At 47.3% G+C, this 65,696-nt stretch overlaps 1 long non-coding RNA gene across 1 annotated transcript; it reads right to left on the reverse strand.

Moving 5' to 3' along the window:
- Positions 1 to 36,104: 36,104 nt before the first annotated feature.
- On the reverse strand, positions 36,105 to 36,682 carry LOC123089379 (uncharacterized). Its single transcript, XR_006442262.1, has 2 exons — positions 36,544 to 36,682; positions 36,105 to 36,232 (listed from the first exon to the last, which is right to left on the reverse strand). It is a non-coding gene; the product is annotated as an uncharacterized lncRNA (long non-coding RNA).
- Between the last annotated feature and the right edge of the window lie 29,014 nt (positions 36,683 to 65,696).

The following is a 65,696-nucleotide window of genomic DNA, read 5'->3' on the forward strand; positions in this document are numbered from 1 at the left end:
AGCCAAAGGAATCGGCCAGACAATTCTGGACACGGTTCCTAACCAAGAAAAATCAAATAGTCGACTGTCCGGATGCAGAGGCCCTTGCAGCCTTCAAACATAACATCCGTGACGAATGGCTTGCCCGACACCTAGGACAGTAAAAGTCAAAATCCATGGCAGCCCTCACAACACTCATGACCCACTTTTGCGCGGGAGAAGACAGCTGGCTAGCTCGTAGCAATAACATGACCAAGAGCCCTGGTAATTCGGATACCAAGGACAACAATGGCAGGTCGCGTGGCAACAAGCACAAGCGCCGCATTAACAGCGACAATACTGAGGATACATCAGTTAATGCCGGATTCAGAGGCTCTAAACCCGGCCAGCGGAAAAATCCATTCAAAAGAACTACCCCGGGCCCGTCCAGTTTAGACCGGATACTCGATCGCTCGTGCCAGATACACGGCACCCCCGAACAACCAGCCAATCACACCAATAGGGATTGTTGGGTGTTCAAACAGGCAGGCAAGTTAAGTGCCGAAAACAGAGACGAGGGGCTGCATAGCGATGACGAGGAGGAGCCCTGGCCGCCGAACAACAAAGGACAGAAGGGTTTTCCCCCACAAGTGCGGACGGTAAACATGATATACGCAACCCATATCCCAAAAGGGAGCGGAAGCATGCACTCAGGGACGTATATGCATTGGATCCAGTCGCCCCAAAGTTCAACCCATGGTCTTCCTGCCCGATCACTTTTGATTGTAGGGACAACCCCACTAGCATACGTCATGGCGGATTCACCGCATTGGTTCTAGACCCAATCATTGACGGATTTCACCTCACTAGAGTCCTCATGGACGGCGGCAGTAGCCTGAACCTGCTTTACCAGGATACAGTGTGAAAAATGGGCATAGATCTCTCAAGGATTAAACCCACAAAGACGACCTTTAAAGGCATCATACCAGGTGTAGAAGCCAGCTGTACGGGCTCAGTTACACTTGAAGTGGTCTTCGGATCCCCGGATAATTTCCGAAGCGAGGAGTTAATCTTTGACATAGTCCCGTTCCGCAGTGGCTATCACGCCCTGCTCGGGCGAACCGCATTTGCAAAGTTCAATGCGGTGCCGCACTATGCATACCTCAAGCTCAAGATGCCAGGCCCTCGAGGATTCATTACGGTCAATGGAAACACCGAACGCTCTCTCCGAACAGAGGAGCACACGGCAGCCCTGGCGGTGGAAGTACAAAGTAGCCTCTCAAGGCAATTCTCCAGTCCGGCTGTTAGACGTCCGGACAACGTCAAGCGCGCCCGAAGTAACCTACAACAAGACCGTCTGGCATGTTCCGAGCATGCATAGCAGTGCGGCCCCAACCCCAGCCCTCGCGAGATTGTGATACCAGTACCACGCGTACATAATTACGCTCTGGAAATACCATGGGCATAAGGGGAGGGGTACAACCACGGCACGCCCAGAATGCGGCTCAACCGCACTAGGGGCTCCCGATTTTGCCATTTCTTTTTTTTTACTTTCAGGACTCCACTATTCGGAAGGCCTGTTCGGCAGTACAATCGCCGAACACACGATGCAACAGCCAGGGAGACAACAAGCCACGTCGAATGTCCAGGTGGTCTCTATAACGAGCTAAATACCTGTCTTACTTAAAGTCTCGCAGCTTGCCCCTGGAAGGGGACATGTCAAATAATCCCATCTCTTGCTTATCGCACTATTTGTATCGTTCTGCTCTCATAGAAGCCCTTTAATAAACAATACATAGCTCTTGTCTATTATTGCATTCATTTTTTATGTAAATATGTTCAGTTATGACATTATGCAACCGTACACTTTGGTACGGCCAATACACCAGGGGCTTAAGTACCCCAGAATACGGTGTGAGAAGACCGAACACTCTCATGAGTGCGGCACCCCGAACTTATAGCATTATATGCATCGGCTCTGAATCATGTCTTGGGTCAATAGTTGGGTTTGCCCGGCTCCCATGTTTTGGTACCTTACGTTCCGCTATGTCGGCTAAGGTAGCGCTGGGAGAACTACTATGATTGTGCCCCAGTTGAGCTGGGTTAACACCTCAGTAGAGAAAGCTAAAACTGACCGTCATGATAGGGCGAGAGAGCGGTCACTGTTCGAGAGGTTTTTCGAGTCCCTAAAGACTCATGCTGCTTAGAGCGAGGAGCTGGCTTTGTCCGGCCTAGGCGTGGATAGTGCCCCGAACTCGGTCTTCCGAATACTAGGGGCTTCGCCGAAATTTAAAATTATAGAATTCTATGGCTAAGTGAGAGTGATAAAGCATTATAAGTCCAATGGCCTTGTTCGTTGTGCTGAGCGCCTCCCTCGAAGGACCCAAGAATGGGAACAAGAGCGCTCAGGTTTATCCCGAACACCCCAGCACTCGTGGCATGGGGGTAGAAGCCGATGACTTGCATCTCTCAGATTTAATAAACGGCCGCACAGAAGGTAATATTTTAAATTCAAACAGCGTTGCTTAGCGCATATGAACAAGTTTTCAGCGCACATGATAAACACGAGCGAGTTTACTCAAAAATTACATCCTTGGAACATTCGTTCGCCACAAGCCAGGCACCCTTCAGGACGCCCTCATAATACATCTCGGGCTTGCGATGCTCCTTCCCCTCCGGTGGCCCTTCTGTCACCAGCTTCTCAGCATCCAGCTTGCCCCAGTGCACTTTAGCATGGGCAAGGGCCCTACGGGCGCCTTCGATGCATACGGAGCGCTTGATGACTTCAAGCCATGGACAGGCATCCACCAGCCGCCGAACCAGCCCAAAGTAGCTCCCAGGCATGGCCTCCCCAGGCCACAGCCGGCCTATCAGGCCCTTCATGGCCTGTTCGGCTGCCTTATGAAGCTCGACCAGCTCCTTCAGCTGGTCGCTCGGGGGCATCGGGTGTCCGGCCTCAGCATACTGGGACCAGAACACCTTCTCCGTCGAGCTCCCTTCCTCGACCCGGTAGAATGCGGCGGCGTCGGATACACTGCGGGGCAGATCTGCGAATGCTCCTGGAGAGCTCCGGATTCGGGTAAGTAACAGGTAATTTACTTTCACGTGCTTGCTTTGGATAAAGAATGCCCTACCCGCCGCAATCTTTTTCATCGCCTCAATTTCCTGGAGGGCTTTTTGGGCTTCGGCCTTGGCAGATTTGGCGCTTTCAAGTGCCGAGGCAAGCTCGGACTCTCGAGTCTTCGAGTCAAGATCTAAACTCTCATGTTTTTTCACAGGAGCATTGAGCTCTTGCCGCACGTCCGCCACCTGCACCTCTTGTTTCTCTCACTCGGTGCGCTCCACGGCCGCATTGTCTTCGGCCTTGGAAAGCGCTTCCTTCAGGGTCGCCACCTCGGTTGTGGCCCCTGTAACATTGACGTTGGTCCTGTCATTATTTGCAACCAGGTATTTTTATATATACTTACATAAGGTACTACATACCTTCCTTGTCCTCGAGCTGCTTCTTGGCACGGCCGAGCTCATTCTCGGACCGCTCGAGGCTCTGCTTCAATGCATCGACCTCCACAGTCAGTGCGGTAGAGGTCAGCAGTGCAGCCTGCATTCCCATATTGACATATTTATGTTAGACTCCTGCTTATATCTTTTTAGATCCTCAGTCCGGCTTTTCTTTTCGAACACCAAACTGAGCATCAGGGGCTACTGTCTAGCGGTAACATTTTTACATGTTTTAAATACATACATCGAAGCCTGTTAGAAGGCTGGTACAGGCTTCTGTCAACCCGCTCTTGGCGGACTGAACCTCTTGGATCACCGCACTCATAACAGTGCGGTGCTCCTCGTCGATGGAGGCGGCGTTAAGCACCTCCAGCAAATTGTCCTGCGCCTCCAGTTGGACGGAGGCCGCCGGCATCATAGGCTTGCCCTTCTTGCGAGGGGGTCGCCTGCCGGACTCCAGAATCACTGAAGGTTCCAGAGTGGTGTCCGGCCCAGGGCTGGACTTAGATCCCGCTGGGGCTTCATCCCCTTTGGGCCTGGAGTCCGGGAGGTCGCCTTGCGGCGCCTCCAGGACCACCTCCTCCTGGTTTAGCCCCTTTTGGGACTCCACCTCGGCATCGTCCATAGGGCGAGGGGAGGTAGCAGTCGGGAGTGAAGCGCTATTCACATCCGACGAATCCTGGGAGCTGCTCGACGAATCGCCGAGCTGAGCCTTAGGCGGACTGCATGATTGAATTCGGCGTTAGAAGGTACTGTACAATAGAGGAATGCCATGAGTTATTCTGGTATCCGGATACTTACGATTTTGCCAGGGGCTTGGCCCTGGATGGCCATTCCTCTCCGCCGTCGTCGGCGTCAGAGGCATAGTCCGGAAGAAGGGTCTTCCCCTTCCTGGACCCTCCAGCCTCCCCAGTTGGGGCGGCCTTCCTTTTCTTTCCTCCCCCCGCTGGAGGGGGAGAGGCTTCTTCTTCCTCCTCCTCGTCTTCAGAGGCGGAGTGCGCTTCGGGGTCGTCGGGCGATGAATCCGACACCACCAGGCGCCGGGAACTCTTTCGAGTCCCCGTGGCCTTCTTCTTGGCCTTCTTCTCCGGCACCACATGAGGTGCCAGGACCAGCAGCTTCGTCAAGCGTGCATCTACTGGGCCTTCGGGCAAAGGGACCGGACAGTCAAACTATTCGGACATCCTCTTCCAGTCCTGTCAAAGGAGCGGGAGTTTTGATCCTGCATAGAGTCAAGCTATGAAAATCAAGTGTCCTGTAAAGGATAAAAACAAGCTTACTTCGGTGGCTTGGCGCTTTGCGCAAAATCCGCGATCCTCGGTGATGGGAGGGGAAACCTCGGAGCTCTTGAATAGCACCTTCCAAGCGTCCTCGTGCTTTGTGTCGAAGAGCCTGGACAAATTCTGGTGCTGGGCCGGGTCGAACTCCCACAAGTTGAAAGCCCATCGTTGACATGGGAGGATCCGGCGGAAGAGCATGACCTGGACTACATTGACAAGTTTAACCTTCTTGTTCACCAGGTCTTGGATGCAGGTTTGGAGTCCGGTCACCTCTTCCGGATTACCCCACAACAGGCCCGTCTCTTTCCAGGATGTGAGCCGTGTGGGGATGCCAGATTGGAATTCGGGGGCCGCTGCCCATTCAGGGTCACGCGGCTCGGTGATGTAGAACCACCCCGATTGCCACCCTTTGATGGTTTCCATGAAGGAGCCCTCGAGCCATGTGACGTTGGGCATCTTGCCCACCATGGCGCCTCCGCACTCCGCTTGCCGGCCGCCCATGACCTTCGGCTTGACGTTGAAGATCTTCAGCCATAGGACGAAGTGAGGCTTGATGCGGAGGAAAGCCTCGCACACGACGGTAAACGCCGAGATGTTGAGGATGAAGTTCGGGTCCAGATCATGGAAATCCAGGCCGTAGTAGAACATGAGCCCCCGGACAAATGGGTGAAGTGGGAAGCCCAGTCCGCGGAGGAAATGGGTGAGAAACACCACCCTCTCATGGGGCCTAGGGGTGGGGACGAGTTGCCCCTCATCTGGGAGCTGGTGCGCGATGTCGTTAGACAAGTATCCGACCTTCCTCAACTTTTTGATGTGCCCCTCCGTGACGGTGGAGGCCATCCATCTACCTCCCGCTCCGGACATGATTGGAGAAGGTTGAGGTGGGAAGTGCGGACTTGGGCACTGGAGCTCGAGTGCGCAGAAATGGATAAGCAAAGGAGGAAGAAGGCGTAGATTGAAAGGGTGGATCCTTATCCCCTTATATGGGTGGCCGAAACTATGTGCCCCTGCCAGCCTAGTAAAACTCGCTTATCTCCCAAGCGCCGCGATTAATGGCGCGGTTGGGTTACCCACACCCGTATTGATGAGAATCCCGGAATAAGGGGACACGATATCTGCTTTGACAAGAAGTGCCAAGGAAACCGCCTCGCTAAATGCACTGAGGTGGGACAGTAAAACAATTCGAATAAAGGCTTGGCTGTAGCATGACATGCTACGGAATATGTCAGCATACTAGATTTGTGTAAATATTATTCTCTCTACGGTGGTATATGGAACTTATTTTGCAGAGCCGGACACTATCCTTGTGTTCAACACCTTTTATGAAGTATTCGGAGGAGGAACCCGCCTTGCAATGCCGAAGACAATTTGCGCGCCGGACTTGTCGTCATTGAAGCCTGGTTCAGGGGCTACTGAGGGAGTCCCAGATTAGGGGGTGTCCGGATGGCCGGACTATGACCTTTGGCCGGACTCCCGGACTATGAAGATACAAGATTGAAGACTTCGTCCCGTGTCCGAATGGGACTTTCCTTGGCGTGGAAGGCAAGCTTGGCAATATAGATATGTAGATCTCCTCCCATTGTAACTGACTCTGTGTAACCCTAGCCCTCTCTGGTGTCTATATAAATCGGAGGGTTTTAGTCCGTTGGAAAAACAACAATCATACCATAGGCTAGCTTCTAGGGTTTAGCCTCTCTGATCTCGTGGTAGATCTACTCTTGTACTACCCACATCATCAATATTAATCAAGCAGGAGTAGGGTTTTACCTCCATCGAGAGGGCCCGAACCTGGGTAAAAACATCATGTCCCTTGTCTCCTGTTACCATCCGCCTAGACGCACAGTTCGGGACCCCCTACCCGAGATCCGCTAGTTTTGACACCGACAGTGATGTTCAGAGTCGGAACCGGATACCCATTCACCAACATGAGCTTGATGTCTTCGTTTTGTGTAGCTCCTTGATGACTTGTCCTTCCTATCTGAATCCTTGCTTCTCCGTGATGTTCTTCATTCATAACGATCATCTCTACTCCTTCTCTCTCTTGGCGGTGATTCTTCTCTTCTACTTATCCTCTTAGGTGAATCTTCTCTTCTTTTGTAGGGAGCCGTACACTCATTGGAATAGTGTCCGGGTCTTCCACAGTTGTAGCAATTTCGCTCTATACTGGAAGATCTTTTGTCATTGTAGGACCTTGACTTGGAACTTCTTTCCTTGCTTCTACTCTTGTAGAATTTGTTGAAGTTATTCACCATTAGGCTCAATTCTTCATTGAAGGTTTGTTTCTCATTTGATGATGTGGGAGATTCACATGAGGCTTTGTAAGCACCACTTGACTTGTTGTGCAGCTCCTCCTTATCTTTGAGTGACATCTCATGAGCAACAATTAATTCTTCCAATGACCTCCGTTGGCTTGATATTCTTGTAGTTGGGCATCATTTGGATCAATGTGCACACGGTATCATATTTTCCATCCAAGGCTCTTAGGATCTTCTTGATGATGAATTTGTCGGTCATATCTTCACTTCCTAAGCCAGCAATCTCATTTGTGATGAGAGAAAGCCTAGAGTACATTTCAGCGATGCCTTCACCATCCTTCATCTTGAACTTGTCAAGTTGACTTTGAAGCACATCCAATTTGGATTCCTTGATAGAGTCGGTACCTTCGTGCATATCGATCAAAGTGTCCCAAATTTCCTTTGCATTCTCAAGACGGCTGATTTTGTTGAATTCTTCGGGGCACAATCCGTTGAAGAGGATATCACAAGCTTGAGCGTTGTATTGCAACATCTTCAACTCTTCCGCGCTAGCTTCACGGTTTGGTTCTCTCCCATCAAAGAATTTGCCTTGCAAGCCAATACACACAATAGCCCAAACGGCGGGGTTATGTCTGAGAATATGCATTTTCATCTTATGCTTCGAACTAGCAAAATTAGTACCATCAAAGTAAGGACCTCTACGGTGGTAGTTTCCCTCGCTAGACGCCATACTCTCCAAGGTTGTGAAACCAAGGCTATGACCACCAAAAGCTATGGAAATCAAAGCAAATGGAGACCAAAGCTCTGATACCACTTGTAGGATCTTGAAGTATGTCTAGAGGGGGGGGGTGATTATACTACTTGACCAAATAAAAACTTAACCTTTTCCCAATTTTAGTCTTTGGCAGATTTTAGCAAACTTAGCACAAGTCAAGCAATCTTAACACAATTCAAGCAAGCATGCAAAGAGTATATGAGCAGCGGAAAATAAAGCATGCAACTTGCAAGAATGTAAAGGGAAGGGTTTGGAGATTTCAAACGCAATTTGGAGACACGGTGATTTTTGAGCCGTGGTTCTGATAGGTGGTGCTATCGTACATCCACGTTGATGGAGACTTCAACCACGAAGGGTAACGACTGTGCGAGTCCACGGAGGGCTCCACCCAAGAAGGGTCCACGAAGAAGCAACCTTGTATATCCCACCATGGCCGTCGCCCACGAAGGACTTGCCTCACTAGCGGTAGATATTCACGAAGTAGGCGATCTCCTTGCCCTTACAAACTCCTTGGTTCAACTCCACAATCTTGTCGGAGGCTCCCAAGTGACACCTAGCCAATCTAGGAGACACCACTCTCCAAGAAGTAACAAATGGTGTGTTGATGATGAACTCCTTGCTCGTGTGCTTCAAATGATAGTCTCCCCAACACTCAACTCTCTCTCACATGATTTGGATTTGGTGTAAAGAAGATTTGAGTGGAAAGCAACTTGGGGAAGGATAGAGGTCAAGATTCATATGGTAGGAATGGAATATCTTGGTCTCAACACATGAGTAGGCGGTTCTCTCCCAAAAATAGTAAGTTGGAAGTGTAGGTTTGTTCTGATGGCTCTCTCCACGAATGAAGAGGAGGTGGAGGGGTATATATAGCCTCCACATAAAATCTAACCGTTACACACAATTTACCAATCTCGGTGGGACCGAATCAACAAACTCGGTCAGACCGATTTAGTAAACCTAGTGACCGTTAGGGTTTTCGGTGGGACCGACATGCAACTCGGTAGGATCGATATGGTTAGGGTTAGGGCATAACGTAATCTCGGTGAGACCGATTACACAAACTCGATGAGACCGATTTTGGTAATAAGCTAACCAGAGAGTTGGTCAGGTAAACTTGGTGGGACCGGTTCGGTCTTTTCGGTGAGACCGAAATGTTACGAAAAGGAAAGAGAGAGTTTACATTGCAATCTCGGTGGGACCGATCGCTCATCTCTGTGAGACCGAAACATTACGAAGAGAAACAGAGATATTACAATTCCATCTTGGTGAGACCGAGATCCCTACCGGTGAGACCGATTTGCCTAGGGTTTGTGGCAGTGGCTATGACATCTGAACTCGGTGGCACCGGATAGAAAGAATTGGTGGGCTGAGTTGGACTTTAGGTTTGGGTCATATGTGAATGTGGGAAAGTAGTTGAGGATTTTGGAGCATATCACTAAGCACTATGAAGAAAGAACCTCATTAAGCAACATCTTATCCCTCCTTGATAGTATTGGCTTTTCCTATAGACTCAATGTGATCTTGGATCACTAAAATATAAAATGTAGAGTCTTGAGCTTGAAGCTTGAGCCAATCCTTTTATCCTTAGCATTTTGAGGGATCCACTTTTCTCATCCATGCCATGCCATTCATTGAGCTTTCCTGAAATATTTGTCTTGGAATAGTATTAGCTCAATGAGCTATATGTTGTTAGGAATTACCAAAACCACCCAGGGATAGTTGCACTTTCAACAACCCACTGTGGCGCACCTGGGGGCTGAGCGCGCCCTGGTGGGTTTTGCCCCCCTCGAGGCACCCTTAGGTGCTGCTCTGGCCCATTGGTAGTCTTCTGGTCCATAAAAAATCCACAAAAAGTTTCACTGTGTTTGGAGAACTTTCATTTCTGCACAAAAAGCAACACCACAGTAGTTCTGCTGAAAACAGCTTGAGACCGGGTTAGTTCCATGCAAATCATACCAAAACCATATAAAATTATTGTAAACATGGCATGAATACTTCATAAATTATATATACATTGGAGACGTATCAAGTAGGCACGCCCTAATGCCTTGTGTCCCCTCCTGTGGCACCTCATCGCGTGATTCCAATGCTGAAAATTCTTATATATTCGGAACCCCCCGAAAGTTAACCTAGATGAGTTTTTCCGCCGCCGCAAGGGTCTGTTCCAAAGAGATCTCATCTGGAGCTCTGTTCCAGCACCCTGTCGGAGGGGGGATGTCATCACCGGAGGCCATTGAAAGGATCGATATAGTTGACTAGAGGGGGGGGGGGTGAATAGGCAACTAACAATTTTTAGATTTTCTTTACCAAATTAAACTTTGCATCAAAGTAGGTTGTTTAGATATGCAACTAGGTGAGCAACCTATATGATGCAACAACACCAAGCACACAAGCAAGTAAGGGATACAACACAATGTAAGATTGCACAAGTAAAGGTGAGAGATAATCAAGAGTGGAGTCGGTGGAGATGAGGATGTGTTATCGAAATTCCTTCCCTTTGAGGGGAAGTACGTCTCCTTTGGAGAGGTGTGGACACAAAATGCTCCCCAAGAAGCCACTAGGGCCACCGTATTCTCCTCACTCCCTCACACAATGCGAGATGCCATGATTCCACTATTGGTGCCCTTGAAGGCGGCGACCGAACCTTTACAAACAAGGTTGGGGCAATCTCCACAACTTAATTGGAGGCTCCCAACGACACCACAAAGCTTCACCACAATGGAATATGGCTCCGCGGTGACCTCAACCATCTAGGGTGCTCAAACAACCAAGAGTAACAAGATCTGCAAGGGATTAATGGGGTGAATCAAATTTCTCTTGGAAGTGTATATCGGGGCCTTCTCAACCAATCCTTAGAGAATCAACAAGTTTGATTGGCTAGGGAGAGAGATCGGGCAAAAATGGAGCTTTGAGCAACAATGGAGCTTGGGAGGGAAGAGGTGGTCAACTTGGAGAAGAAGACCCCCCTTATATAGTGAGAGGAAAGATCCAACCGTTACCCACTTACTCAGCCCGCGACATGCGGTACTACCGCACCAACCTACGGTACTAACGCAAGGCCTTGCGGTACTACCGTAGGTTGGTGCGGTACTACCGCATCGGTGGTGCAGTACTACCGCTCCCACGGCAGAGACCAGACGAGGCATTGTTGCGTTAAAGAAACGAGCGGTAGAACCGCCGGAGCAGTACTACCGCGCGTACTTGCGATACTACCGCAAGGCAGGGTTCGACTAGGCTGGGAAGGCACAGACTAATAAAATTGCATCCATGGCTACTTCCGTTGAGTTTCTATCTCTGCAAAAATCCGACACGGTACTACCGCATGCGGGGAGTGGTACTACCGCGTAGGGCGCGGATGTAAAAATTACTTCCGCCCCTACTTCCGCGCATGTTACTGTGCTGGGCTAAAGGCCACTGTACTACCGCGCCCGAGGAGTGGTACTACCGCATAGCGCAGTACTACCGCGACCCTGGCCGGTACTACCGTGGGCCACTACGGTACTTCTGCTCCCTTGAACAGTACTACCGCATGCCACATCACAAGAACACTTGGAGTCCTTCATTTTGCAAAGACATGGAAAAATGGTCGGTGCTCCAAAGAAGCAAGGAAAGGCGGTGCCAAGGAACAGACGTGTACGTGTTGATTCCACCCTAACCTTTCCGACGCAGACCCCCTCTTAATAGTACGGCTTTCCTATGACTCAAATCCACCGAAAAGAAATGTAGAGAAACGCTGTCTTCACTTAGGCTCCGAGGGGCGCCGAGTCGTCTTGTGCCTAGACATGAGATGTGTGAAATGCTTAATGCACACGATTAATCCGCAAATGCATTGTCATCAATCACTAAAATCACATAGTGAGAAATATGCCCTTACAATCTCCCCCTTTTTGGTGGATTGATGACAATACGAGATTTGCACATAAGAATACAAAAATGAACATAAGCAATCCCAACATCTACAAAATATAGACAAGCTCCCCCTAGATGTGTGCACTCTATATATATGCTTTGGACTACATGTCACACATACTAGGATCAACACTCCCCCTATATTTTATAGACAGGGCAATCCTTGCAACAATATAAATGACATTAAGCATGGAGGCAAGGCAATGAATATGAGCATAAAGTAAAGGGCACAAGATAGCATAAGCTCACGAACTACTAAGCATAATAGACAATAAGATAAGCTTGAGTGCATATATCTTACAACATATGATAGTCTCCGGGACTCACAAACACAAACGCAAACCCACAAACCAAAGCAACAGGACGAAAACAACTAGACGAAAACAAAGAGACACGACTCGCAAATTCTACACTCTCTCCCCCTTTGGCATCGAGATAACAAAAAGGCAGAGAGGACACCTACGACACAGGTGGTAGCATCCTCTGCAGAGATCACCCAACAATCTCCTCATCGGTATTGGCAGCGGGAATGGAATCCTCCTCTGACTTTGTCCACTGATAGCCCTGCTTGGTCATCTAGTCAGCCTCAGGACTGATGTTCTTCTCTAACCCGCTCTCCACGATCTCACCGAACATCCTCAAGATCCTCTTGTCGCGCTGGCGACTCTCCTTGGAAGCAACATGTGTCTTGTAATGCCCCTTGGCCTGCATGCAGAATAGAGCCTTCATCTTTGCCTTCAGCTTCTTAGCCCAAGAGGGCTTAGTCGATGGAGGAGTGTACCCCGCAGAACTGTCCTCGGCCTCCTCCTCCTCAACCTCGTCCTCATCAACATTCATCCTAGCAGCCTTAGCCTCAGCCCTGGTAGTGGTATTGGCCCACTTGTTCTTCTAACGCAGCTTGATAGGCTCATGGCGAACCTAGTTTGGAGCAGGAGGTGCAAGTATGGACCATAGATGGGAACTTTGCGATTGTAGACCGCAAACCGGAGCTCAACCCACATAATATGAGATGTCCAGTGGTTGGGTAGCATGACGACGCGCCTCCTCACAGAGAAGCATCATATCCACGAGATAAGCATGCGCCTTATCCTTGTCACCAATGCGCGGAAAGAGAGTATTGCGGAAGATCCGGTGTATGACATCGGGGAAAGGGTTGAGCACCCAAGACTGCGTGCCATTGGCTAACTTCTTCTCCACAAGGAACGGTTGAAGCTTATTCTTGTTGGCAGACTCTGGATTGCCATGAGGGCGAACACCAACGGGCACATTGAGCCCCTCATCACGAACATGCAACATCTCCACGAATTCCTTCCACTTGGCAGATATCCTCTTCCCGTTGGTCATCCAAGTCATAGTCCTCTCATCATCCGTGTGGAAGTGACGGAAGCAAAGAACTGAGTGTCAGGACCCCGACTCAATGCCACATCGATCTAGCATGTAACACCTCATATCACTTTGCGGCCTCACGCACAGTATCCCCACGGTGTCGCCTTACCTTTGCCCGGGACCGTTTGCGCATTTTGGCACACGTATATGATGGTGTCGCTAGCATCCATATGATAAAGAGCCCGGGCTGACATGGCTAGTCGTAAACCCAAAGTGGCACTAACTTACAGGGACATGCATCCATGACCCAGCATCGAACGTGTCGGTCATCAACGAGTGAATCCAGGCTGTAGCACTGGGCTAACAGGACTCCGGTGAACCGGGCTGTAGCGGGCTAGCAGGACTCCGGTATTCATCGCGTGACATTTCCCCGAAGGGACAGACACAGGATCGAAGAAGGACACATGCCGGCCTGCCTAAGTGTTCCGGAGCAGTAGCAAGCTACCAGGGCTCAGTGGAAGCACTAGGAGACATTTCCCGGTAAGAGAGGCTACTAAGAATAAACAACTAGATAGTCAGATCCCACACATAGCAATACACATTACACGTACGCATAACATGCAAGTATGTGCTGTACAACATGGCATCACAGCATAACTCAACAATCATATAGATAAAGGCTCAGAAGAGCCATCATAGCATTTATTGCAAACAGGGGTCACAAAACCCATCATACAGAGCATACAAGCAACAAGCGGAAGCATTACATGTCTGGGTACAGACATCTACAAATGAAAAAGGCTGAAGAGCCTGACTATCTACAACATCCGATCAAGATCGTAGCTGAGGTACTAGCTACTAGTCGAAGTCCACGAGAACACTAGTAAGACCGAAGTCTCCGCTGCAAAAACATAAATAAAGCAACATGAGTACAAAGGTACTCAGCAAGACTTACATCAGATCCTATCATACATGCATTTGTATCAAGAGGTAATGGGGTTTAGTTGCAGCAAGCCAGCTTTGACTCTGTGGCTATCCTGTTCTACGACTACCAGAAACTCTTCAGGTGAGACAACGTACACGAGTCCACTAATCACCACACAATACACTACTATGGATCCATCCCCGTCTCCCTACGAGAAGGCCATCCATAGCACTCACACTTGTCTTGCGCATTTTAGAGTATCCACTTTAGGTTGTCTATGTACCATGTAAGCATCCAAGAAGTCCATAACCGCGGACCCGGCTATTCGAATAGATCATGTTAACCCTGCAGGGGTGTACTTCTTCACACACGCTCTCGCCACTTACCGCCATGTACACGTCATGTATCTCAGCAACCTTCAAGCGGAAGCCTGGCGAGGGTGTCGGCAACGACCTGACTAACCACACAAGACTCTAGTCCAGGTTTATCGCCTATTCGGGTTCCATCCGCAAGGAGATCCGGCCGGGGTGTCGCTTACGGCCCCAAACGATGTGTACAGGGTTCCCGAGCCCACCATCCGGGTGCCACTCGGTACACCAGGCCACGTGTGCCTAGTCTGTCCCAAGCCCACCCTGCCGGGTGCCACTTGGTAGAAAAATAGCACTACCTACAAACACCAGAAATTAGTTGCGACTCCTGGACAGAGACCAAGTTGGTTAATAACTCGAGAGGGGTCGAGTTACCGGAACCCAATGTGTGGTAGTATCGAGTCATTGGACAACATACATAGAACTCAGTGCTTAAGGACGGTTCCAGTGAGACAACCCACCATGTACTCCTACATGGCCTCTCACCGCTACCTTTACCAAATCGTGTTCACACACACTTCACTCTCAGCATCAGTACATATCGTAACACTCCAATTCATTCCCAATGAACCAGACCTGACACAACTCTAAGTAATAGCAGGCATAGCATGGTAGGAACACAACAATGGCTTCAATCAACTCCTACACATGCTAGTGGGTTTCAACTATTTACTGTGGCAATGACAGGTCATGCAGAGGAATGGGTTCAACTACCGCAGCACAAAGTAGCAGATGAACCGTTGTTGTCCTAATGCAATAACTGAGAGCAGGAGCGAGAGAGTAGGGTTTTATCGAAATGAACAAGGGGTTTTGCTTGCCTGGTAAATCAACAGGGGAGGCACTGCTTCATAGATAGGCACTCTGGAACAGACTCCGGAGTAGGACCTATCGAGAAGGAACAGTGTCGGCAATCAGAACACAATCATATGCAACAATATGATGCATGAACATGGCATGTAGATGTGATGCTGTTTGAGCTAATGCAACTAGTAATCATTTGGTTTGAAGTCCATTTGAACCAAAGGTTCAAATGCATCTCCAAATTAAGCTCCTATATATGCCATAATGTGTTTTCTCATATTCAGCATGTATAAGTTGGTTTGTCATGCATGAAACTAGTACAGATGGAAAGATTGCATTTTTCTGATAATTTTTCATATATAAATTATTTTAATCTGAGCTACGGTTGAATTGTTATGAATTTTTGAAGTTTAAAACAATTTCTGGAATTTTCTGATTTAATATAAATCCAGAAATCATATATTGCGTCAGCATTGAGTAAGCATGATGTCAGCAGTCAACTGCGGCTGATGGGGTCAAACCTGACGTGTGGGGCCCACACGTCAGTGACAGGGGGTTAAACAGGGGGGTTAATTTAATCCTAATGAAAAGTTAGTGGCGCTAGGGCCCACTGTCAGTGTCAGGGGGGTTAATTAACAGTGATTAGCACTAAGCTAACCACCTGCCGACGGGGCCCACTCGTCAGGCCGGCGAGGTCGTCGGCGGCAACCTCTGAACGCGGCGGCGTCCGCGAAACAGGCCACGGGGGCGGCGTCGGAGAGCACCGGGGCGTAGCCCGGGCTCTCGCGCATCTGGTGGGGCAGGTGGAAGGAGCGGGGGAGGCCGGAGCTCGCCGGAGCAAAGCTCGCGGCGGCGGCCGGAGCTCGGCTTCGAGCGGGAACGGGCTGCGGGGCACGGGGAGGCCACCTGAGGGGCTCGGCGGCACCCTCGTGGCACTGGGAGCGCGAAGTGATGCTCGGTTTGGGCGGAGGCGGCCCGAGACGGCGACGGCGACATGGACGGCGGCGAGAGGCTTCGGCCGTGGTGGGGAACGGCACTACGGCGCGGAAACGAGGGGGAGAAGAGAGGGGAACGGTGGCGGAGCTCACCGCGGATCCAACGGCGTCGTCGGCGAGCTCGGGGAAGGCTTGGGGCAGCCGGAGCGACGACGGCGATCTCGTCGGCCGGAGCTTGAAGACGACGGCGATTGCGATGAAGCGGGGCTCGTCTGGGTTGCTTTGCTCGGTGAGGAGGGAGAGGGGGTCGCGGCGGAGCTGGGAGGCGTGTCGGGGAGGTGCGGCAGTGGACGAGGCCACGGTGGCTATGGACGGCGGCGACGGTGATTCTCGGGTGAGAGAGAGGGAGAAGGGGAAAAGCACGGGAGAGAGGGGGGGGTGAGGCCAGGGGATCGGGGCGGCACCGAGAAGAAGCAACGCGGTGTCGCGCTGGCAGGGTAGGCAGGCAGGCGAGCTGGTGGCGTGGCGCGGTGGCGCGTGCGCGCGCCGGGCACGCTCCCCTCCCTCTGTCGAGGACGAAGACGACAGAGGAGGAGGCGGGCTGGGCCGCCTGCTGGCTGGGCCGGCCTGCTGCGGCTGGGCTGCACAGGGGGGGAGCCCCAGGTAAGCTTTTCCTGTTTTATTTCTGTTTTCTATTTTTTTTTCTGACATTTGTTTTGATTTAATTAAAATATTAAATCATTTATTTACCTTATGCCAATTTTTGCAGGAGCTATAATATTCCAGAGCTCCTGTATAAATGGCATAATTTTTGGACCATATTAATATATATAACTAATATATTTCCAATGCAAATATTTATCGAATTAATCCAAATGGCCAAAATAAATATCCATGAGCTCCTAAAAATATTGTTTTGATTTTTATCTCTGTCCAATATTTTCAGAGAGCAACATGAGCATTTTCTTGGACCCTTTTGGAGAAATTTTTATTTGGGTCATTTTCAAAAATGATTCTGAGGGTTCCACCAATCCTCATTTCAAATTTAAATGAAATTTAAACATGATGCACAAATGACTAGCTAGTCTAGGTCATACCAGACTAGGGATGTGACAACTCGCCCCCACTTGAAAAAATCTCGTCCCGAGATTCAAGGGTTGACGGAAAGAAAGCGGGGTACTCCAGTCGAAGACGATCTTCTCGCTCCCAAGTAGCTTCTCTCTCGGAATGATGAGACCACTGAACTTTGAGAAACTTGATGTTCTGACGTCGAGTGACACGCTCTGCTTGATCAAGAATGCGAACCGGGTACTCTCGGTATGTGAGGTTATCTTGGAGATCAAGCGTTTCGTGGTCCACTCCGCGGATGGGATCCGAGAAGCAACGCCTGAGTTGAGAGACGTGGAAGACATCATGAACTCGAGAAAGATGTGGGGGTAGTTCCAACTGGTAGGCAACCTCTCCTCGTTTAGCGAGAATGCGAAAAGGACCAATGTAACGAGGAGCCAACTTGCCCTTGATACCGAAACGATGGGTACCCTTCATGGGAGTAACCCGAAGGTAAGCTTTTTCGCCAACTTCATAAGTCATATCCTTATGATGACGATCATACTGACTCTTTTGACGAGACTGGGCTGTTTTCAAATTCTCACGAATGATGCGAACTTGCTCTTCTGCCTCCTGGATCATGTCCGGTCCAAAGAATTGTCTTTCACCGGTTTCTGACCAGTTCAAAGGTGTTCGACATCTTCGTCCATAGAGAACCTCAAAAGGAGCTTTCTTGAGGCTGGATTGGTAGCTATTGTTATAGGCAAACTCGGCGAAAGGAAGACATTTCTCCCAATCCATACCGAATGAGATAACGCAAGCTCTGAGCATGTCTTCGAGAATTTGATTGACCCGTTCCACCTGACCACTCGACTGAGGGTGGAAAGCGGTACTGAAGGAAAGATGGGTTCCCATGGCAGTTTGGAAACTCTCCCAGAAATGAGAAGTGAAAAGACTGCCACGGTCTGAATTGATCTCTAGTGGAACACCATGAAGTGACACTATTCGAGAAATATATAAGTCAGCAAGCTGACTAGCAGTGATACTCTCTCGAACAGGAAGGAAGTGAGCCACTTTGGAAAGACGATCAACGACTACGAAGATAGCGTTATTCCCTTTCTTGGTCCTGGGAAAGCCGGTGATGAAGTCCATACCAACTTTATCCCATTTCCACTCAGGAATAGCTAAAGGCTGAAGGGTGCCAGCAGGTCTTTGATGCTCTGCCTTAACGCGACGACAAACGTCACATTTAGCAATGAACTCAGCGATTTCTCTCTTCATCCTAGTCCACCAGAACTTCTGGCGTAGGTCCTGATACATCTTAGTGCTACCGGGATGAATCGTGAGAGGAGATTCATGCGCCTCCTTAAGAATCAACTGCCGAAGATGTTGCTTCTTGGGAACCACCAAGCGATTCTCAAAGAAAACAACACCACGATCATCCATAGAGAAACATCCACCAACTCCCTTCTTAATGTTTCTCTTGATCCGGGTAATCCCCGTATCATGCTTCTGGGCTTCTATGATAAGATCCACAAGGGTAGGTTTCGCCACCAAGGTAGAAAGGAATCCGTGAGGAGCAATGTGAAGATTAAGCTTACAGAATTCCTCATGGAGAAGTGGTTGGCCTTGCTGCAACATGAGATTGTTGCAATAGGATTTACGGCTTAGAGCATCAGCCATGACATTGGCTTTGCCTGGGGTGTAGGTAATCCCTAGATCATAATCTGTGATCAACTCCAACCAACGTCTTTGCCTAAGGTTCAGATCCGGTTGGGTGAAGATATACTTGAGACTCTGGTGATCGGTGTAGATCTCGCAACGTTTACCAAGAAGGTAATGTCGCCAGGTCTTGAGTGCATAGACTACGGCTGCAAGCTCTAGATCATGTGTAGGATAATTCTCCTCATGTGGATGCAACTGTCGAGATGCATAGGCAATCACATGACGATCCTGCATAAGAATGCAACCTAGTCCCTGTCGTGAGGCGTCGCAGTAGATAATAAAGTCTTTAGTGAAATCCGGTGGCACAAGTATGGGAGCAGAAGTCAGGCGTCTTTTCAGTTCCTGAAAACTGTACTCACACTGTGGGGACCACTCGAACTTTTTATCTTTCTTGAGAAGTTCCGTGAGGGGTTTGGCTACTTTGGAGAAGTTTTCAACAAAGCGGCGACAATAACTGGCTAGACCAAGGAAACTCCTAACTTGTTTAACGGTTTCAGGTGGAGTCCAATCGAGAACAGCCTGAACTCTCTCGGGATTGACAGCAATGCCCTTACCAGAGATTACGTGGCCTAAGTAGGTCACTTCTGGCAACCAAAATTCACACTTGGAGAACTTGGCATAAAGGCGGTGCTCTCTGAGTTTTTCTAACACAAGTCTAAGATGTTCGGCATGCTCTTCCTCGTTCTTCGAGTAAATAAGAATGTCATCGAGGTAAACCACGACGAACTTATCTAAGTACTCCATGAAGATCAAGTTCATCAGGCGGGAGAATGTAGCTGGAGCGTTAGTTAGACCAAAGGACATGACGGTGTACTCGTACTGGCCATAACGAGTGACAAAAGCTTTCTTGGGAATGTCCCTGTTTCTGATTTTGATTTGGTGGTATCCTAACCTCAAATCCATCTTGGAGAAGACTGAGGATCCAGCGAGTTGATCATACAGGTCGTTGATCCTGGGGAGCGGATACTTGTTCTTTATCGTGACCAAATTAACGGGACGATAATCTACAACCATCCGGTCCGTACCGTCTTTCTTCTTAACAAAGAGGACGGGGCAAGCCCAAGGAGAAGAACTAGGACGGATGAAACCCTTTTGCAAGGACTCATCAAGTTGTTTCTTAAGCTCGACTAGTTCTAAGGGTGCCATCTTGTAAGGTCTCCGGGAGATTGGAGCTGTTCCTGGGATAAGATCTATGACGAACTCTACATCTCTGTCAGGTGGAACACCTGGCAGTTCCTCTGGAAAGACATCCGGAAAGTCACGGACTACCGGGATATCTTCAAGGTCTGGAAGAGGGCTGGCATTAAGAGAATAGAGCTGACGCTTTGCAACTCTAGTGGAGACGGTGACTATCTTGCCAGATGGGTGTGTAAGCTGAACAGATCTTGTGTAACAATCAATCTTGGCATGATGAGCTGTCATCCAGTCCATACCCAAGATGATGTTAATATCTGAGGACTTGAGGGCTACAAGTGATGCAAGGAATACAAGTCTATCAACAAGGATTTCGTTACCATGGCTGATTCTGGTGGTCTGCCATCTAGACCCTGGGGTTTGGATTTCAAGCGGAGTTGGCATATCACAAAATGACATGTCGTGCAAACGAGCATAGCCTTCAGAAATGAAGGAGTGAGATGCTCCAGTATCGAATAGAACTGATGCTGGGTGACAATTGACAAGGAGTGTACCAAGAACGACATCTGGATCATCATGAGCGTCTTTAGCTGAGACGTGATGCACACGTCCACGTTCAGTGGGAACTGACTTGACACTGATCATCTTACGTGATGGCTCAATACAGCCAACAGTCTTCTCGGGCTGGGGTGGAGCATAACTAGTCTGAGAGCAATCACGTGCATAGTGTCCTGGCTTCCCGCATGTGAAGCAAGTCCCTGAGGTTGGACGTGGACCCGCACTGACAAGCGGTCTACCAGTAGGCCTGGGTGGAACATACGACTGAGCTGGGGAGGCACCACATGAGATGACCTCGGTGTATAACCGGAAGGAAGAGCGGAGTTTGGAACCCAAATCCGGCGCTTCTGGGAACTAGAGCCAGAGGAAGATCCCAAATTACGGTTGTGCTTACGAGACTCCTCGTAAGTGAGCTGAGCTGTCTCTGCATTAATGGCCTTGTTCACAAGGGCTTGGAATGTATCGCAATGATGCAGGTGGAGATCACGACGCAACTTGGGGTTGAGACCCTTCGGAACCTAGCCTGCTTCTTGGCGTCCGTGGACACTTCTTCTGTGGCATAGCGGGCGAGGTTCTCGAACTCTCTGCTATAAGCATCAACAGCCATCTTATTCTGGGTGAGACTACAGAACTCTTCTCTCTTGCGATCAAGGAGGGCCTGGGGAATGTGACGCTCGCGAAAAGCCTCAGTGAAATCCTTCCAGTTAGGAATCTGGCCAGCTGGAAGCATAGCCTCATAATTCTGCCACCAAAGACTAGCAGGACCTTCCAGGTGGTATGTGGCATAAGTGACCTTGTCATCTTCAGCTACGCTCGCGGAATGCAGCTTATGAGTGATGCTACGGAGCCAGTCATCTGCATCGAGTGGCTCGATGGAATGATGAAAGGTAGGTGGGTGCAAGCGAATGAAATAATGAATGGTAGCAGACCCTTTGAACTGATGTGCGGTGTTCTCCTCGATACGTGCCAACAAACGGTTAGACTCACGCTTGTTCCTCTCCATTTCTAACATGAACTCTGCCAATGAAGGCTGGTCGGGAGGATCCTCATCCCTAGCATCTCCATGGTTCTGGCCACGAACAATAGAACTTGATGACATCCTGAGAAACGAAACCCAGGGACGAAATCAACATTAACTATAGACTGTAGAATGTAGGACAAGGGATTAGTATCTCTCGAACTCCTAGGAAAATTCCGGCAGCATAACGGCAGTAAAATGCTCAGAATGAGACATCCTACTAAAAATGGGGTGGTAACATACTCATCATCATCACTCAAGGTTCTTAGATCATACTAAACAGACTACACCGGAAATACTCAAAACTGGGGTATGACTCTGATCAACCAATCCTATGGGACTACGGAGTAGTAACACGTGATCCTGATAGACGGAAGAGAAGCCTAGTTCCTTAATCCCGTCGGAAAGATAGGACGACTCAGATCAGAAGGTCATGAGGTATAAGGAGTAAAAAGAGCCTTACGTTCCAATCCACAATCAATTCCCTTACATAACTAAAGAATTTCTAGACTCAACTTCGACCGGTTTGGCTTGGTAATCCTACATGCAGTCAGGCTCTGATACCAGCGCTGTCAGGACCCCGACTCAATGCCACATCGATCTAGCATGTAACACCTCATATCACTTTGCGGCCTCACGCACGGTATCCCCACGGTGTCGCCTTACCTTTGCCCGGGACCATTTGCGCATTTTGGCACACGTATATGATGGTGTCGCTAGCATCCATATGATAAAGAGCCTGGGCTGACATGGCTAGTCGTAAACCCAAAGTGGCACTAACTTACAGGGACAGGCATCCATGACCCAGCATCGAACGTGTCGGTCATCAACGAGTGAATCCAGGCTGTAGCACTGGGCTAACAGGACTCCGGTGAACCGGGCTGTAGCGGGCTAGCAGGACTCCGGTATTCATCGCGTGACATTTCCCCGAAGGGACAGACACAGGATCGAAGAAGGACACATGCCGGCCTGCCTAAGTGTTCCGGAGCAGTAGCAAGCTACCAGGGCTCAGTGGAAGCACTAGGAGACATTTCCCGGTAAGAGAGGCTACTAAGAATAAACAACTAGATAGTCAGATCCCACACATAGCAATACACATTACACGTACGCATAACATGCAAGTATGTGCTGTACAACATGGCATCACAGCATAACTCAACAATCATATAGATAAAGGCTCAGAAGAGCCATCATAGCATTTATTGCAAACAGGGGTCACAAAACCCATCATACAGAGCATACAAGCAACAAGCGGAAGCATTACATGTCTGGGTACAGACATCTACAAATGAAAAAGGCTGAAGAGCCTGACTATCTACAACATCCGATCAAGATCGTAGCTGAGGTACTAGCTACTAGTCGAAGTCCACGAGAACACTAGTAAGACCGAAGTCTCCGCTGCAAAAACATAAATAAAGCAACATGAGTACAAAGGTACTCAGCAAGACTTACATCAGATCCTATCATACATGCATTTGTATCAAGAGGGTAATGTGGGGTTTAGTTGCAGCAAGCCAGCTTTGACTCTGTGGCTATCCTGTTCTACGACTACCAGAAACTCTTGAGGTGAGACAACGTACACGAGTCCACTAATCACCACACAATACACTACTATGGATTCATCCCCGTCTCCCTACGAGAAGGCCATCCATAGCACTCACACTTGTCTTGAGCATTTTAGAGTATCCACTTCAAGTTGTCTATGTACCATGTAAGCATCCAAGAAGTCCATAACCGCGGACCCGGCTATTCGAATAGATCATGTTAACCCTGCAGGGGTGTACTTCTTCACACACGCTCTCGCCACTTACCGCCATGTACACGTCATGTATCTCGGCAACCTTCAAGCGGAAGCCTGGCGAGGGTGTCGGCCACGACCTGACTAACCACACAAGACTCTAGTCCAGGTTTATCGCCTATTCGGGTTCCATCCGCAAGGAGATCCGGCCGGGGTGTCGCTTACGGCCCCAAACGATGTGTACAGGGTTCCCGAGCCCACCATCCGGGTGCCACTCGGTACAACCAGGCCACGTGTGCCTAGTCTGTCCCAAGCCCACCCTGCCGGGTGCCACTTGGTAGAAAAATAGCACTACCTACAAACACCAGAAACTAGTTGCGACTCCTGGACAGAGACCAAGTTGGTTAATAAGTCGAGAGGGGTCGAGTTACCGGAACCCAATGTGTGGTAGTATCGAGTCATTGGACAACATACATAGAACTCAGTGCTTAAGGACGGTTCCAGTGAGACAACCCACCATGTACTCCTACATGGCCTCTCACCGCTACCTTTACCAAATCGTGTTCACACACACTTCACTCTCAGCATCAGAACATATCGTAACACTCCAATTCATTCCCAACGAACCAGACCTGACACAACTCTAAGCAATAGCAGGCATAGCATGGTAGGAACACAACAATGGCTTCAATCAACTCCTACACATGCTAGTGGGTTTCAACTATTTACTGTGGCAATGACAGGTCATGCAGAGGAATGGGTTCAACTACCACAACACAAAGTAGCAGATGAACCGTTGTTGTCCTAATGCAATAACTGAGAGCAGGAGCGAGAGAGTAGGGTTTTATCGAAATGAACAAGGGGTTTGCTTGCCTGGTAAATCAACAGAGGAGGCACTGCTTCATAGATAGGCACTCTGGAACAGACTCCGGAGCAGGACCTATCGAGAAGGAACAGTGTCGGCAATCAAAACACAATCATATGCAACAATATGATGCATGAACATGGCATGTAGATGTGATGCTGTTTGAGCTAATGCAACTAGTAATCATTTGGTTTGAAGTCCATTTGAACCAAAGGTTCAAATGCATCTCCAAATTAAGCTCCTATATATGCCATAATGTGTTTTCTCATATTCAGCATGTATAAGTTGGTTTGTCATGCATGAAACTAGTACAGATGGAAAGATTGCATTTTTCTGATAATTTTTCATATATAAATTATTTTAATCTGAGCTACGGTTGAATTGTTATGAATTTTTGAAGTTTAAAACAATTTCTGGAATTTTCTGATTTAATATAAATCCAGAAATCATATATTGCGTCAGCATTGAGTAAGCATGACGTCAGCAGTCAACTGCGGCTGATGGGGTCAAACCTGACGTGTGGGGCCCACACGTTAGTGACAGGGGGTTAAACAGGGGGGTTAATTTAATCCTAATGAAAAGTTAGTGGCGCTGGGGCCCACTGTCAGTGTCAGGGGGGTTAATTAACAGTGATTAGCACTAAGCTAACCACCTGCCGACGGGGCCCACTCGTCAGGCCGGGGAGGTCGTCGGCGGCGACCTCTGGACGCAGCGGCGTCCGTGAAACAGGCCACGGGGGCGGCGTCGGAGAGCACCGGGGCGTAGCCCGGGCTCTCGCGCATCTGGTGGGGCAGGTGGAAGGAGCGGGGGAGGACGGAGCTCGCCGGAGCAAAGCTCGCGGCGGCGGCCGAAGCTCGGCTTCGAGCGGGAACGGGCTGCGGGGCACGGGGAGGCCACCTGAGGGGCTCGGCGGCACCCTCGTGGCACTGGGAGCGCGAAGGGATGCTCGGTTTGGGCGGAGGCGGGCCGAGACGGCGACGGCGACATGGACGGCGGCGAGAGGCTTCGGCCGTTGTGGGGAACGGCACTACGGCGCGGAAACGAGGGGGAGAAGAGAGGGGAACAGTGGCGGAGCTCACCGCGGATCCAACGGCGTCGTCGGCGAGCTCGGGGAAGGCTTGGGGCAGCCGGAGCGACGACGGCGATCTCGTAGGCCGGAGCTTGAAGACGACGGCGATTGCGATGAAGCGGGGCTCGTCCGGGTTCCTTTGCTCGGTGAGGAGGGAGCGGGGGTCGCGGCGGAGCTGGGAGGCATGTCGGGGAGGTGCGGCAGTGGCCGAGGCCACGGTGGCTATGGACGGCGGCGACGGTGATTCTCGGGTGAGAGAGAGGGAGAAGGGGAAAAGCACGGGAGAGAGGGGGGGTGAGGCCAGGGGATCGGGGCGGCACCGAGAAGAAGCAACGCAGCGTCGCGCTGGCAGGGCAGGCAGGCAGGCGAGCTGGTGGCGTGGCGCTGTGGCGCGTGCGCGCGCCGGGCACGCTCCCCTCCCTCTGTCGAGGACGAAGACGACAGAGGAGGAGGCGGGCTGGGCCGCCTGCTGGCTGGGCCGGCCTGCTGCGGCTGGGCTGCACAGGAGGGGAGCCCCAGGTAAGCTTTTCCTGTTTTATGTCTGTTTTCTATTTTTTTTTCTGACATTTGTTTTGATTTAATTAAAATATTAAATCATTTAATTACCTTATGCCAATTTTTGCAGGAGCTAGCTATAATATTCCAGAGCTCCAGTATAAATGGCATAATTTTTGGACCATATTAATATATATAACTAATATATTTCCAATGCAAATATTTATCGAATTAATCCAAATGGCCAAAATAAATATCCATGAGCTCCTAAAAATATTGTTTTGATTTTTATCTCTGTCCAATATTTTCAGAGAGCAACATGAGCATTTTCTTGGACCCTTTTGGAGAAATTTTTATTTGGGTCATTTTCAAAAATGATTCTGAGGGTTCCACCAATCCTCATTTCAAATTTAAATGAAATTTAAACATGATGTACAAATGACTAGCTAGTCTAGGTGATACCAGACTAGGGATGTGACACTGAGCCACGAGCTCCGGGTCAAAGTCCATGTGGAACGTGATAAAATCTTCAATGCCAAACTGCTCCACCAAGTCCAATGCCTCACCAAAGTATTCCCGGCCCTTCATCAGATGATTCATATCAATCCACTGCATGGGAACATAGATGTTGTGCTTGGTTTTGATCACATCAATGTAGATGAGATTTTGCTGCTTGGTCCAGAACAACTAATTCCCTCTGACATTCTCACGAGGGTTCACATAGGGGTTAATCCTCCTTCGAATGATGAACTCAGCTTGAGGCATCTCATCCATGCCAAGAGTTGGCTCCTTGAACATGTTGGCGGTCTTCTTAACATTGCGTTGTTGGGCATTGGAGCCCTCCGGTGCTTCTTGATTGCGAAGCCGCTTAGAGCCTGTGTCACGGCTGGGATTTGAGCGATGGGCATTGGAGCCACCTATGACTCACAACACAAAACACACGAGAAGAACGAGAAGGGTCATTGAAAAGATCAAGGCCAAAACTAACGAAACAAGTAGAAATAAGATTGGATAGTCGCAACAAGGCAGTTTAGATGTCAACGGTAGTACCTCACCACGAGGTGGACGTAAAAATTTACATCTGCTCTAGCCCCGGTAGTACCGTACACGGCGGATCTTGCCAGAGCGGTAGTACCGCACGAGACGCGCGGTAGTACCGCACGGACAAATCTGGCAAAATGGATCTAGACACACCCGCAAATTTGGATCATTACTACCATTGATCAAAATTACCGTGTTGCAACATACCAAATAGCATCTCTACAACACTAGCACTCTCCTACACCCTCCTCTTGCAATGATTTAGCCAAAAATCTCAAGAACTACACATGCATCTCCCAAACCCTAGAAGCAAAATGACGAGGCAAGGAGAGAAGGACTAAGGGAGATACCCAGTTCGATGGCAAGAGGGCGAGGCGGGGATCGATCCCACCGGTCAGAATGCGAGGAGAGCGGCCGAAGATGGAGATCTGGCAAGGTCCTCCGGCGCCGTTCTTGGGCAGGAGAGAGAGAGAGAGAGAGAGAGAGAGAGAGAGAGAGAGAGAGAAAGTGGGGAAAATGAGTTGAATGTGTATGGGGGAGTTGGAACTCCCCATGCCGCTCTTGAACCCCAGTCGCTCGCGACAGTGTGGTAGTACCGCGAGTCATTGCAGTAGTACCGCCCGGGTGGAAGTACCACACATAGGGCGGTAGTACCGCTCTTCCAGCGGCGGCAAAAAATACTGCCGCGATGGAAGCAGTAGTACTATGCCGTGGATGCACCTGTGCATGCACAGGGCAACCCATCTCCTGCGGTAGTACCATGGCTTGCCATGATAGTACCGTAAACCCAAGAAAGTGCAAGTTTCGACAAAATACAAAAACACAGCCTTTGCAAAGCAAACTTTAAGCAACCAGACAGACAAACGAGCACACACACGAGGCAACTCAAACACAAACACGACTCAACAAGAGGGCAAAAGACAACGAGGACCAAACACGAACCAAAACCTCTCTAGAGGAGAGGGCGGTGGCCGGAGCCACCTATGTTTGAGTCAATTGGTATGGCACCGTGAAGAATTATCCTTGGACCCATGACCAAAACTTGTCTTTGAAGCACAAGTACCATAAAAAATGGCTAATGTGAAAGAGTTGATAAATTTATGCATAATGGGGGGAGGGAGAGTTCATTGAGAGAACAACACTCCCCCTATGTCCATTCCTACACCTAAACAATATATCAAGATGAGTATGGTGGGGTGTGAAAGGGTTCAAGCCACATTGTTCGAATCAATGATATTTAGCTCATGCCTTAACTCGTGAAATCTTGCTTCATCCAAGGGCTTCGTGAAAATATTTGCAAGGTTATCATGAGTGTTGACATATTTGAGCTGGATCTCTCCTCGCCTAATGTGATCCGAATGAAGTGATACCGAATCTCAATATGCTTCGTTTTGAAGTGTTGCACCGGGTTGAGAGAGATCTTGATGGCACTTTCATTGTCACACCAAAGAGGCACTTCGTCACAAATGACACCGTAATCCTTTAAAGTTTGCCTCATCCATAGAAGTTCAGCACAACAACTACTGGCAGCCACATACTTTGCTTCGGTGGATGAGAGAGACACACAACTTTGCTTCTTAGAAGACCAACTCACCAAAGAGCAACCAAGAAATTGGCACCCTACGGAGGTTAACTTCCTATCCACTTTGTCTACCGCCCAATCCGAGTCTGAATAGCCAAAAAGGTTGAAGTTGGCTCCTCTTGGGTACCATAAGCCAAAGTTTGGGGTATGAGCCAAATATGGAAAGATTCGCTTGACCGCCACATGGTGGCTTTCCTTAGGTGCGTCTTTAAACCATGCACAAATTCCCACACTCAAAATGATATCCGATCTAGGTGCACAAAGGTAAAGCAAGGAGCTAATCATGGAATGATATACCTTTTGATCCACCGCTTTACCATTGGGATCTATGTCAAGTTGGTATTTGACGGGCATTGGAGTGGAAGCCGGCTTGACATCACTTAGCTTGAATCTCTTGAGCATGTCTTGAGTGTATTTGGCTTGGTTGATGAAGGTTCCTTCTCTTCTTTTCTTGATTTCGAACCCGACAAAGAACTTCAACTCTCCCATCATAGACATCTTGAACATCGAGGTCATGAGAGTGGCGAATTCCTCATTCAAGGCTTTGTTAGGGGAACCAAAGATAATATCATCCACATATAGTTGGCATACAAACACCTCCACTTTGGCCTTCTTAGTAAAAAGAGTGGGGTCGATTTTCCCAATTCCAAGCCCACGGTCTTGCAACAACCCGGTAAGGTGCTCATACCACGCACGCGGGGCTTGCTTAAAGCCATAGAGTGCCTTATCGAGTTGGTACACATGATTGGGGAGCTCGGGATTCTCAAACCCCGGGGGTTGTTTGACATAAACCAACTCATTAATAGGACCATTAAGAAAAGCACTCTTCACATCCATTTGTTGCAACTTGAAGTTATGATGAGAAGCGTAAGGAATCAACAAACGAATAGATTCAAGGCGAGCAACGGGAGCAAAGATTTCACCATAGTCGATACCCTCGACTTGGGAGTAGCCTTGTGCTACCGAACGAGCCTTGTTGCGAACAATAAGTCCATGAGCATCTTGCTTGTTCTTGAATATCCACTTGGTGCCAATGACATTATGGTTCCCCGTTGGCCTTGGCACCAATCTCCACACCTTGTTGTGCTCGAAGTTGTTGAGTTCTTCATGCATGGTATTGAGCCAATCCGGATCCTCGAGCGCCTCATATACTTTTGGGGATCAATACAAGAAACAAACGCATGATGTTCACAATAGTTTGCTAATTTTCTACGAGTGCTTACCCATTTTATCAAACTTCCAAGCACATTGTTCATAAGATGATCTTTGGTAGTGAGATTGGAAGCAATCTTTGCGGCATGACACTCCAATTCCTCCTCAAGAGATAGTTGAGGAGCGGAAACTTGATCATCTTAAGCATCGTCATGAGCTTGCTCTTGATCTTGAACTTGCTCGGGAGGGATAACTTGACCTTGGGCATCACTTGGTGGTTCCCCACCATATTGAGATTGATCTTGCCCTTGAACTTGTTCACTTGGTTGAGGGCCTTCACTTTGTTCTTTGGAAGCGTGTGGGTCTTGGGTTGGTGATGGCTCCACTTGAGTGGAACTTTGTCCTTCTCCTTCGGCCACAAGGGGTTCCTCAATGGGTAAGATATGGCAAATACCCATTCTCACTACAAAAAAAGGACACATCCATGACATTTTGGGCTGAATGAATTTTTTTGTCATACTTATGACATTTCTTGACGAAAATTGCGACAAAACCCGGTATCATCATAGATGTGGTGGGCTCCTACTTCTATGACATAAAGTCATGACAGAAAATGGGCTTTTCGTCCTAGGCGTGTTGGAGACGCAGCTGCATGACATTCTTTGGGCCGTCCATGACGGAAAAAACCATGGTAGAAGCGAGGGCGAGGAGAATATCAGGGTGTTCCCGGTTACAGTGGGTGGTCGGGGCCGAGCGATACAAGGAGGTTTGCGCGTTTCTCTCGTACACGCACGCGCGTGGGTGCGAGGCGTTGGGCTCTAACTGAACATGAGCGAGGCGTTCGCCTATTGAATCCGAGTGATTGCACTACAGGCTATGTGTTACTAAACCTGAGTGATCGATCGATGGATGTTAACTGAACCCGAGCGATCGAGCAATTCCTTCACTACTGCTGCTAACTGAAGCCGATCGATGCTAGCTCTAGATGAACAGTGCGTGTTGTTGGGGGGTTTGGATGAATAGTTCTTGGTGGGGGGTTGGATGAACATGACCCCGTGGTGTTGCCACTGGATGAACAGGACCACAATCGATCGAGCCGGTTGGGCATGGATGAATATGACCCTGTGAAGGGCTGGATGAATAGGACCCCATGGAGGGAAGGTTGAACAGTAGCCAGTGGAGGGCTGGTTGAACAGTAGCCGGTGGAGGGCTAGATGAACAGTAGCCTGTGGAGGGGTGGTTGAACACGACCCCGTGAAGAGGGCTGGTTGAACAGTAGTGGTGGAGGAGCGCGCGGTGGAGGCTGGATGAACAGGGTCCCGTGGATGTACAGTCACAAGTGGAGGCTGGAGGAGGTCGACGGTGGATGAATAGTAGCCCGTGGAGGCTGGAGGAGGTCAACGTTTGAGATGAACAGTATCCCGTGGAGTCCCGTTTGGCGGTACGCCACACCCCTCCTGATGAACAGGACCCCCGTTTCGACTGTAGCGCTCCAACACAAGTCCGTTTCATCTGTTTTGCGGTACGTCACACCCCTCCCGATCGACAGGACCCCGTTTCGACTGTAGGAGGTCCAACAGAAGGCTGTTTCCTCCATTTTGCGGTACGCCAGACCCTCCCGATGAACAGGATCCCGTTTCGACCATGGCCGGTCGATCACAAGGCCGTTTCCTCCGTTCTGCGGTACGCCAAGCCTCATTTCCATCGGCTATTCTGTCCAAGCCCTCCTGATGAACACGACGACGCATTCCGTTCCGACCCAGCCAGTTGGCTCCCCATGAACACGAAGACAATGCAGTTTCTCCATTCCGACCCAGCCATGTACACGAGCCCTGGCTGTACGTATGCGTGAGTAGGCGTTCGAGACCCCGCCCGTATGTACCTACGTGGCTGTATTTTCTTTCTTGCACCCTGGACGCTATACGTTTGTGTACATGCTACATACGCGCCTCTACATCGACCAGTATGTACGTACATGTTCATGACCAGAATGACAACGCTACCCACGCTTCGACCAGGTGGGTCCCGACTGTCAAACACTTCCTTCCGTGCGAAGATGTAGCTGGTGGGTCCCAGCAGTCAGGGGGCGAATCGTTTTTTTTTGCCCGTAATATGGACGCACTTCCTTGCGTGCGAAAATGTAGCTGATGGGTCCCAGCAGTCAGGGAGGAAATGTTTTTTTCGTGAAATATGGTGGCCCGTTCGGTGGGTCCCTGCTATCAGGTGGAGGAATCATTATTTTGCGCGTATAAGGAGGCACTTCCTTGCTGCGGCCATGGACCCAGCTATCACACACAGTACTCTTCCGATGGAATTCGTTCCTTGACCACGTTGACCACGCCACGCCGAGAGCATCAAGGCGGTGGACGACGGCAAGGCCTAGGAAGGGGACGACGCGGAGTTGGGGAAGACACAGTAGTGGAAGCCCGTGTGGAGAGGAGTATGAGGGTTCACAGGTTCGGCTGTGGTGTGAGGCTGTCATCGCCGCAGAATAACAGGGGGTGTGGGTGAGTAGAGGGATGCCCTGGCCAGCGGTGGGAGTAGTAGGGGGCAGTGAGGCCTGTGCGGCAGCACAACAGGCCATGGGAGGTGGGAGCAAGCGGTCCCGCCGGCGCTGGATTTGGTGGCTGCAGCAAGAAGATCAGAGAATTAAGAAACACGACGGCCGTTAGATTGACATCCAACGGTTACGTCTGCTAGAATCGTTTGTTGACGTTTATAATAACTAAAAAAATCTTGCATACACGTCAACTTAAATAGGCCCACAAGTCAGACCATTCCCTATTTTTTTAATAATTTATATATAGCTCATTGCAACTTCTTATGCAATTTATTGCAGTCCTTTTTTTTGTTGGTCAGGGCCAGGGTTAAAAATTTAAACGAAATTTCACTTATTTCCTTGGGTTCCAACCTATTTTTAATACCGAAATGTCGAGCCAGATTGAAAGTACTTTGAAGATATATTTAAATTAGGTTAAAGCCTAGTGAAGTAGGAATCTGAAAATGTAAAAAAAAATCAGAAATTATAAAGTAATTGCCAATTTGTCATCTGTTTTTATATTTACAACCCATTTCATATTACTTTCAAGATTTGCAGGCGTCTTGAAAGAGTTGCAGCCCATCAGGGCGTAGAAAAATAAGTAGGCCCAGATTGGTTATTCTTCACAAAAATAAATTGGGCTCATTTTCACAAAGAAAAAATAGCTGGGCTAGTCATATGGTGAATATAAAATATAAGCCTAGGCTAGACGGGCCACAGCCCAGTTGAAACCTTGCTCCGTCTCAACAATAACAAAAAAAAAGACTGCTCAAGCATCTACGTCCCAGGTGTCAGCCAATCTTGTGCTGTTCTCTTGTCTATTGACTATATACGCTCACAATGTCGTGGGTCCCAGATGTCAGGAAACCACTAGGTGGAAGCATTTTCTTTTTCCATACGCTGACATGGTGGGCCCCTACTGTCATCCTCTCCATGTACTTTTGCTGATTCCTGTTGTTTGTTGACCATGTTGACAATGCGAGAGGGTGGCGCCGTAGCGAGCACACCAAAGCGTGCAGAGGATGATGGCGAGGCCCCGGACATCAGTGTTAACGATTTAGGAGACGGTGGGGCAGCGATGTGTGCGTTGAGGCGCAGCCAGCCGTGGGAGGCGGAAGGAGCGGCCTCGCCGGCGCTGGTTTAGTTTTGGTGGCTAGAGGAATACGGGACTGAAGAAACACGATAGATTGTCAAAGCAGCAAGAGTACTTAACAACCTTAACTGAAACCAGCAGGGGCACTTAACAACCATAGCTGAAAGCAGTATGAGTACTTATATAGGTTCAACCGTACAAAGCACGTCTCGAATAGTGCTACTTTGCCTATAGTTAACCAAGGGTGAGGCCACCAAGCCCCAGGACAAGGCCCATGCGCCACCCCGCGCATCCACAACTTTCTGAAAGCGGCTTCATCTCGCAATGTGGTCAATAAACAGGATATTCGCTTGAGAGCAATGGAAAAGCAGGAACATAATCTTCTGTCCTATTCTCCAAGATGGACGGGCCTTCATTATTTGAGACCACCCATGAATAAGTATCTTTTCACCTCCAAGGGGAATGGAGTACGTCAACATAAACATCATGTTGTGACCAAGCGCAAGTCTGACCCGACCATGGTCAGGCATTTGTATAGGAACAATAGAACTGGGCAGTTTCTGTTTCAAGAAGATCACAACTATAAAACTGTGTATAAGCAATAGTTTATGAACAACATATATAACAGAAAACAGCTTGTACCATAAGTTTCTCGACACAGTTGGACCTGTTCAATGAGTGCAGCAGTAGCACACATATCCCACATGGCCTTCCACCATTGAAATGCCCCACAAGGACCTCAAGACGATCAATAAAGTGTAGTAACTTGTGGATGTCGTCCCAGTCAACTTCAGTGCCATCAGTAACAGCCGAGTTCTTACAGAATAACAAACAAGCAGCCTGCTTAACTCTGAAAAAACCTGCACGTGCCACCAATTATAAGAAAATATTAGTTAGAAGTAGCATCTTCTCGAGAGATTTGTTGCTACTTCTAAAGTTAAATTGTGATTAGTTAGACACAATAGGTGGATTAAGAAGTAATCGAGGCAAAAAGCTAGAACCAGATACAAAACTAACATGGATGAACAATTAGAACGACATCGGAGTGGAAGATCGCAGTGAAGATGAGACCAGGTTTTGCTATTTCCATCAACATTCGTGTGCCAACTTTCAGCCCGTAACACTTGAGGAAGTTTATCCAAGTTCGGCCATAAAAAAAGCAGCGATCTTCTTGGTTCACGAACCCAACTTGGAACTTATATCCATGGCTTGTCTTCATTGTGACCATTAAACTGGTGTATTCAGTTATGGCAAGGCCGAGTATCTTGAGTACATATGTTCTGGCAGAGCAAATAATGCATTGCAGGAAAATAATATGAGAAGGCAATGTATTCCCTATCCAAATCTAGAAATAATTTCCTCCTTCACGTCAGTGTTGACCATTGTACTAGTACCTTTTATCCAAACTAGTTGACCCGTTGCGCCAAATGGCGCAGAGACCTGCTGAAGACATGTTGCCGATGAAAATAGTTTCATGCTGCAAGAACCTTCAACTAAAGCCATGTTCGTGATGAAAATAGTTTCCTTTACTAAGGACATGCCATGTATATACAGTCGGTTTAGTTGTGGTCTGCTAAATCCATATGCGCCTTGAAAAAAAACATGGTTTAATTTACAGAGCCTCACGTGTTTCAAGTATGAATAAGAACTACGAACTCTTTTTGTGCGATTCAAACACATTTCCAGAGTTTTTATTTCTTAGTACAAGTTGTCTAAAGTAACATTTGCCCAGAGAGAGAGAGAGAAGCATACCCCTCTCTCATTATGATTATTATTAAAAGGTATTAAATTCGGAATAGACAATTTCATTTACTTGAAGCACTTTAAGAAAGAGAACTTAGACATACTTTTACGCAATGTTCATTTAACCTGTGAAGGACTACGCAATGCTCATTTAACCTGTGAAGGACAAAAATATTCCATCGTCTCTGAATGATGAACTAAATTAAATAAGAAATATATGCAGTAAATTCATTCAAAGTAGAAAAGGGATCTTACATCAAATAAGGCATTACAACAAACATGGTGTTATCTCAGTAAAAGAAATTACATCATTAGAAGAGAAAAGGGAAGAAAACCAAACATGAGATTGAGATTAATACATCTAGGAGGAGGTCATAGACATCACTCTGATCATTTTGCGGCCTGGGGAGCAAAGGATCCATGGTTTTTATATGCCTTGTCCGGCTGCTGGAGTAGATGACATGGAAACGTCATCTCTACCATCTCGATGGCTTAGACCCAGGGAGCCGGATGTTCATTTCGTCCCTCCCCAGCTTCCATCAATGGATTTTCATAGTCAAGGTTAAAGACTGAGAGGCTCTATGCATGTTCAAAGATGTGAGTAGCATATCCAATACAAATCAAGAATAAAGAAAAGAGAAGACCACAAACATCACAATCATTCATGACACAAAGAGAGGAAACAGACACCTCAACAAGATTCTTGAGGAAGTGCCCAAGGAAAAAAAACGTTAGGTCTGAACTGTAAGAACATGCTCATAAATATGAATTGTCAAGGGCAAGATGAAATGCGAGAACCAGCACTGATGAGTAATGATATACTGAAAATTTCCTTTCTTTGTTGTTGTTAGCCATTGTTTTTCAAATATACATTGAGGCACTCAGTTTGTACTCATATCTACAACCCAATCTTGTAGCTCTTTTCTCTTTACAACCTACAGAAAGATTGAACAAATGGAGATTGCTATATGGTGGACTACCTACAGATTACTAACTTTACAAAATCCCTCGCATCCTCTCAATTTATGATCCTATGGAATTCGTTGTCATTAGGCACCTTTTGACCATTATATCCAGAATCGAACGGGCTGGGGTATGCCAGAGGGTTTCAGAATCTCCTGAGAAGCACCAAATGCTTTATTTCACTCCAGTTTTCATCATGACCATCAAATCCTGATCATGCAGTCAACAATGACGTGCCTTTGGTGCCTTTGTTGCACAAAGGCAGAGGATATGCATCCCTCAGTTATGTATGCTAACGCCTAGATCATATACCATCTTGTTGGCACATGCAATCAGGCATTGGGAAGGTGTATATGGAATCATTAGGTTTCCTGAATGCGATGCCCCTTATGTCACTATGGTGCAGTATTTCCAACATGTGGTGCTTGAATCGACTCCATCTGCAGTTCAAAGAAACAATTTGAGTTTCATACACCACTATATCCGTTTACATAGTTAAGCAAAGATGGGCAAATATTTAGAGCATGTATGTGAAGGTCAACTCGGAGATGTATTTCAATTTGTTAACATGGCTAATGCATTCCAAAAAGTAGGCAATAGCTACAGTCTTGGATGGTGAAGGAATAACAAGGGCAGTGAACTGCTTCAGCGGTTTGATTTGGTGAAAGATTCCAGCATGTACTCAAAATTGAAACTGATTCGGTGTGATTTGTAATACTTTGTTGACGATATAATGGCAGCTCAAACTGACCTGATATTTGGGTCGTCAAAAGATAAGACCAACTTCCGTTTGTCGGGTTTTATTGTCTTTGCATTCCCTCCTAACAGGTAACGCCTGTGTCCCATCAAAAAGTGAGGGAAGTTCCCCCCTTGAGTCGTCACAAGAGCTTAATGCAGTGACTGCACAATAAAGATAGAAATCAATCAGATGATAATCATTACAGTGCACAGTGGACATAGTGTATCAAAATACCAACCTAAACTTCTCCCTGAATGTCCCTCTGACCAGATTCTTTAATCTTTTTGGTTTATTCCCGTCCAACATGTCAGTTGCAGCCTCCTGAAGCATAGGAGCAACATAAGTTAAACAATCTGGCCAAACATACACTAAGTATATACTCATGGGCATGTATCTAATACAAAGAGGTATTATCGACAAATTAAACCAAAGTTATAGGGAAGCAGGTTCTTCTTACAAAAACAGAGAACACTTGATGTGCATCCACATATACATACAAAAAATATACGATGTTAATTGCTCCTCTACTATATGTATGCATCCACACACACTCATTAGAAAAACAAAGCACACTAATCACTCCTCTAACTTCTCTAGAACACAATAAACAAGAGCTAAAATTTGATCCAGTGGAACCTAACACCAGCCCCAACATAAAGGAATAAAGAAACAAAGGTAGGGAAGACATCTTTGTATCATTCAGTGATCTGGATAGGTAGTAGCCCCAACATAAAAGAATGTGCAAAGATAAACGACAACTTGGGCAGCAACATCTTGCACTATGGTTGTGTTCATAAGGAGATCATAGAGATAAAATGAATTGTTAGTGCATAATCACCTGAAAATTCCTTGAGTTTCAGTCAATAATCTCAAACTTTGTGTTTGCCTTATGACAATAATATATATAAATAGTCATACTGAGGGAATTCAGGGTGGTGGAAATAGATTGGAAATATAAGAAGATTTCAGTTGTATGCGCAGTATATGCTACCAAAGAAAATCAAGACATCGTCGTACTATTCCAAAACAGAGGACACCTCAGGAAGCATGCAGTCTAACTAATCTATCTTACCCAACCAAATAGTAAATAAGGTACCCTTGTTTTCCATGAATAATAGGCAAGCAATATTAGATTTTTGAAATAAAAAGCCAATACCTGCAACAAGCAGGTTCGCCTGCATCATCTTGTGGTCCTTCTTTATCCTCGAGATAATACCCATACGCAAATGATCATTGTAGTACTTGTCTGCATTCTATGATCTGTCATAGTGAAGGATGATAGAGTAGGCGTGTCAAAAAAAGGAAAGCTTCGTTAAAAGTATATAGAACCAGTTTATGGACATCGTAAGATATTTAGGCTATGACCAAGCTTCAGGTATGAACTTTAGTTGAGCCTCTGGTATTCCAAGGATATCACTTAACTTCGCAAGCTAGCTAGATGAGAACAAACAGGCATCGCTGCTGAATTCTAAGCCTCAATTAGGCAGCACCGCTGAATTCTAAGCTGTGTGATCCTGCCTCATTTAATCATAAATTGTATAAGCATGTTGGAAAGAAGCTGACAAGTTATCTGTTTCTTTTCCTCTAATCCTCGAGGCATTTAGACAGTCACGCAAAATTTGGAACTGAATACTGCATGTTGCAATTTAATAATGTACCTATGTAGACAACCTAAAGAGGCAATGTAACAAAAAACATGATAAATTTCGTATAAGTACTATAGGTCACCTAAATGTTTGCCAAATAACAGGCACACTAGACTTGTAAGTGTAACTGGTAATTCTAAAGGAACAAATCAACCAAGGAACCACTATAAGAGCACTATAACTTTGCGATAGCAAAATAGAAAATTCGAGACATAAGCTTTAAAGTTCCCGAGTTTGGCGCTTCATGACAAATATAATAATCTAACAAATTAATGAATTGATGATGTTTAGGTACAATTATAAAAAACTAATGGCTAGATGATGCTTTGGTACAACTATGACACTTTTAGCCTGCCAGCGAGAGGGGGATCCACGGGAGCGATGGCTATTTTGTTTTTTTGGGGGGGGGGAATTTCTAGTTCATCTCCCATTTTTCCAACATTGTTGTGCTTTTAATTGAGTATATGGTAACAGATTATGGTGCAAGTTTTTCTTCTCAGGCAATGAAAACAGGTTTTTTTTAAACAGTAAGGCAAATCTGTAAAGAGCCCAAAAACGATCCAGCCAATCAGGTATTTAGCTTACTCCACTCCTCACGGCGCCCCTGCAGCCAACACAATCATCATGAGACAATGTATGGTATCTTCTTGTAGGAAATGCAAAAAGCAAAGAAAGAAATAGCAGATGCAATTGCCAACAAGACTATACTCACTTTCATATGATCTGAAGAAAGAAAAATTTGCAAGGGGCGTGAAGGGGAGAAGGATTGAGAGAAGCTCACCTTGACATCTTCCAAGCTCCTCCCGTGCGCACCATCTTCAGCCGTCAGGATCTCATCCATGAAGATGCTACTTTTCCCTATCGCCGGCCTCTCCTCCACCCCGTGAGGCGTCCGCTGCCCGGTCTTTGGCCTCGCTGCTCCACCCCACACCGCTGGCCTCTTGGCCCTCCCCTGCTCTCTCCCATCCGACACCGTGCCTGGATCAACTAGGGCAGAAAATAACCTGATATGACAAGTCAAGTTGGAATAAGATAATATAGCGTTCCCCCAAAATTAAGGTATAGATAAACTCTGGAAACATGCAGGATTCATGGAGACGTCTCCCCTGAAATAAATAAGCACGCCAAAATGTATGCATAAAAAAGAAACTGCTAAATTTTGAGAGGTATGATAACATCATCGGCAAGAAATGTGTGTCCCACCCCCTAACACGGTTGAAATATTACTTCCAGTGTGCAGTGAAGTTGCCAACGATAATATCATATCTCAGATATAGCTACTTCCATTCCTTGAACCTTACATGCATGTAAAATTAACTTCCTCTCAGTAGCAGAATATATAAACAACTGAAACATAAAGTGGAAAGTAACCTGCAATGCCATGCAACATATATTGTTGCTCCATGACCACTGCCTAAAAAGGACTTCCCAGTTCAGTGTTGCATGTCCTCTTATATGTCACCAAGAGGAGGAAGGACACCTAGCCCTGCAAATGGAAGCAAATTCATAATGTTGCATATCACTTTTCAAGGGATAAAAAGAGCAAAAATCGATTATATGTCGTTCCTAAGTCATTTGGCCATTTCAGCTAGACGGTGCGGCACGATAGATGATCCAAACAACATGGGACAATAGTTGATTCAATTTACTGGGACGATAGATGATCCTATTTGATCCCTTGATTCCATACTTGCATATTTCTATGTAATTTCCTTGCTACCTGCACACCATAATCCTAGTTGATTAAATACACATTCCTCTGCATCGGTTATAACTAAGAACAAGAAATGCAGAAAGCAACAGCTAGGCCAAAATAGTCAAAACAAGGGAGATAATCAGGTAGCATTGCAAAGTAACGAACCTTGAGTCATCAATGTCTCCCTGACAGAATCATGGCACTTCTTGCCACTGAAGGCTGTATTGATCCCGATCACCACAAAAGCCGTTTTCCTTTCTTGCCTTGCCATCCACACTCTCAAGCAGCTCATGCTTGCTGCTCTCCCCTCCCCCGATCCCCTTCTTCCATCCAGTCGCTCTCTCAGTTTTCAATCTGGAGCGGGAGGGACCGATGGAGCCATCTAGTGGAGGCAGCTGCGACGGTGGCGGTGGTGCCGGCATGGGCCCGACGCGGCCACGCAGCAGTCAGACAGGGGAGGAAGAGAGGTTGCGAGGTGGATTTGGTGGCGGTGATGTCAGGGCTTGAGGCGGAGAGGCGCTAGTCATTAGGCCTCGCCGCCGGCCTCCTTTGTCCTCGTCCGCCACCCTTCGTCGCCCTTTGCCTGCAGGTCGGCACCGTGGTGGGGATCCGGGAAGGAGGAGGGGGCGGAAGGCAGGAATGGTGCAGCGATTCTGAGAAGGAGCGGGTGGCTGTGGATGCGGTTACTATGGGGATCGGGGGAAACGGGGGCTAGCGTTTGGGCGGAGGCTGGCACGGGACTGAGAGGAGGGAGGAGGAGGTAGGAGGAGGGAGGGGGCCGACAACAAGGCGGAGGAGAGGAGGCGGCCAAGGCGAGCGGGGAGAAGAGGGAAGGCGACATGGGAGAGGATGGAGGGAGCGGGGAGGAGGGGACGAGCAGGGCTGGCGGCTAGGGTTTTGACGCGCGGGCGGAGCGGAGTGGCAAATTACCTTGGGGACACGAACAAATTTTACCCAGCCAACCAGCGTGCGGCGCGAGCCCACCAGTCATTGGACAACGAAAACGACCATGAGGTGAAAATTAATTTTAACTGCTGTGAAGATCCAACGGTTCAGGCGTGCCAGAAGGGCAGATCCGACGGCCCACGAAGGCCCAATCAGGGGAGCCTCCTGGAGGTGAGTTGGCTGGCTTCTTTTTTGTTTTAAATATAGCAATCCTAATTTCCAAATTAGTCGACAACATGGTCAAAAAACCACACCCTCCCGAATAGAAAAGAGGATTCTAGGAACATACTGTGCGCATTTTAAAATCCTGTGTTAGGATGAGAAGGAACAAGTGTGGCGTCTTGCCGAGGGGGCAGAAACCTGTAGGGTCCTTGCACTTTGGGCACTGCAAATGAAACACACTAGATTCAGTAGGAAGAAAAATGCATCAACGGCGGCGGCTGCCATCCTAGGATTACCCTTGACCAAGGGACTTGGATTTATCGGGGATGGATGAAGAATTCGTACCTGGTTCTCCATGAGAAAACCCTATGCAATCACCAAGAGGGGGTTTTCTATGAACAAGCAGACGAGGGAGAAGGGGATTCAGGCCCAGCGAAATATTGCCGCTTCGTCTATCCAGCTTACTGCTAAAGCTGGAAAGGTGGGATTTTTTCTGTGATTTGACGGCTCATTGGGCATTACTGTGGCTATACGATCGGGGTGTGTCTACCATGCAGTTGTGCCCTCTAATTTGGTGCATATGGCACATGGACCCCGTTGCCGGATGCCCCACATATCAGCGAAAGGAAGTAGAAAGACAGGAGTAACTAGTTACACATAAATATATTTTTGACAAAGAGATACTCCCTCTATAAAGAAATATAAAATTTTGTTATATCACATTTATACATAGTAAAAATCAAGGGAATATATATAACATATATAATTATAAAAAACAGAGTTTTTTAAACATAATATAGACGAGTTGGGGATGATGGTGTGCCTGCCATCCTGCAATATAGGCCGTCCGATTTATATCTGATGGATAGGAAGGAAACTATTGCAATTTTGCAAAAAGGTACCCACACACCTCTCCGCATTTGCAAATAAGGCCTTCCCTCATTCATCCTTTTCTCTCACAAGATAAAATACCCATACAAATGCATCTTGATGTTACGTGCAACACACGTGCATTATGGGGGTTCAGCTGAGAATATAATACTCAGACAGGCTCATGGTTCTGGACTTTGGGCCATAGTCCTATGGGCCTGCATGTTTGGGGGCCCATGTGTACTACCTCAACACTTTTCATATTGCAAGCGATTGGTACATCGCTGGTTTTAGATGCTGTCGCAAGGCGAATACACAAAATTGAATAAAGCACGACAGCTATTGGAATGAAATCGAACGACAGTTCCTAACCAGCAATCAGAGTTGCAATTCTATCAACAATATACCATGTGATAAATAATACTGTCGTACTACTTATACACACAGGACACTTGTTTCACCATGCCAGATTATTACATCAAAATCTCTCAGAGGATAGATCAGTTTGGCAGTTGCGTGCTCCTACTGAAGAATTTCAAAGTTGATTTGGACCAGCTCTCCTTGCCAAGAAAGTTTGATTTTGACATCATCCCCTACCGCAAGATATGATTTAGATTTGAACCTTGACCATCCTTTAGCATCAATCATCATGCGACCATCCTCTGTACTTACAGTATATTGAGCAGGTTCATTCACAACAAGGCTGCGCATGGTAAGAGAAACTTGGCCACGGTCGCCCGGATTGTTGATGACTCCCTAGTTGCTCTAGGAATTCTCTGTTTGCAAACAAGAAAACATATGAAAACAGTTACATCAACACAGTGAATCATGTGAAACAACATGGAAAAAAAGAACGAAGCACTTGGGCGACCAATGCTTACCAAGAAGGTGGAAATGTCAGTTTTTGTAAGGACTTTGGTATATGAAGTGTGAACTGCAGCCCAGTCTTTTGCCGGTGCAACTGCTTGTTCGGTTGCCGCTGCACGGGCCGGAGCAAATGCAAGTGCAAGTGTTGGTGCAGGTGCCGAAGCTGTTGCTGGTGCCCGTGCCGGTGCGACTGGTAGTGCCGCTGCTGCTGCCGGAGATGGTGCTCCTTGTAGAGCTAGTGCCGGTGTCGGAGCAGGTGCCGGTGTCGATGCCTGATCCTTCGGTAGATCATCCTGATCTGCTGACACGGTCGGTTCCCAATCCTCAGCTGGATCAGACTGAGCTGTTGCCGCTGTCAGTGCTAGAGCAACTGCCGGAGCTCGATCCATTGCTGAAGGTGGTACCGATGTGCGAGACAACGGTCATCGTGTCTGGTCTACTATGATCAGCTTTCTAACTTGTAGGCTCCATGACCGTGATCCAGTTTTTTTCTTCATTTCTTTTAAACGCAAGAAGGACTAATTGTGGCGTTTTTTTAAACCAAACTGTAGTTCATCATAGGGATTCAGCTTGTACTCAGACAACAGACTGATCCAATTTATTCCAGTAATATAAGTGATGGACAGTGCCTTCGTTACTGACATGACATAAGAAGTGAAACCTACAAAAATAGCCATCGTAGAGCAAACCAAATGGTTTATGCTGTGATGAATGTCACATGGCAAAACCTGCATCATAAAATTGCAGGAAAAGAAAGAAAACATGACATTAAATCAATAAGATTTAGACAGTAAATCAATAAGATTTACTTGATGTAACACGAGTGAATCCTTACCAGGAAATCACTATGTTGAAGTACTAAACAGAAGATTGATCGTCCAACTACGGGTGGCATGTAGGGCCCCCGCCTACTCCCACAAGCAAGACAGGCCAAAGGTCGTGACAAATTGTATGGACCGAACATCCATGGGACTGGAAATCCTGGTGGGTGCGATAAACCCTGCAATGCATATAGATATTGGAGTGTAACCATAATTGATAAACCGTCCTCACAAAAAAGATGATCTGGATACTTCAAAAAATACAAACTGAATTGAGTGGACAAACATTAACAGACTGTTCTCAGGACTCACCACACACCAAAAACGCCAGTACTAAACAATAGAGGGTTCACAATCACAAATCAAGTACTAAAGAATAGTACTTACTACAGACAAGCAAAGTTGCACTAATTAAACTCTGCAGACTATTTCTTGCCACTGACCTACGGGATGAACCCCGCATAACTGACTAGGCCATGGACTTCGTGAGAGATGTCTACCTTCACCATCACCATCTCGTCAACCTTGGAGAACCTAACAGAGTGGTCTTTCCACTCATAAACATGATGATGAAGACATGTCGCATCAGATTTGTCAGGAAGCTTTACAAGAACCACACCCTTCGTAATCAAAGGCACAACCAGGAAATTGTTGTGGTCAAGTACAACCTCGAGAACACGCCTGGCAACAATGCTACAGGAAAACACTAGTTCAGGACACGTGGCGACAAGGACACAACAGCTGGATAGTTTAGCAGTAGAACTCATCCTCAGGTCTTCCAGTTCACACGACATGACTTTGAGAACTTCATCTCCACTGCGGACATGGTTCTAATTCAAACAGAAACCATATTTTATTACTACCTCCATTTAGAAATATAAGATAATTTAGGATATTATACTCCATATATGACTACATATACACAAAGAAATGAGTGAACAAAGACACTAGAACATGTCTTCAAAGGCATGAGAGCAGAGGGATTACTTGCAATATCCATAACACAAATTACTGAGGAAAAGAAACCCTCTTCAAAGGTAGCATTGATGTTAATAAAGTACTCCCTCTATCCCAAAATTCTTGTCTTAGATTTATCTAGATACGGATGTATCAAGTAGATACATCCGTATCTAGACAAATGTAAGACAAGAATTTTGGGACGGAGGGAGTAGATGAAAGTAATCTATAAGAAATCAGTGTCAACCTCTCGCATGTTTTGGTCAAAAGAGGAATTTAGAACCGTCATTTGGCACACAAAAATCACATGCAAGATCACCCAGAAAGTTGTACTACTAGTACTAGTACTGCGTGTTCGATGAAAAAACACGATCAAGATCGAGAAAAAGATCGTCAAGAAGAGATATTACCTGGACTTGCTTAAAGAGGGACCCCGGAGAGGGGGGCTTGGACAGGGTGATGGCTTTGAGCTTGTCTGTGGTAGTCTCGGCAGGGTGCTTGCGCTTCTTCCTACATGAGCCTCGATGGTTTGGGCCAGAGCCATAGACATCACGTCGGCCGGTGCTCCAGTGTCCATCCAACAGAGGAAGCTGAGAGAGAAGAGTGAAATGCGGAATGAGATGAGGGAAAAGCAAAGTGAGTGGGGGTTTTCTTCAAGAGAGGAAGCTGAGAGAGATGAGTGAAATGATGGTTGCTTCATTCGTCCAATTTACTGCAGGAATGGAGGGGTTTTTGTGATTTGATGGCTCATTGGGCATTACTGCGGCACTTCGATCAGGGTAGTCTATCATCACTCTATTACGAAGTAATTTAGTGCATGGCTGGTGGACCCCGATGCTGGCTATCGCACACATCGGTGAAAGTGAGTAATTTAGTGCATGGCTGGAGGAGGATCCGCACGGTAGAGCGTGTCCACTGTTTTTCTGAAGAAAAAAATGATTACGACAAGCATTTCCACTCTTACGATGGAGGAGTGCGAAACACGGCAGCCACTTGAACATACACAGTGCTCCTACTACTAGGCATGTGTAGTGGTTCATATGTCAGTACTACATAATCTTGTTGCTAGTGTAGTAAGATATGATGATAGCAAATGATGTTGTGCGCATGTCAACTATATGAACAGTAATGTAGTAACATAGTACCACTTTTTCGACTGTCCGGTCGAGAATGAACGGTGAGATCAATGTTATCAAAACTAGGTCTATAGCGCACGGAGAGTACGGTGCTAAAGTTCTCCACAAAACATGAACCATATGAAGCACGAATCAGTGTTAGGCAGGGTGTATGAAGGATGCACGGGATGGGAGAAAAAGTTCCCTTCTCGACCCACTTTTGGGTGTTTGGCAGAGTGCATGAAGGGTGCATGAGTCCACACTAGTAGGTTAACACAAATACACGAAGAGGGAACAACTATATTGAGATGAGAATGCAACCAAACACACCACACGCTTTATGCTACAGTGATTGATATGCACCATGTGAGTTTGATCCAACGGTCATGTTTCGCCGAGACATGGACATGCCCATGCAGAGGGTGCCTAAACACCACCAAAGTCCATATGCTTCTCGAGGTGCATGACATTGGTGATGCAGGGTGCAACCGCCCATAGAGCCCGCTCCCGATCGACGTTAGCCAGCTCGCCAAAGATGACGTCCAATGTCACGAATGGATTCCGGTGACGGAGCCCTGATAGGATTCGCCCGGCAACGGTGATGGCAGCTCGCAACCCCTCCTTGTCTAGCTCCGCCCTCACCAACATGTGGAGATGGCTCAGCTCCTCGGAGATATAGGTGAAGAAGGAGACCAGGTCAGGAAGTCGTAGCTTGTTAAAGTCGACGGGGTGGTTGAACAGGTTTAGCCCGATGGCCGGCATGGTCGCACTGGCACGACGGTAGGCATCGCGCAGCCGTAACACGTGTGTGGCAACTTGGTCCACCAAGTGGCTAAGGCGATCCTGGACCTCGTCACGATCGGCCCGCTTGTGCTCCAGCTGGCTCCCCTGACGGTCTATCGTATCTCCCGCTTTCTGTAGCAATGCCGCCAACACCTCGAGCATCTTTGTTGTGGACACATGTCACTTTTGAAGCTCCGTGAACTCCCGCACATAACGGAGGAGCATGGCACTCCTCTCCTCCTTGAGCTCACGGAGCTCCACATACTTGGCCTGGAGCTCCTGTGTCAGGCGCCCCACCTCGGACTCTGTGATCTGCTGCGCCGCTGTGTAACGCCCCGGATCCGATGCGCCAGGTGTCTGCCAGTTATTCGCCATCGTTGCCATGTCATTTTCTTGCGTGTTGCATTTTATCATGTCATCATGTGCATTGCATTGCATACGTGTTCGTCTCATGCATCCGAGCTTTTTCCCCGTTGTGCGTTTCGCGATCCAGCACTCCTATGCCCTCCGTCGTTCCCCTTTTCGTCTCCTGTTGTGAGTGGGTGTTAAACGTTCTCGGAATGGACCGAGTCTTGCCAAGCGGCCTTGGTATAGCACCGGTAGACCGCCTGTCAAGTTTTGTGCCATTTGGAGGTCGTTTGGTACTCCAACGGTTAACCGGGTAACCGTAAAGCCCCTCTCTCTTTGCAGCCCAACACCCCTTCCAAAGTGGCCCAAAACCCAGCAAACTCCCCTCCATGCTCTCGGTCGTTCGATCACGATCGCGTGGCCGAAAACCGCTCCTCATTTGGACTCTCCTAGCTCCCTCTACCTATTTATATGTGCCCCTCCCGGATTTTTCGCGCAGATGAAACCCTAGCCTTGTCTTCCTCCGCGCGCCGGACACGTCCGGACGGCGCCGGACATGTCCGCCGCCCTCAGCCACGTCGCCCGGCCAATCCTGGGGCGACACGTCGCCTCCGCCGTCGCTCCTGGCCAACCGGCCGCCGCCACGTCATCGCCCGCGCTCCCACCTCGCTCCCCTCCACCGCGCGGCCCGCTGAGCACGCGCGCGGCCCGCCGTGGGGCGGAGCGGGCCCGACCCCGCCGCCGCCCGGGCGCCTCGCCCCCGCGCCCCCGCGCCTCCCGGCCGCGCCGCCGGAGCCTCCGCCGCCTGCCCTCGCCCGCCGCCGCCGCGACCCCGCCGTCCGCGCCTCCCGCGCGCCTCCCGCCGAGAGGGTTGCCGGCGCCCCTCAGCCGCCGCAACACCTCCCTTTCGCCGTCCCTGTGCCGCCTTGCGGCCGGGCCCCAGCCTCGCCGCCGGCCGCCGTCCGGCGCCCGCCTGCACCACGACGTCCCCCGCCGGCCCGCTCCTCCCAGCTCCGGCCAGATCCGGTCGGGCCAGACCGGATCCGGTCGTCCCCTGATCCAGCCTCCTCCGACCTCTCCCTCAACTCCGGCCGCCTTCTCCGGCGAAATCCGGCCTGCCTCGGAATCCGTGCCGAAGGTTGACTTTCCCCCCGAATCTGCTAAGTCCCCAGATTCTGTAATTTTCATGCCATGTTCGTCATGCCGTATCTCTGCATTCGTAGCTCCATTTCGTGCGTGTAATATGTCAAATTTTTCGCCTCGACGAGTACATCATTTAGTTCCATTGCATCATATTAATTTGAGGTCATCTTGATGCCTGAATCATCGTTGTAAGAGTGCTTCATAATGTTTTCTGCTGTCTGTTATCAGAACGAGCTCTTTTGTCATTTTTGCCATGATTGATGTGTGCATCCTATGAGGTTGATGTCTACATGTGTTTTGATCTATGCTATGTCTTCTGTACAGAGGTGCTTAACATGTATTTTTGTGATCAATGTGGTGACTAGCACAAGCATGCAAACTAGGCATCGTGATGTTGCTGATTTTAGTCCCTGTTCTGCTGTTATTTTGATTCCATGTAAACTTGATGCTACAGAGAGATCCATGCATATTTTGAGATACTTCAGTAAGGGTGTTTTGAACAATAGGTTGTTGTCTATCCATTCATGCCCTTGGTTGCAATTATGGAGTAGTCTAGAATGTCATTTGAGTGCTCTACTTTTGCTTCAAAATGTTTCCTGGCAGATTGTTTACTTGTTATTCAATTTGGCCAAGCTTGCTATAGTTGATCCTTGCATGCTATGGACTTGTTCTTGACTTGGTTTGTTTCACAAACATGTCTTCTTGATGATGCTATGCTTTTCTTGTCATGCAATGACTTGTGGTGAGTGAATCGAGCTTGTTAAGTACAGTTCATGATGTTGCTGTTTTGCTAGGTTGAATCTGTTATTTCGTGATGCTATATAAACATGTTTCTACTAATCATTCTATGCATAATCTGGAGATGTTCTATAAATATGTTTTGATCTACATGTCATCCTCTAGCCATCCATGTCCCTGGTAGCATTTATAGCTTGCCGTACGTTGTTCATATCTTGCTCCAAAGTTGCTTCATAATGTTGCTGTCAGCCTGTTTACATTAAGTTCACTTGTTTACATGTGTTTTGCTTGTGTTCCATGCACCCTATGACCTTGCTATTGCCATGCTTAGCTTCACAAATATGCCTTCTTACTGTCGGGCACCTTGCAATGCCATGTATTGCTCTGTAGTGAGTTGCACAAGCTCATTAACATGCCTTCATAATTATGTTTCTGCCATGTATGAATCTGTAATATAACTTGCTATGTTTACGTGGGTGCCATCATATTTTCTAATCCTTTTTGGCTTATGGTCAGTAAGGGACTTTTGATCTATGCTTTGAGTAGAATCGTTCCATGCCTTTATTTGTTATTATAAATTCCTGTAAAATGTTGCTTGATAGCTCTGAACATTGCAACCTGATGTTATTTTCTGCAAAGTCTGAATTGTTATAATTTGCAATCTTACCATGTGTGTTTGAGCATGTTCTAGTGATTTCTAGAGATAGCTCAGTGTTCATGTTTTGTAATTCTTTACCTGTACATCATGCCCATTCCTTTTGTTTTCTTGGTGAGATGCTGTAGCTTATTGTTTTGATGCTTGCAGAATGCCTAGTTGCTGTTTTGGACAGATTGTTGCTATAACTTGTATGGAGTGTATGTGTTTGAACCGTTGCTCCGTTTTGAGTGTGCTCTATATGAAACTTGCTTAGAATTGCATGTAGCTTCATATTATCATGTTGCATCCTTGTTTTGAGGTGTTTGCTTGATGTTTGTATGCATTTCGCATCAATGCCATGTTTAGCTTGTTTTGCTCATATCTCCTAGGCCGTAGCTTCGAACTTAATGAACTTTATATGTAACTTGACTAGAATCTCGTGTAGATCATCTTGGTGCATCTTAACTTGCTGTTTAACAACTTGAACATAAGGTTTATTAAGATCTGGACCAATTTCGAAATATGCATATGAGGACTTACCGGAATTGTTATATGTTGTTCCCGGCCTCATTTAAACTTGCTTTGATGTGTTGCTCTTGTTTGCATGATCTCTTGCCATGAGTAGCTTCATGTAGCCTTGTCATGCATCATGCTTTGTTGTGCATCATGCCTTGTTCATGTGTGGTGTGTTTACTATGTTGTGTGCTTCTTTTCGATAGTTCCTGTTTCGTTGCGATCGTGAGGATTCGTTCGTCTACGGTTGGTTCGGCTTCATCCGTTCGTCTTCTTCATGGACTCGTTCTTCTTCCTTGCGGGATTTCAGGCAAGATGACTACTACCCTGGATCTCACTACTATCATTGCTATGCTAGTTGCTTCGTTCTATCGCTTTGCTGCGCTACCTATCACTGTTTATCAAGCCATCCCAAATTGCCATGAACCTCTAACCTTTAACACTTTTCCTATGCAAACCATTGTTCGGCTATGTTACCGCTTTGCTCAGCCCTCTTATAGCATTGCTAGTTGCAGGTGAAGTTGAAGATTGCTCCATGGTGGACAGGATTTTGGTTGGGATATCACAATATCTCTTATATTATTAATGCATCTATATATTTGGTAAAGGGTGGAAGGCTCGGCCTTTTGCCTGGTGTTTTGTTCCACTCTTGCCGCCCTAGTTTCCTTCATACCGGTGTTATGTTCCCGGATTTTGCGTTCCTTACGCGGTCGGGTGATTTATGGGACCCCATTGACAGTTCGCTTTGAATAAAACTCCTCCAGCAAGGCCCAACCTTGGTTTTACCATTTGCCTCACCACCACCTATCCTTTCCCTTGGGTCGGCCAACCCGAGGGTCATCTTTATTTTAGCCCCCCCCGGGCCAGTGCTTGTCTAAGTGTTGGTCCGAACCGGGCAGACTGCGGGGCCACCTCGGGGCAACTCGAGGGCTGGTTTTACTCGTAGGCTGACCTATCCGGTGTTGCCCTGAGAACGAGATATGTGCAGCTCCTATCGGGATTGTCGGCGCATCGGGCGGCTTTGCTGGTCTTGTTTTACCATTGTCGAAATTTCTTGTAAACCGGGATTCCGAGTCTGATCGGGTCTTCCTGGGAGAAGGTCTATTCCTTCGTTGATCGCAAGAGCTTGTCATGGGCTAAGTTGGGACACCCCTGCAGGGTATAATCTTTCGAAAGCCGTGCCTGCGGTTATAGGCAGATGGGAATTTGTTAATGTCCGGTTGTAGATAACTTGACACCAGATCCGAATTAAAACGCATCAACCGCGTGTGTAGTCGTGATGGTCTCTTCTCGGCGGAGTCCGGGAAGTGAACACAGTTTCTAGGTTATGTTTGACATAAGTAGAGTTCAGGATCACTTCTTGATCATTACTAGTTGACGACCGTTCCTTTTGCTCTCTTCTCGCTCTCATTTGCTTATGTTAGCCACCATATATGCTTAGTCGCTGCTGCAGCCTCACCACTTTACCCCTTTCCTTTCCCATTAAGCTTTGCTAGTCTTGATACCCATGGTAATGGGATTGCTGAGTCCTCGTGGCTCACAGATTACTACAACAACAGTTGCAAGTACAGGTTTTGTGATGATCATGACGCGAGAGCGATGCTTGCTTGCGTTGAGTTCTTCTTCTGCTTCTTCTTCGATCAGGGGATAGGTTCTAGGTCGGCAGCCTGGGCTAGCAGGGTGGATGTCGTTTGAGTTGCTGTTTGTGTTTCATCCATAGTCAGATGATGCTCTGATGTATTGTGAGTTGTATTCGTGTGGCATTGTATGCCTCTTGTATGTACCCCTACCTATTATGTAATGTTGATGTAATGATATCCACCTTGCAAAAGCGTTTCAATATGCGGGTCTATCCTTGGTGGGACCTTCGAGTTCCTTTTGGATAGGGTCGCATATTGGGCGTGACAAGTTGGTATCAGAGCCTCGACCGACCTTAGGAGCCCCCTTGATTGATCGTGTAGTCTGGCCGTTGTTGAGTCTAGAAGAAAACTATTTTTGGAGTCTAGTATATCGGAGAGTAGGAATTCTTTTTACTCCTCAGCCCCTTCATCGCTCTGGTAAGGAATCTTGACGTAGGTGTTTTGAAATACTTCTCTTCCCCTTCAAATTTTTCTTTAGGATCACGCAGTTGGTTTTCCGGTAGTTGGTTCTCAGCTCTTTTCATCCGGTGCATTTCTTGTCAAGTTGACTCGAGCCTCTTCATCTTTGAGTTCAATCCTCAGTTGTTTTCTTTCCCACCCACCCACCCTTCTTCTTCTCGAAACCGGAGTCCGTAATCGAGTATCCATCCTATTCGTGCGAAGCATTTGCATTCTTTCAACCGGTGTTCTCTCTTCAAGATATTCGTTGGTTTTCCCCTTCCAAGTTGCCTTTGTTTTCCCGCCCTCCCACCCCTCTTATTCCCGGAGTCTGAGTCTCTCTCGACAATCTATTTCATTCGTGCGGAACCCTTCAGTCTTTCCTCAATCATTTCAACCGGTGAATTCTCGTTTCATCCGACATTCTTCATCTCTTTTTCTTCTTCGGTGGACTCAATTCAAGTTTTTCGAGTTGATCACATTCTTTTCCTCTGATCAAGTGTTTTCCCTGCTCGTTCGTCTTTCGCCAGTTTATCCTTCCGGAGTGCTCAAGACATCTCAGGAGATTCATCTGTGTTTGAATTAATTCGAGGTTGTCACCTCATTCAAATATTTCAATTGTTCCGGTGCTTCATCTATCTGTTCATCATTCCTTTCCAATGGTGTTATCTCTTCAGTGGGCCCTAACCCACAGGTATTTTCCCAGGATCTTACCTGACTCTTCTAATTCCCCCGGAGTTATTCTCAATTCTTTTCAAGTGTGACATAAGAATGGATTCCATCAGTCACATGCCTTCCAAGATCGATTTCAAATCATTTCATTGTTGGCTCAACCTCTTCGCTTTTCATTCTCCCAGAGTATCTCAATAATTTTGGTGGTGTTTTCTCGCTGTCATGTGAAGATCAAAGAAGAGTTTTTTCCCCCTCTAAATCTTGTCTGTCCTCTCAAAGATTCATGGTTCTAGCTTCATATCATCCTCTCGAATTATTCCATTTGTCAGATATTCCTTTTTCTCACCTATCCGGAGTATTTCAGGAGTTGATTTCTGTTTTTTTTCACCGGAGGCCATCATTCTAGTTATCATTCTCTAGTTATCCCGGTGCTTCGTTCAAGTGTTCTTCAATCAGCTCGTGATCTCTTTGTTCTTTTGTATCTAAATCCCCTCAAGCATATTGGTTCCTCTAATTCTTCCCGGTGATTCATTCTCTTCCATCAGTCATTTCCAAATTCTTACGGTGGTTCTTTCAGATTCTTTTTCCTTGATCATCATTTTAATTCATTCATTCTTTCCAATCCTACCGGTGGTTCATGAAGACTTTCTCAAGTTTTGTGCTATGTTCCCCCTTAATCCTTTTTCAACGAGAATAAGTAGTATGCAAAATCCATTGTTTGTCATCAATTTAATTTGATGAAGGATAAGCATACAATAAATCTTATTCTCATTTCCTCAAAGTGATTAATCCCTTCCTTCGGAGATTGTTCATGTTGAATAATTTCTCGATTCCAAGTTGTTCACCTTTTCTTTTCCGGAGTTCAATTTCCTCGGTCATTTCGTCGGAACATCCATCTAAATCATCGCAAGGCTCATTTTATTCTTTCTTCCGTCATTCTATATCGTCATCCTTTTGTTACCGGAGTTCTTCACGGTGGTTCTTCATGATTTAATTCACTCTTCAAGTGTTCATCAAGATTCTTGTCGGTGGAGTTCTAGTATCTTTCCTTCTTGCCTTTCGAAGTGCAATTAATTCTTCATTTTCTTTTGAACTGGAGTTTTGCATTTCTTCGTTCTTCTCAGTTATTCATTCATCTCCGTTTGCGGCTGGTTATCACCTCATAATTTCTGAGATGTTATCCACAAGTCCACAACAAGCTTATCCTTTCGTTGTTGATTTTCTCACCAACTCCGTTCAACCCTTCCTTCTAAGTTCTTTTCATCCAATTTCTCTTTCAGTTCTTCCGGAGGCATCGCATTGTTCATCTCGTCAAGTGTCATCCCATCTTGTGAAGTTCATGTTCTATTTCTCCATGTTCAGCCCGAGTACTACCTAAATCCTTTCAGTCTTATTCGTTTCTTTTCTCATCCTAACCACTCCGGTTAGAATGAGTGGTTTCATAGTATATCTGATTCCGTGAGCTTTCGATTCTCGTCATTCTCGCCGTTCCTCTCTTCTTCTCGAGTGCTCTCGATTCGTTGCTTCTTCTTGGAGTTCTTGTTTCACCTCGTCCCTTTTCCCTTCTGTCTCGGTCCTAAGATCTCGGGACGAGATCACTTGTTAGTGGAGGAGTGTTGTAACGCCCCGGATCCGATGCGCCAGGTGTCTGCCAGTTATTCGCCGTCGTTGCCATGTCATTTGCTTGCGTGTTGCATTTTATCATGTCATCATGTGCATTGCTTTGCATACGTGTTCGTCTCATACATCCGAGCTTTTTCCCCGTTGTGCGTTTCGCGATCCGGCACTCCTATGCCCTCCGGCGTTCCCCTTTTCGCCTCCCGTTGTGAGTGGGTGTTAAACGTTCTCGGAATGGACCGAGTCTTGCCAAGCGGCCTTGGTATAGCACCGGTAGACCGCCTGCCAAGTTTCGTGCCATTTGGAGGTCGTTTGGTACTCCAACGGTTAACCGGGTAACCATAAAGCCCCTCTCTCTTTGCAGCCCAACACCCCTTCCAAACTGGCCCAAAACCCAGCAAACTCCCCTCCATGCTCTCGGTCGTTCGATCACGATCGCGTGGCCGAAAACCGCTCCTCATTTGGAGTCTCCTAGCTCCCTCTACCTATTTATATGTGCCCCTCCCGGATTTTTCGCGCAGATGAAACCCTAGCCTCGTCTTCCTCCGCCCGCCGGACACGTCCGGGCGGCGCCGGACATGTCCGCCGCCCTCAGCCACGTCGCCCGGCCAATCCCGAGGCGACACGTCGCCTCCGCCGTCGCTCCTGGCCAACCGGCTGCCGCCACATCATCGCCCTCGCTCCCACCTCGCTCCCCTCCACCGCGCGGCCCGCTGAGCCCGCGCACGGCCCGCCATGGGACGGAGCGGGCCCGACCCCGCCGCCGCCCGGGCGCCTTGCCCCCGCGCCCTTGCGCCTCCCGGCCGCGCCGCCGGAGCCTCCGCCGCCTGCCCTCGCCCGCCGCCGCCGCGACCCCGCCGTCCACGCCTCCCGCCGAGAGGGTTGCCGGCGCCCCTCAGCCGCCGCAACACCTCCCTGTCGCTGTCCCCGTGCCGCCTCGCGGCCGGGCCTCAGCCTCGCCGCCGGCCGCTGTCCGGCGCCCGCCTGCGCCACGGCGTCCCCCGCCGGCCCGCTCCTCCCAGTTCCGGCAAGATCCGGTCGGGCCGGACCGGATCCGGTCGTCCCCGGATCCAGCCTCCTCCGGCCCCTCCCTCGACTCCGACCGCCTTCTCCGGCGAAATCCGGCCTGCCTCGGAATCCGTGCCGAAGTTGACTTTCCCCCCGAATCTGCTAAGTCCCCAGATTCTGTAATTTTCATGCCATGTTCGTCATGCCGTATCTCTGCATCCGTAGCTCCGTTTCATGCGTGTAATATGTCAAACTGTTCGCCTCGATGAGTACATCATTTAGTTCCATTGCATTATATTCATTTGAGGTCATCTTGATGCCTGAATCATCGTTGTAAGAGTGCTTCATAATGTTTTCTGCTGTCTGTTATCAGAACGAGCTCTTTTGTCATTTTTGCCATGATTGATGTGTGCATCCTATGAGGTTGATGTCTACATGTGTTTTGATCTATGCTATGTCTTCTTTACATAGGTGCTTACCATGTATTTTTGTGATCAATGTGGAGTAAGGGTGTTTTGAGATACTTAAGTAAGGGTGTTTTGAACAATAGGTTGTTGTCTATCCATTAATGCCCTTGTTTGCAATTATGGAGTAGTCTAGCATGTCATTTGAGTGCTCTACTTTTGCTTCAAAATGTTTCCTGGCAGATTGTTTACTTGTTATTCAATTTGGCCAAGCTTGCTATAGTTGATCCTTGCATGCTATGGACTTGTTCTTGACTTGGTTTGTTTCACAAACATTTCTTCTTGATGATGCTTTGCTTATCTTGTCATGCAATGACTTGTGGTGAGTGAATCGAGCTTGTTAAGTAGTGTTCATGATGTTGCTGTTTTGCTAGGTTGAATCTGTTATTTCGTGATGCTATATAAACATGTTGCTACCAATTATTCCATGCATAATCTAGAGATTTTCTATAAACATGTTTTGATCTACATGTCATCCTCTATCCATCCATGCCCCTGGTAGCATTTATAGCTTGCTGTACCTTGTTCATATCTTGCTCCAAAGTTGCTTCATAATGTTGCTGTCAGCCTGTTTACATTAAGTTCACTTGTTTACATGTGTTTTGCTAGTGTTCCATGCACCCTATAACCTTGCTATTGCCATGCTTAGCTTCACAAATATGCCTTCTTACTGTTGGGTGCCTTGCCATGCCATGTATTGCTCTGTAGTGAGTTGCACAAGCTCATTAACATGCCTTCATAATTATGTTTCTGCCATGTATGAATCTGTAATATAACTTGCTTTGTTTACGTGGGTGCCATCATATTTTCTGATCCTTTTTGGCTTATGGTCAGTAAGGGACTTTTGATCTATGCTTTGAGTATAATCGTGCCATGCCTTTTTTTGTTATTATAAGTTCCTGTAACATGTTGTTTGATAGCTCTGAACACTGCAACCTGATGTTATTTTCTGCAAAGTCTGAATTGTTATAACTTGCAATCTTACCATGTGTGTTTGAGCATGTTCTAGTGATTTCTAGAGATAGCTCAATGTTCATGTTTTGTAATTATTTACCTACACATCATGCCCATGCCTTTTGTTTTCTTGTTGAGATGCTGTAGCTTATTGTTTTGATGCTTGCAAAATGCCTAGTTGCTGTTTTGGACAGATTGTTGCTATAACTTGTATGGAGTGTATGTGTTTGAACCGTTGCTCCGTTTTGAGTGTGCTCTATATGAAACTTGCTTAGAATTGCATGTAGCTTCATATTATCATGTTGCATCCTTGTTTTGAGGTGTTTGCTTGATGTTTGTATGCATTTCGCATCAATGCCATGTTCAGCTTGTTTTACTCATATCTCCTAGGCCGTAGCTCCGAACTTAATGAACTTTATATGTAACTTGACTAGAATCTCGTGTAGATCATCTTGGTGCATCTTAACTTGCTGTTTAACAACTTGAACATAAGGTTTATTCAGATCTGGACCAATTTCAAAATATGCATATGAGGACTTACCGGAATTGTTATATGTTGTTCCCGGCCTCATTTAAACTTGCTTTGATGTGTTGCTCTTGTTTGCATCATCTCTTGCCATGAGTAGATTCATGTAGTCTTGTCATGCATCATGCTTTGTTGTGCATCATGCCTTGTTCATGTGTGGTGTGTTTACTATGTTGTGTGCTTCTTTTCGATAGTTCCTGTTTCGTTGCGATCGTGAGGATTCGTTCGTCTACGGTTGGTTCGGCTTCATCCGTTCGTCTTCTTCATGGACTCGTTCTTCTTCCTTGCGGGATTTCAGGCAAGATGACCACTACCCTAGATCTCACTACTATCATTGATATGCTAGTTGCTTCGTTCTATCGCTTTGCTGCGCTACCTATCACCTGTTTATCAAGCCATCCCAAATTGCCATGAACCTCTAACCTTTGACACTTTTCCTATGCAAACCATTGTTTGGCTATGTTACCACTTTGCTCAGCCCTCTTATAGAATTGCTAGTTGCAGGTGAAGTTGAAGATTGCTCCATGGTGTACAGGATTTTGGTTGGGATATCACAATATCTCTTATATTATTAATGCATCTATATATTTGGTAAAGGGTGGAAGGCTTGGCCTTTTGCCTGGTGTTTTGTTCCACTCTTGCCTCCCTAGTTTCCGTCATACCGGTGTTATGTTTCCGGATTTTGTGTTCCTTACACGGTCGGGTGATTTATGGGACCCCCTTGACAGTTCGCTTTGAATAAAACTCCTCCAGCAAGGCCCAACCTTGGTTTTACCATTTGCCTCACCACCACCTATCCTTTCCCTTGGGTCGGCCAACCCGAGGGTCATCTTTATTTTAGCCCCCCCGGGCCAGTGCTTGTCTAAGTGTTGGTCCGAACCGGGAAGACTGCGGGGCCACCTCGGGGCAACTCGAGGGCTGGTTTTACTCGTAGGCTGACCTATCCGGTGTTGCCCTGAGAACGAGATATGTGCAGCTCCTATCGGGATTGTCGGCGCATCGGGCGGCTTTGCTGGTCTTGTTTTACCATTGTCGAAATGTCTTGTAAACCGGGATTCCGAGTCTGATTGGGTCTTCCTGGGAGAAGGTCTATTCCTTCGTTGATCGCGAGAGCTTGTCATGGGCTAAGTTGGGACACCCATGCAGGCTATAATCTTTCGAAAGCCGTGCATGCGGTTATAGGCAGATGGGAATTTGTTAATGTCCGGTTGTAGATAACTTGACACCAGATCCGAATTGAAACGCATCAACCGCGTGTGTAGCCGTGATGGTCTCTTCTCGGCGGAGTCCGAGAAGTGAACACGGTTTCTGGGTTATGTTTGACGTAAGTAGGAGTTCAGGATCACTTCTTGATCATTACTAGTTGACGACTGTTCCTTTTGCTCTCTTCTCGCTCTCATTTGCGTATGTTAGCCACCATATATGCTTAGTCGCTGCTGCAGCCTCACCACTTTACCCCTTTCCTTTCCCATTAAGCTTTGCTAGTCTTGATACTCATGGTAATGGGATTGCTGAGTCCTCGTGGCTCACAGATTACTACAACAACAGTTGCAGGTACAGGTTTTGCGATGATCATGACGCGAGAGCGATGCTTGCTTGCGTTGAGTTCTTCTTCTGCTTCTTCTTCGATCAGGGGATAGGTTCCAGGTCGGCAGCCTGGGCTAGCAGGGTGGATGTCGTTTGAGTTGCTGTTTGTGTTTCATCCATAGTCGGATGATGCTCTGATGTATTGTGATGTTGTATTCGTGTGGCATTGTATGCCTCTTGTATGTACCCCTACCTATTATGTAATGTTGATGTAATGATATCCACCTTGCAAAAGCGTTTCAATATGCGGGTCTATCCTTGGTGGGACCTTCGAGTTCCTTTTGGATAGGGTCGCATATTGGGCGTGATACGTTGTGGCACCAGGTAGAAGCAATGGGGAGAGGAAGCAAAGGGGGCGAAATGGCTGAAAGGTAATGCAATCTACGGGATGGCAGATGGAGCCAGCCGAGGAGCGGGGAATCTTTTGGTTTTCACCATGCCAAAACACCAGATGACAACTTCTCACATCAGGGAGCAGTGGGTTTTACACGCGGAGTCATCGTGACTAATTGCTGCCGTGCCTGCTCCCATAAATCAAAAAAAAAAATTAAAAATCCTGCTGAGCCTGCTCCCGTCAATCAAAAAATTAAAAATGTTGCCGCACCCAAACACTAGAGCAACGCCGCGGTGGATATTGAAATTTACCTGCCGGCAAGGAGATAAAAAGGGGTGAAAAAACAAATGTGGCGGAGGCCTAGCTAATCGGTCGCACTAGCCCAACTAGCTAGCCATCGTGCTTCACTGATGTACTCGGCAGGAAAGGTGGTCTTTCATGATTTCATGACTCATTTACTTGCCTCGGCCCTACGACCGACGAGGACCCAGAAGACGCGTGGTAGGGTGTCCTATGTCTCGGCAAGGAAGAATATATGCTTGGACCACTTGGGAGGACCCCGAAACCTCACAGTAGGGTGTGCGACGTCTCGGCATGGGCGGAAAATGTGCGTGTAAAAATATATTGTATTAGACGTAGTACCTATGGTTCGACCTCGGGACCCAGCCAGTTGGTCGAAAACACCCCACTAGCCACACAGCTTCATCATGCTAACGTGGCATAGAGGATAGGTGTGGTTAGCTCCGTCTCAACCAGATACAACGTCTCTTGTTCTAGGTGATTCTTATATTTTCCAAGGTTTTTTTAGTTATAATAACACAATGGCAAGCTAACGCCGCTCTTCGTGTGTGCTCGTGCAAAGGTTCGACGATGGAGAGGAGAGAGAGATCGCAGACCTAGGACCCACCAGTAAGTGAGTCAACGGTCATGCACGTGTGTTGATGAGGCACTCCCTCTACTCTACTCAACATAATACTGTATAAAATCAAGTTATGGGACAAAGCCAACAACCGTTGTTGTTTCAGGCTATCGACTGATGCTTTGTAGTCTAGGTTGCCAGTTCGAATCTTGTCTTTCAGATTTGTGAGTTTTAGGTCCAAATTTGATTAATGACAAGTGGGATCCCCATGTGTTGTTCCAATATTTCAGTGTACGATGGTTTTTTTTTGAACAAACACTTTGCGCGGTTAGACAAGTAACGGCACGAGTTACACGTATTTTGCAAGTTTACGAACAAAAATGACAGCGGCATAGAATATCACATCCAACCCGCAGCTTAGATGCTATGGTGATACGAGTTTTTACATCGTCGGAAGTGAGATCCAATGGCTTGGGAGTAGTCTTTGTAATTATGCGTAATTTCCAAACTCTCCAAAGGTTTTTTTGCAAATAAAACATTCAGGCCTCGTGTGTGCCGCTGCATCTTGGATCCAACGGCTCCCCGTTGCCCATATTAGGTGCTCCCCATAGCTTAATTAGCCGCTATGGTGATACGAGCATCTAGGTCATATGATAAGTGATCAGATGGCACATGCATAGTACTTGTACTTTCTGCGCAATTCCCAAACTCTCTTAGACGTATATTGCAAAAACATTCAAACCTCCTACTGTGGGCCGTTAGATCTCTGTGAACTCGTATCACCATAGAATCTACGATGCGGGAGCACCTCATATTCTCCCGTGCGAGAAAACATAAGGTGCTCCCGCAGCTTGGATGCTACGGTGATACGAGCTTCGAGGTCATCTGATATGAGATCCAATGACATCTGAGCAGTCTTTGTGCTTGTAAGCAGTGGCCGAACTCTTTGGGGGCTTTTCTGCAAAAAACAATTCGAACCACCAAGGAGTTGTTGGGTCACAAATCCAACGGCTCCTAAGAGCTTGTATCACCAAAGCATCTAAGGTGTGGTAGCACATGATATTCTTACATACAGGAGAGTATGATGTCCTCCTTCATCTTAGATGCTACGGTGATATGAGCTTCGAGGTCGTTGGATATGAGATCCAAGGGCATCTGAGTAGTTTTTGTACAAATTGTGTGCAATTCTCAAACTCATCAAGGTTTCCTGTAAAAATATTAAGACATCCTGTGAGCTGCTATATCTCAGATCTGCAAGCTCCAAGCAACTCGTATCGTCATATAGCATCTAAGGTATGGGGCACATGATATTCTCCCGGGGAGGAGGGGGTGCACAACTAATCGGTGTTTAGGAGGGTGGGGACAAATATAATCTAAACAATCCTAAATAGAGCTTCACAATTTTATCTAAGGTCAAGGGGTTAACCCCCGACAATCTACGTAGCTCCGCCTAAACACACCATTTGCATGTACTGTAGTACTAGACTTAATATTCATGTTTCAGTTTCCTGTTCATTTTAAATATTGAATTGAGGACCATGCATGTCTTACATTTTATTCCCTTCGTTCCTAAATATTAGTCTTTTTAGAGATTTCAAATGGACTGGCACATACAGATGTATATAGACATATTTTAGAGTGTAGATTCACTCATGTTTCTCCGTATGTAGTCACTTGTTGAAATCTCTAAAAGACTAATATTTAGGAACAGAAGGAGTATTTTGGGATTCATGTCATACATGCATGGTTTGGAAAAATAGATGCACTATACTTATTGGATTGCTGTTGTGTTCGTGTGTGTGTGTGTGTGTGTGTGTGTGGGCGTGTGTGTGGTCATATGCCTGATACATACAAAGTTTTCTCACCACCATACTGTTCATCTTTTAAATTTGAATTTGCAATGAAAAACTTACTAGGGATACCATGAAATGTGAAATCCTGTTGAGATCACTATATCACAAACCCACTCTAATTCAAGAACTCGTCATAAATCAATTACCATGTTGAGATTACTATTTGCAAGGAAAATACGGGCATTGTAATACACATAGATTTGTTTGGCAATTTAAAAGGTTCCTTTCGTATTCTCGAATGGTAGGACCCAACGGCGTACCAGCCAGACCTTGGCTCGTGTTGATCCTAAAAAAACAGGGCTGCTGTCCTTATGGTGGCATGCGTGGTACGCACATTAGGCAACCCCAACCAGTCGAGCCTCCGCGTTTCGAGTCAAAATATCTGGCGGCCAGAATTCCAGCCCTAGAGAATTTCCCCTCGTGTCCCCGGTCAATAATGATTACTGATGAACAATGGAGGGATGCTTTAGTAACTAGACAACATTACCTACCGTGCCGAGCACTGTTCAATTCCCTCGGTCGCCACTCCCCAAGGTCACCTGTCAACTGCATTGCCTAGTACTACTACTACTACTACTACACCAGGATGAGCACAGAATTGAGCTCGTTTGTTTGTGCGTAGTACTTGAGTTAATATATCAGACAATGCACTGGTATGGAGGAATTATCCTTTTACTCCGCATATATAACTTGTCTGAAGTCTAACTAAGCAAATTGTTTGACCAAATCCTTTCTTAAGAAATACAACATGACAGATGTATGGCTTGAAAATTTATTGCATGATTCATGTTATGATATTGTTTCGAATCCTGGATTTTAAATTTCAGAGAATCCAAAAGTGACCAGAAATTCATGAAATTGAGCATGGTCACGTGATATGGCCCAAATATTCCTTCATAATTTTTTTCTTAATTTGACACAAGCTGCTTATGACAAGTTGCACAAATGAAGAGCCAATGTATTTTGGAACAAAGACCTGTCACGTTAAGGCGAACATTTTCACTATTGAAACTGTGGGCGTTTACGTGCCACCGTGAGTCCCGCTTCTCATCGCCAGGTGCCGTCCGAGCATGCGTGTGATTTGACGGGAGGCGTGCGAGCACACCACTGCGCCGGCTGACAAGGAGGCGTGCGAGCACACCGCTGCGCCGGCTGACAGGGAGGCGTGCGAGCAGACCGCTGTGCAGGCTCACCGGGAGGCGAGCCCTTTGACCAGGCTCCGCCGCCCACCTTCGTTCCAACTTCTCCCACTTTTAATGTCGCCGGCGCCGCAGTTTAATATCATCCCCGCACTGCCCGGTATTGCTACAATCTTCTCTCTTCCTCTCCGATTCTCCTGTCGTCTACCTCCAACCAGCCTAACCTAAACGTACGCCATGCCGCATCATGATGGTCTGCCCTTAGTCTTCTAGTTTCTTGAGGAAGACACGCAGCCGGAGTCTCAAGAACATAAGGCGCTTTGGGACGAGCTTGAACCGGTCTTGCAGGAAGACACCTCGCCTGTCCCCGCTCCCGTTCCGGCTCCCGTCACCCCGACTGAGCCAGCACCCATCCCCGTGGCATTGATGGGCTGGGAGCCGCACATTGTCGCTGAGCTTGATGCCACGGGGTTCCATGAGGTCCCCGCTGACTTTCACGCGCCTGTGCACCTGCCAGCGCATGCGCCTGCACGTGCACTCACGCGCACGCCCGTGCCGGTGCCCGTGCACCTGCCAGCGCATGCGCCTGCGCGTGCACTAACGTGCGCGCCTGTGCTGGTGCCCGTGCACACGAATGTCTCCGCTGCGCCGTTGCCAGCACATGTCCCCACGCGGGTGCCAGTGCCCCCCACGGCAGCATGGATGGCCACCGTCGATAGTTTCCTTGCCCCAGCGCCAGTCGCCTCCTCCCGCCAGTTGACTCCCTCCTATAGACCGAAGTCCATAATATTTTGGCCGTCCTTGAAGCTAGGGCCAACGTCCAGGAGTACGCCAACAACAGCGCAAGACGCCGCCGTCCCCGTCGCCGTCGGTCAGTGGCCCGACGACACATAGAGCATAGCAGAGGGGCCGCTTCCCACCGCAAGACGCCCCCGCCGCCGCTGCGTAATTTAAATTTGCCATGAAAAACGGTCGGATTGCCATGCTTAAAATCCGAACATTTACCATTTCCGTTTATTTTAGATCGACCGTCGTATGAATGTAAAGTCGGAGTCAGATTGAATGAAATCTATGGTTTGATAGATTGAATGTTCTGCTAGAGCCGTATCAAATTAAATATAAAATGTCATCAATCCACATGTATTCCTTCTCATCCAATGACCTAGACTGCTTAAATGTCGACCGCTCAACACATTTAGCGTGTAGTTAATTTCATGCCAAAAATAGTGCTAATCAGATAATAACACGCAAATAATATCCTACTTAATATCCGCATGCATTTAATATACTTCCAATTAACTTGCATTGCACGTACACATTGACTAGTGCTACTAGTACGTGAAACTAGTGCCGTAACTTGTGAACGCATCCAGATATGGTCAACTACAACATCACCCGCGAGTTCTTCATGTTTGCCTGTGCGTCTAAACGCAGAAGGGGAGGAGAGAGAGAGATAGCACACATGGAACCTACCAGTAAGTGAAGGCGAATAGTACATGCTACTGAGCCGGTCCCACTAATGTACTAAAAATAATATTACATGTTATCCATTAAATAGGCTGTGGTAATATAAAACATTATATGAACAAAGGGGGGTACAACAAACATTGTTGTTCTATGTATGTTTCCTATTGATGCGCGGCTTGAAGGCCCTGGTCGCATGTTCGATCCTCATCCTTTATTTTTTAATTTATATATGGGTCCAAATTTGTTTCATGACAGGTGGGTCCCCCGGTGTGTAGTTTGTAGCACTTTAATTTGTGGGTTGAAATTTGTTCCATTCCAAGTGGACTATCAGTGTGTAGTTTTGTAGCTTATTTATAATAATTAAAGAGAACAACAGAGTTTTTTGCAATAATACCATGGTGCGACGTTGAAGGTGAGAAAGGATGTGCAAGAGAGCGATGATCGAGCCAGAGGGAAATCAAGTGGGGGAGGTGCGGGGGTTGCAACGGTGTTTGGAGTAGTTGTGGGCCGAATGCTATGAAAATATAATCTAAATCCACCGGAATAAATGCCTACACAAATTAATCCAAGGTTGGAGTCCCCCTCGCAATGTAAATAGCTCCAACTTTGCAAGGGATGGAGAGGTAGCTTCAATGTGTGGAAGATAGGGCGTGCGAAAGCAAGGTCAATCGAGGGACATATAGATTGAGAGACAAAGTGAGTGTGGTCCGACATTCATTGAAAAGATATATATGCTCTGGAGAGATATTGTTCGATTGAGCTTTTGGGAAGGGTGAGGGCTGTAAGATAGAGCTTGAGAGATGATCCAGTCACAGACATGTAGATATATTTTGTGCGTGGGAGGAAGCAAGGTCAGTCGATTACATATATAAAGGGAGAGAGATTGAGCGAGTGTGGGTCATCATGCAATCAAAAGAGTGAGACGGGTTGGAGAGAGTGACCTAGATAGACAATGTGCATGAGAGAGTATACAATATGAATATGTCGAATTGGGCTCAAACATGGAGATATATCATTTCTGTCCGAGAAAGAGCGAGGTCAATCGAGACATACAAAGAGAGAGAAAGAGGGAGAGGGGGGGAGATGGGGAGAGAGAGAGAGATTGAGCAAGCATGGCCCGCCATGAGGTCGAAATAGTGGGGGCGGCTTGGATGGACTGACCTAGATAGACAATCTGTGTGAGAGAGTATAGAGTGTGTCGATCGAGGCCCGAACATGGAGATATATCATTTGTGTGTGAAAGAAAACAAGGTTAATCGAGACTCAGATAAAGAGAGCGAGATTGAGCGAGTGTGGCCCGTTGTGTGGGAGAAAGAGTGAGACAGTCTCGAGGGAGTGACCTAGATAGACAACATGCGTGCGTGTG

Source organism: Triticum aestivum, chromosome 4B, assembly GCF_018294505.1.
Source record: "Triticum aestivum cultivar Chinese Spring chromosome 4B, IWGSC CS RefSeq v2.1, whole genome shotgun sequence".
Lineage (NCBI taxonomy): Eukaryota > Viridiplantae > Streptophyta > Magnoliopsida > Poales > Poaceae > Triticum > Triticum aestivum.